Genomic DNA, 71,700 nt, shown 5'->3' with positions numbered 1-71,700 from the left:
TGTTGTCTGTTCACACTGCTATGCTTTATCTTGGCCAGGTCACAGTTGCAAATGAGAACTTGTTCTCAACTAGCCTACCTGGTTAAATAAAGGTGAAATAAAAAAAAAATAAAAAAAAATACCACAGGTCAGTATAGACTACCAGGCTAAGGGTCTATCCTGCCCGCTATTGACCATTCATAGTGACAATAGTGGCAGGTGGATCGTTTGTCCAGCTCTGCAATAGGCTAACTAGCAATCATACGCATTCAAAGCTGCATCAATTTTCAATATGAATTGACAAGAACAAATAGGAATAGCTGATAGGCATTGGACAGGCCAGGTGCATCATTGCACATGAAAGAACAGTGAAGAGATGAAATGCACAGCCCAGAAACGTAGGGACAATACAATTATCCTACCTAGACTACAATAGCCTACAACACCACAGGTAGCCTAGTAGTTAGAGCATTAGACTAATAACTGAAAGTTTGCAAGATCGAATCCCTGAGCTGACAAGGTAAAAATCTGAAGTTCTGCCCCTGAACAATGCAGTTAACCTGCTGTTCCTAGGCCGTCATTGAAAATAAGAATCTGTTCTTAACTGACTTGCCTACACAAGGTTATAAAAGTGTCTCTTTAATAGCATTATTGTTTTCAAGTGAGTACAACATTTTAGTGAAGAACAGCGCAAAAGCCCTATGACTTTGTTTCATTCGATTTGGATCCGTTGTGGGTCTACTCTAGAAATGTTACAAGGGCGAGAAAAGGCACACTATCCGGTAGCCGTCTGGCTGTATTTTTAATTCTGATACTGAAAGCCCTGTCTGTTTCAGATCATCATTCTTCCAAGTCGGCCTATTATAATGTGCCCACATTATGCTATCTCCTGGCAGGCCCAGTTATTCAGGAAACACGCGCTCTGCCTCCTCTCCAGTCCCAGCGGCTATTCCTCACGCACCTCGAACTTAACACTTCAATATAGTCGAAATATTTATCATTCAACTTTTAAAATGTATTACCTTTTATATGTGGCATTAAAAAAAACAGTCACAATGTTTTCATCTGATTAGGCTACTTCAATGGTCTCCTGTAGGTATACGCACGTTCATCCAATATATCATTCCAGCATCCTCAGAATGGCTTGACATTAACCAGGTTTCAATCCAACCTTTTTATGCAGTAAAGTAGCCTACATGTCTGATAAAAAAAATGGCACCGTATCATGGGAAAATATAAAGTTTATTAGGCTACAGATGAAATAAATGATGATGAGCTTCAGAGGATGGCGAAAGTGCACAGTGATCAGGTTGATGCTCCTTTCAATAAATATGTAGGGTCTTACTCTGGTGACATGATGATCGATGCTTGGCTGCCATTTGACAGATAAAGATCATATCACACTTTCGTCCACAATAATCTCATCATGTAGTAGGCTATACCTGCACTGTATCTGCAAGTTGTTGGCCATAGTGCACGTGCCAGTACCAGAGTGGGCATATTGCTATACCTACACAACATTTTCTTTGACAAACAATCAGTAGGCCTAGAGTTGAAAATGTGATGGAAACCCTTTTAACTTGTATTTTTTATTCAGTACATGGGAATTAACCTCAAATGTTATTTTTATGTACACTACATATTCATTCACAGACTTTTATCTACAGCAAGTCAATTTGATGGAAACAACTCTGATGGGTTGTTTCCATCAAATACCTTAGCCGGTAATACATTTACATTTAAGTCATTTAGCAGACGCTCTTATCCAGAGCGACTTACAAATTGGTGCATTCACCTTATGACATCCAGTGGAACAGCCACTTTACAATAGTGCATCTAAATCTTTTAAGGGGGGGGGGGGGGGGGTTTTAGAAGGATTACTTTATCCTATCCTAGGTATTCCTTGAAGAGGTGGGGTTTCAGGTGTCTCCGGAAGGTGGTGATTGACTCCGCTGTCCTGGCGTCGTGAGGGAGTTTGTTCCACCATTGGGGGGCCAGAGCAGCGAACAGTTTTGACTGGGCTGAGCGGGAACTGTACTTCCTCAGTGGTAGGGAGGCGAGCAGGCCAGAGGTGGATGAACGCAGTGCCCTTGTTTGGGTGTAGGGCCTGATCAGAGCCTGAAGGTACTGAGGTGCCGTTCCCCTCACAGCTCCGTAGGCAAGCACCATGGTCTTGTAGCGGATGCGAGCTTCAACTGGAAGCCAGTGGAGAGAGCGGAGGAGCGGGGTGACGTGAGAGAACTTGGGAAGGTTGAACACCAGACGGGCTGCGGCGTTCTGGATGAGTTGTAGGGGTTTAATGGCACAGGCAGGGAGCCCAGCCAACAGCGAGTTGCAGTAATCCAGACGGGAGATGACAAGTGCCTGGATTAGGACCTGCGCCGCTTCCTGTGTGAGGCAGGGTCGTACTCTGCGGATGTTGTAGAGCATGAACCTACAGGAACGGGCCACCGCCTTGATGTTAGTTGAGAACGACAGCGTGTTGTCCAGGATCACGCCAAGGTTCTTAGCGCTCTGGGAGGAGGACACAATGGAGTTGTCAACCGTGATGGCGAGATCATGGAACGGGCAGTCCTTCCCCGGGAGGAAGAGCAGCTCCGTCTTGCCGAGGTTCAGCTTGAGGTGGTGATCCGTCATCCACACTGATATGTCTGCCAGACATGCAGAGATGCGATTCGCCACCTGGTCATCAGAAGGGGGAAAGGAGAAGATTAATTGTGTGTCGTCTGCATAGCAATGATAGGAGAGACCATGTGAGGTTATGACAGAGCCAAGTGACTTGGTGTATAGCGAGAATAGGAGAGGGCCTAGAACAGAGCCCTGGGGGACACCAGTGGTGAGAGCGCGTGGTGAGGAGACAGATTCTCGCCACGCCACCTGGTAGGAGCGACCTGTCAGGTAGGACGCAATCCAAGCGTGGGCCGCGCCGGAGATGCCCAACTCGGAGAGGGTGGAGAGGAGGATCTGATGGTTCACAGTATCGAAGGCAGCCGATAGGTCTAGAAGGATGAGAGCGGAGGAGAGAGAGTTAGCTTTAGCAGTGCGGAGCGCCTCCGTGATACAGAGAAGAGCAGTCTCAGTTGAGTGACTAGTCTTGAAACCTGACTGATTTGGATCAAGAAGGTCATTCTGAGAGAGATAGCAGGAGAGCTGGCCAAGGACGGCACGTTCAAGAGTTTTGGAGAGAAAAGAAAGAAGGGATACTGGTCTGTAGTTGTTGACATCGGAGGGATCGAGTGTAGGTTTTTTCAGAAGGGGTGCAACTCTCGCTCTCTTGAAGACGGAAGGGACGTAGCCAGCGGTCAAGGATGAGTTGATGAGCGAGGTGAGGTAAGGGAGAAGGTCTCCGGAAATGGTCTGGAGAAGAGAGGAGGGGATAGGGTCAAGCGGGCAGGTTGTTGGGCGGCCGGCCGTCACAAGACGCGAGATTTCATCTGGAGAGAGAGGGGAGAAAGAGGTCAGAGCACAGGGTAGGGCAGTGTGAGCAGAACCAGCGGTGTCGTTTGACTTAGCAAACGAGGATCGGATGTCGTCGACCTTCTTTTCGAAATGGTTGACGAAGTCGTCTGCAGAGAGGGAGGAGGGGGGGGGGGGGGAGGAGGATTCAGGAGGGAGGAGAAGGTGGCAAAGAGCTTCCTAGGGTTAGAGGCAGATGCTTGGAATTTAGAGTGGTAGAAAGTGGCTTTAGCAGCAGAGACAGAAGAGGAAAATGTAGAGAGGAGGGAGTGAAAGGATGCCAAGTCCGCAGGGAGGCGAGTTTTCCTCCATTTCCGCTCGGCTGCCCGGTGCCCTGTTCTGTGAGCTCGCAATGAGTCGTCGAGCCACGGAGCGGGAGGGGAGGACCGAGCCGGCCTGGAGGATAGGGGACATAGAGAGTCAAAGGATGCAGAAAGGGAGAAGAGGAGGGTTGAGGAGGCAGAATCAGGAGATAGGTTGGAGAAGGTTTGAGCAGAGGGAAGAGATGATAGGATGGAAGAGGAGAGAGTAGCGGGGGAGAGAGAGCGAATGTTGGGACGGCGCGATACCATCCGAGTAGGGGCAGTGTGGGAAGTGTTGGATGAGAGCGAGAGGGAAAAGGATACAAGGTAGTGGTCGGAGACTTGGAGGGGAGTTGCAATGAGGTTAGTGGAAGAACAGCATCTGGTAAAGATGAGGTCAAGCGTATTGCCTGCCTTGTGAGTAGGGGGGGAAGGTGAGAGGGTGAGGTCAAAAGAGGAGAGGAGTGGAAAGAAGGAGGCAGAGAGGAATGAGTCAAAGGTAGACGTGGGGAGTTTAAAGTCACCCAGAACTGTGAGAGGTGAGCCGTCCTCAGGAAAGGAGCTTATCAAGGCATCAAGCTCATTGATGAACTCTCCGAGGGAACCTGGAGGGCGATAAATGATGAGGATGTTAAGCTTGAAAGGGCTGGTAACTGTGACAGCATGGAATTCAAAGGAGGCGATAGACAGATGGGTAAGGGGAGAAAGAGAGAATGACCACTTGGGAGAGATGAGGATCCCGGTGCCACCACCCCGCTGACCAGAAGCTCTCGGGGTGTGCGAGAACACGTGGGCAGACGAAGAGAGAGCAGTAGGAGTAGCAGTGTTATCTGTGGTGAGCCATGTTTCCGTCAGTGCCAAGAAGTCGAGGGACTGGAGGGAAGCATAGGCTGAGATGAACTCTGCCTTGTTGGTCGCAGATCGGCAGTTCCAGAGGCTACCGGAGACCTGGAACTCCACGTGGGTCGTGCGAGCTGGGACCACCAGGTCAGGGTGGCCGCGGCCACGCGTTGTGAAGCGTTTGTATGGTCTGTGCAGAGAGGAGAGAACAGGGATAGACAGACACATAGTTGACAGGCTACAGAAGAGGCTATGCTAATGCAAAGAAGATTAGAATGACAAGTGGACTACACGTCTCGAATGTTCAGAAAGTTAAGCTTACGTTGCAAAAAAAATTAAAAATCTTATTGACTAAAATGATATAGTACTGCTGGCTGGTGAAGTAGGCTGGCTAGCAGTGGCTGCGTTGTTGAAAGTGTAGCTGGCTAGGTAACCTCGACAATTTCTCGAAATTTCTCTAAACTACACAATTATCTTGGATACAAGGACAGCAAAGACAACTATGTAGCTAGCTAACACTACGCTACTCAAGTCGTTCCGTTGTAATGTAAGTTTCTACAGTGCTGCTATTCGGTAGAAGTTGGCTAGCTAGCAGTGTTAGCTAGCAGTGTTGGCTAGGTAGGAGAACGGCAGCGCGGGGGACGAAAATAGCTGGCTAGTTAACCGATAATTACTCAAAACTACAGAATTATCTTAGATACAAAGATAGCAAAGACAACTATGTAGCTAGCTAACACTACACTAATCAAGTCGTTCCGTTGTAATGTAATCGTTTCTACAGTGATGCTATTCGGTGGCTAGCTGGCTAGCTAGCAAGGGTTGACTACGTTACGCTACGTTAGGACGAAAATAGCTAGCTAGCGAACCTCAATAACTACACAATTATCTTTGATACAAAGACGGCTATGTAGCTAGCTAAGTAGCTAGCTAAGATCAAACAAATCAAAGATAGCAAAGACAACTGTGTAGCTAGCTAACACTACACTAATCAAGTCGTTCCGTTGTAATGCAATCGTTTCTACAGTGCTGCTATTTGGTGGCTAGCTGGCTAGCTAGCAGTGTTGACTACGTTACGTTACGTTAGGACGAAAATAGCTGGCTAGCGAACCTCAATAACTACACAATTATGTTTGATACAAAGACGGCTATGTAGCTAGCTAAGATCAAACAAATCAAACCGTTGTACTGTAATGAAAATGAAAATGAAAATGAAATGGTAATACTACCTGTGGAGCGAAGCGGAATGCGACTACTCCCTCCAACCCGGAAGTAATGTTCCGATAGCAGCTTTTGGTCAAAAAAATAAATAAAAAGTCAGTAAATAAAGTTGCAACGGGACAAATTGTCCAGGAGAGACTATCTATCAGAGCCTACACCCGAATTGATGCTTCAGCACCATCCTCTCATGCCTAGTACCCAAGTAAGCCGGCTCCCCATTCTCTCACACCTACAGCGTCATCGCCAAAATGGTACACAGCATCATCTGGATACAGTGCAATTGGAAAATATTCAGACCTATTCCCTTTTTACACATTTTGTTGCGTAACAGCCTTATTCTAAAATGTATTAAATAATTTCCCCCTCAAATCTACACACCATATCCCATAACGACAAAGAAAAAACTGTTTTTATTTTTAGAAATGTTTGCAAATTTGATAAAAAAACTAAAACAGAAATACCTTATTTACATGCAGTTGAAGTCGGAGGTTTACATACACCTTAGCCAAATACATTTAAACTCAGTTTTTCACAATTCCTGACATTTAATCCTAGTAAAAATTCCTTGTCTTAGGATCACCACTTTATTTTAAGAATATGAAATGTCAGAATAATAGTAGAGTATGATTTATTTCAGCTTTTATTTCATTCATCACATTCCCAGAGGGTCAGAAGTTAACATACACACAATTAGTATTTGGTAACATTGTCTTTAAATTGTTTACCTCTTAAGTATAGGGGGCAGAATTTTTGTTTTTGGCTAAAAAAAACGTACTCGTTTGAAACTGCCTATTTCTCAGCCCCTGAAACTAGAATATGCATATAATTGTCAGATTAGGATAGAAAACACTCTAAAGTTTCCAAAACTGTCAAAATTTTGTCTGAGTTGAACAGAACTGATATTGCAGGCTAAAACCTGAGGAAAATCCAATCAGGAAGTGCCTCTGTTTTTGAAACCTCTCTGTTCTTATGCATCCCTATCACCCATTTAAAGGGATATCAAACAGATTCCTTTTTCTATGGCTTCCCTAAGGTGTCAACAGCCTTTAGACATAGTTTCAGGCTTTTATTTTGAAAAATGAACGAGAACGATCACATTGCGTAAGTGGATAGGTGGGGGCTCTCAGAGTGAGTTGTGCGCAACAGAGAAAGGCGGCCATTGTTACTCCCGGTCATATTGAAAAACCAACACTCCCAGTTGATATATTATCGAATATATATTTGAAAAACAACCTGAGGATTGATTATAAAAAACGTTTGACATGTTTCTGTGGACATTATGGATATTATCTGGAATTTTTGTCTGCGTTGTCGTGACCGCTTTTTCCTGTGGATTTCTGAGCATAACGCGCCAAACGAACGGATGTATTTGGATATAAAAATATCTTTATGGAACAAAAGGAACATTTGTTGTCTAACTGGGAGTCTCGTGAGTGAAAACATCTGAAGATCATCAAAGGTAAACGATTAATTTGATTGCTTTTCTGATTTTCATGACCAAGTTACCTGATGCTAAGTGTACTTAATGTTTTGTTGAGCGATCGATAAACTTACACAAACGCTTGTATTGCTTTGCTGGAAAGCATAATTTCAAAATCTGAGACGACAGGTGGATTAACAAAAGCCTAAACTGTGTTTTGCAATATTGCACTTGTGATTTCATGAATATGAATATTTTCTAGTAATATTATTTGACTGTGGCACTACGCTATTCAGCGTTGCTGATGACAATTATCCCAGAACCGGGATGGGTGGTTCAGAAAGGTTAACTTGGGTTAAACGTTTCGGGTAGCCTTCCACAAGCTTCCCATAATAAGTTGGGTGAATTTTGGTCCATTCCTCCTGACAGCTGGTGTAACTGACTCAGATTTGAAGGCCTCCTTGCTCGCACACACTTTTTCAGGTTCTGCCCACATATTTTCCATAGGATTGAGGTCAGGGCTTTGTGATTTCAACTTCAATGTCATGACTTTGTTGTCCTTAAGCCATTTTGCCACAACTTTGGAAGCATACTTGGGGTCATTGTCCATTTGGAAGACCCATTTGCAACCAAGCTTTAACTTCCTGACTGGTGTCTTGAGATGTTGCTTAAATATATCCACATAATTTTCCTTCCTCATGACGCCATCTATTTTGTGAAGTGCACCAGTCGCTCCTGCAGCAAAGCACCCCCACAACATGATGCTGCCACCCCTGTGCTTCACGGTTGGGATGGTGTTCTTCGGCTTGCAAGCCTCTCCCTTTTTCTTCCAAACATAATGGTCATCATGGCCAAACAGTTCTATTTTTGTTTCATCAGACCAAAAGGACATTTCTCCAAAAAGTACCATCTTTGTCCCAATGTGCAGTTGCAAACCGAAGTCTGGCTTTTTTATGGCAGTTTTCGAGCAGTGGCTTCTTCCTTGCTGAGCGACCTTTCAGGTTATGTCGATATAGGATTTGTTTTACTGTAGATATAGATACTTTTGTACCTGTTTCCTCCAGCATATTTACAAGGTCCTTTGCTGTTGTTCTGGGATTGATTTGCGCTTTTCGCACCAAAGTACATTCATCGCTAGTAGACAGAACGCGTCTCCTTCCTGAGCGGTATGACAGCTGCGTGGTCCCATGGTGTTTATGCTTGCGTACTATTGTTTGTACAGATGAACGTGGTACCTTCAGGCGTTTGGAAATTGCTCCCAAGGATGAACCAGACTTGTGGAGGTCTGCAATTTTTTTCTCTGAGGTCTTGGCTGATTTCTTTTGATTTTCCCATGATGTCAAGCAAAGAGGCACTGCGTTTGAAGATAGGCCTTTAAATACATCCACAGGTACACCTCCAATTGACTCAAATGATGTCAATTAGCCTATCAGAAGCTTCTATAGCCATGACATAATTTTCTGGAATTTTCCAAGCTGCTTAAAGGCACAGTCAACTTAGTGTTTGTAAATTTCTGACCCACTGGAATTGTGAAACAGTGAATTATAAGTGAAATAATCAGTCTGTAAACAATTGTTGGAAAAATTACTTTTGTCATGCACAAAGTACATGTCCTAACCGACTTGCCGAAACAAGAAATTTGTGGAGTGGTTGAAAAACGAGTTTTAATGACTCCAACCTAAATGTATGTAAACTTCTGACTTCAACTGTAAGTATTCAGAGCCTTTGCTATGACACTCGAAATTGAGCTCAGGTGCATCCTGTTTCCATTGATCATCCTTGAGATGTATCTACAACTTCATTGGAGTCCACCTGTGGTAAATTCAATTGATTGTACATGATTTGGAAAAGGACACACTTGTTTATATAAGGTCCCACAGTTGACAGAGCATGTTAGAGCAAAAACCAAGCTGTGAGGTTGAAGGAATTGTCCGTAGAACTCTGAGACAGTATTGTGTCGAGGCACAAATCAGGGGAAGGGTTCCAATAAATGTCTGCAGCATTGAAGGTCCCCAAGAACACAGTGGCTTCCAAATTTCCTAAATGGAAGAAGTATAAAACCCACAAGACGCTTCTAGAGCTGGCAGCGCAGCCAAACTGAGCAATCGGGGGAGAAGGTCCTTGATCAGGGAGGGGACCAAGAACCCGATGGTCCCTCTGACAGAGCTCTAGAGTTCCTCTGTGGAGATGGGAGAACCTTCCAGAAGGACAACCATCTCTGCAGCACTACACCAATCGGGCCTTTATGGTAGAGTGGCCAGACGGAAGCCAAGCCTCAGTAAAAGGCACATGACAGTCTGCTTGGAGTTTGCCAAAAGGAACCTAAAAGACTTTCCGACCATGAGAAGCAAGATTCTTGGGTCTGATGAAACGAAGATTGAACACTTTGGCCTGAATGCCAAGCGTTACATCTGGAGGATACCTTGCACCATCCCTACGGTGAAGCATGGTGATGGCAGCATCATGCTGTGGGGATGTCAACGGCAGGGACCCGGGAGACTAGTCAGGTTCGAGCGAAAGATTAACGGAGCAATGTACAGAGAGATCCTTGATGAAAACCTGCTCCAGAGCGCTCAGGACCTCAGACTGGGGCGAAGGTTTCCTTTCCAACAGGACAATGATCCTAAGCACACAGCCAAGACATTGCAGGAGTGGCTTCGAGACAAGTCTCTGAATATCATTGAGTGGCCCAGCCAGAGCCCGGACTTGAATCCGATTGAACATCTCTGGAGAGACCTGATAATATCTGCGCAGTGATGCTCCCCATCCAACCTGACAGAGCTTTAGAGGATCTGCACAGAAGATGTGCCAAACTTGTAGCATCACACCCAAGGAGACTTGAGGCTGTAATCAAAGGTGCTTCTACAATGCACTGAGTAAAGGGTCTGATTACTGTAAATGTGATATTTGCAAACATTTCTAAAAAAAAACTTTTTTGCTTTGTCATGATGGGGTATTGAGGGGGGGAAAAAACGATTTAATCCATTTCAAAATAAGGCTATATCGTAACAACGTGGAAAAAGTCAATGGGTCGGAATACTTTTCCAATGCTCTGTGTACATTTTGAACAGGATTATCTAGTTTGGATGCAATTTCAATGGAATTGATGGAGAAAGAGTGCTCACTTGCTCACTGATTTAAACAACAATATTTAAGTGATGTGCCGTTTTAAAACTCCATAGCTGAAAAAAAACTATAAACAAAAGAAGGTAGCCCCAAAATGCCAGATGGAGATGTATAAATTAGATATGCATGTAGTCCTTATATTACTGTAGCATAGGCTGCAGCAAATGTAGGTAATATGGATGGAAATACATACCTGACTTTATTGTGCAATCCTGGTGACTTTTTAAATGATTTGTGTATATACAGTATGTCTTTGTTTTTACTGACAAATCAGATCTATCTATCAATAAATCCAACCTGTGCAGCAGCAGTTTGATAAATGGATAGAGACATCTCTTACGAAACAAAAAGTTTAATGACGTTCAGAGATTGTCAAGCCAAGCCTTTGATGCTGGGTAAGCCTAAAGTAGGGAGGGATGCGTTTTATTTTTTGTCGACATTGACAGTCTATTTTTTGTGGTGTTGAAAATGCAACCATGATATTGAAATGCTCAAAATCAGTAAAATCATACTTACAAAGCATGTAGAGGTCTGCAATTTGTATCATAGGTACACTTCAACTGTGAGAGACGGAATCTAAAACAATGATCCAGAAAATCACATGGTATGATTTTTACGTAATTAATTTGCATTCTATTGCATGACATTAGTAGGAAAACCTGCAAAATCGGCAGTGTACATTTTTAAAGTATATCAGGTATTTAAATACTTTGTGATAAAATAAAGAAAATGATATGGCCTCATTTGCATACATTTGCATACATACACTGAGTGTTAAGATGGCAGCCTGTCTCTGCAGGGAGTTTGTTATAGTTGTTTTGAGCCCTAGGGGCTAGTCAGACTGGTCTTTATAGTCATTTGACTCGTTTTTTATCCGTTTATTATTTAGTTTGAGCCTGGTTCAGTATGTTGTTGGAGGATTTGTATGTATTGTACATACCGTTACCTGCTTCAAGAGCCTTAAAATAAAAACTTTGCCCTGCATCTTCTGCTCACTGCCTCTCTTTCCTCACCAACACCAGCCAGACAGCTTGAACCATCCAGGGCAAGTAAGGGGCCTACGAGCCTCTCTTACATGCACAACAAATCAACACCCATCAAAATAAAGTTATCTTTCTTCTCTTTCTTGTGATGTAAGTGTTGAGACGGTGCATTTAATCCTGACCAAGCCTTATCATTCTTTTAGATGCAACAGAAAGCCAATGTATTCCATTGAGCCTTTTCAGCCATTACTGGAGTGTGTTTGTCAGGTTTTTTACAAATGTTTCCGCAGTCATTACGTCAATGGGGAAAACAAATGGTACAAGCAAGAAAGAGTCGCCAGAGTAAGATTAAATCAATCAATCAGCGAGATTTGAGTGACAAGTGGATTTTGCACCCATCAAACATAGGAAAAAGATGGCTGAAAAGTTGATATCCTCAGGTGGGAACTGATAGTTTACAGTCGCTACTGTATTTATGGATGGATACTATGCTGAAAGAAAGAAAGTATTACAATGGCATGTATTATCAAATGGTTGAAAGGCCAATGCTGCTAAAGACAAATTCATTGGTGTAACTTTAGAAAGACTAAAATGAGCCGATGTGTTTGAAATGCCAGGGCCGATTTCTGGTTCCAGTTCGCCCATGAGAAAGAGACAATGTCATAGACCTTGAAGAGGAGACATTGACGTTATATACTGTAAAGTGTTGACAATCTCTGTCGCCGGTGCTCAAGTCGTTTTCAAGGGGAGATGCTATTGTCTGAGAGTCGGCTGTGTGTGTCTTTGTGTGTGTATGTGTCTGTCCATCCGTCCGTCCGTCCGTCCGTCTGTCTGTGATTGTACACTCTTAGAACAAAAAGGGGTGATCTAGAACCAAATAGGAGTATTTGTCTTTTTTTCCAAGAGTGTATGTGCGTACGCTCTCAAAGTGTATGACTGAGAGGGTGGTAGTGCATCACGTCCAACTCTACTGATGCGTTAGCGTGTCAGAGCCCCCACACTCCCATCCAACTCTCGTCTCTGTGACAAGGCTGAGTCACAGAGGCCATAGCCTGTGTCACATCTCTGTCTCTCTCCTATCACAACACAAGCTGCTTCAACATCAGGCCAGCTGCCAGCCATCGCTGCCACACAAGTCACTGTCAAAGACACAGAAACACATAGAAAGAAAGGCAGGTTGAACTCACACAAAGCATCTTAACTGGAAGTCTCTGTTTTCAAGAAGTAAAAAGAATAGTTTGATAATTTACACATCAAAGAAAAAAGTGTAGCTAAACAAATGCATAAACATCTTGACAGCTTTACAAAATGAAATACTAAAGCCACACAATACACATATAAAGTGTTGGTTTCATGAGCTGAAATAAAACATCCTAGACATTTACATATGCACAAAAAGCTTATTTCTCAAAAATTTGGTGCACAAATTTGTTTACATCCCTGTTAGTGAGCATTTCTCCTTTGCTAAGATAATCCATCTGATTAAACAGCATGATCATTACACAGGTGCACCTTGTGATAGGGACAATTAAAGGTCACTCTTAAACGTGCAGTTTTGTCACAAATGCCTCAAGTTTGGAGGGAGCGTGCAATTGACACGCTGACTGCAGGAATGTCCACCAGAACTGTTGCCAGAGAATAGAATCTTAATTTCTCGCACAATTGGTAGGCCGTCATTGTAAATAAGAATTTGTTCTTAACTGACTTGCCTAGTTAAATAAAGGTAAAATTAAAAATAGAAACAATTTGGCAGTACGTCCAACCGACCCCACAACCGCAGACCACGTGTAACCACGCCAGCCCAGGACCTCCACATCCGGCTTCTTCACCTGCGGGATCGTCTGAGACCAGCCACTCAGACAGCTGATGAAATTGAGGATTATTTCTGTCTGTAATAAAGCTCTTTTGTGGGGAAAAACTCATTCTGATTGGCTGGGCCTGGCTCCCCACTGGGTAAGCCTGGTTCCCAAGTGGGTGGGACTATGTCCTCCCAGGCCAACCCATGGCCGTACCTATGCCCATTCATGTGAAATCCATAGATTAGGGCCTAATTTATTTCAATTGACTTATTTCCTTATATGAACTGTAACTCAGTAAAACTGTAAATTGTTGCATGTTGCGTTTATATTTTTGTTCAGTATATATTGACAAATTATACATACCCTAACTATAAAACATGGGCAAGTATCCACCCTGGAGGTAAGTTTATTGTTCTACAGTAGGTCTGCATCTGTCAATCAACTGATGTCCCGAATCAGCTCATCAACTCAGCCAGGGAAACACAAACAGTGGCCTATTATCAATTTTTACACCTTCCATTATGTCACAATGGATAGGCTAACGGGTAGTCTATTGGAATATAATCAAATAAACAAGGGGCCTAGTGCAACCATCAATGGCACTAGATTATCACCAGCTGATGTCTCGTTAAACCATCAATAGAGCTAAATTCACACAGTTGATCTCAATTGCAACCATTATTGGTCACCTCATTACCGCTCCCTAAAATAGGATGTCGGTGTTAAAGCCGATTTATGGTCATTCTGGAATCTGCATTGGCAGTACAGCATTTACTGTGATGCGGCTTCGGCAAAAGTCAGGGCATTCATACGTCATGCTCTTCGAGCAGAACTGTTGTGAAAGAAGTTGTCAAGGCAATGTTTATACAGGATTTACTGCCCCCACCTACCGTCAACCAATCATATATGGAGCTGTATGGAGCCTTCCACATTGTTACAAAATTTGTGAGGCGCCCAGCGATGCGGTACAGAGCTTTATTTGGCCTCTGGAGGCGCCACAATGGTGTCACACCCTCCCTACAGAGCCTGCGGTCCACATTTCCATATCAAGGATAAAACCAACGTTTACCTTAAAGTTAGTCCTGCTTACAACCAGTCTTTCAAGATATATTTGCCCTCTGCTTGGTATTGTAATTGGAACAACTTAGTGCGTTTTGAATAGATTAACGTGATTTCTATTTGACAAGCACTCTGTACAATATTCCTTCATCTACCACGATAAATCTACTGTCGAAATTTACCCAACACTTTGTATAAATTTTAACTAATGTTGGTGTAGCCCAGGGTTCCCCAACTGGTGGCCGGCGGGCTGAATTTGGCCCATGGGTGGTTTTATTTGTCCCTGATGTATTGAGCCCCCCGTTTAAAAAAAAACTTTTGGGGGGTCAGAAACAGCAGGAAATCAGTTCCAAGTGATTTTAAATTTGGAAGTCTGTTCCCAAGTATTCCAACGCATAATAGAGAGACACGTGATCGTATACAAATGTAAGCAAGGTTTGAAATGATTATGTTTTAGTCAAATATATATGTTTTGGCTTCTTTCAGTCAATTTGCAGTCGACAAATGATTTGTAATTATTTTCCAGCCACCCGACCATCCGCTCAAGAAAGAAATCGGCCCGTTGGTGAATCTAGTTGATGATCCCTGGTGTAGCCTATTGTTATTATTTTATTTGTTTCCTATTTATGTTATCCAAAAGTGCCTGGTACAGCCATTTCTTATCAAGATCAGGGGTAAAATATCCCTGCACTGTCCATATTTTAAATGTGTAATTAAATTAAGTCAATTGGGTTTTTTAATTATTAGCGCCAGGACATAGACTGGTATTCAAGCCATGCCAAACTGGTAGGCCACTGACCCTAACCACTAGACCACCCCAGGCCACGATTTAACTGAATTTTTACAGGATACACTTGACACTTTTCTGCTGTAACCTAGTGGCTATATAAAACGACTGTTGGTCATGTGAATGGCTGCATTTCAGATACATTTTTGTGCATTTGAATTTTTGCGTAATAGGCCTAGCATTTGAGCGAGCAAGAGTGAAAATGATTTTGATGAGAACAAGCCATGATCCCAATGACTCGACTGCCCACTCATGGATAGAAAGAGAACTGCTCATTTTCAGGGACTCACCAGGCTCATTCGAATTTCCTATGCGGCTGGTAAATTCTCAGCAAAAAAGAGTGATCAAGTTAAGATCCGTACTAGGCATAATCAATGAGTTAGTCAGCTAACTTTGATAAACAACCAAAAATACCTACTGATTTTCAGGAACATTAAGAAAGCCAAACTTCAATGTGTTTTTGGTAGTTGAGTCAATTACAATGCTCATTTCAAGCTATCCTTTCTAAAAAAATAAAAAATATATTTCTGAATATTTAGTTAAGTTAGCTGGTTAACTCATCCATTCTGCTTTGTGGTATACCCCTCAGATGTTGCGCCTCTATATTTTTGTGTGACTGTTTTATTGTTGTTGTTATACCTGCCAGCCGACCAGGTGTAGAGTGGGGTGAGGGGATGACGGAGATCCGACTCTCGACCACTTGGTGCCCTGTGGTGAGGAAGTTCATGGTCTATCATAGACTCTGTGTCAATCAGGGCACCAAAGGATTATTCCCCTCTGTGTAACCTTGTTTTACCTCACCTGCTGTCTGCAGTCAAAGAGCAAATGTACTGTAAGGCCCATGACAGAATGATATATAGGATTATAGTACCTAATAACCCAGAGCTTTTTCTGGTCAGGAAAATCTCCAGTCCCTGATAATAAGAGGTGATATTTGGTGAGAGCTGGTTGTCAATAGAGATACAGTCCTTTTTTATAAGGACAATATAATGAGGCCAGGTGTAAAGAGGTCATTCAGGTCATCTACTGTCACCCTGGGTGTCACACACAGAGCTGGCCCTGTCCTGACTCCACTTTGGCAGAAATGCTAAGAATGGACATTTACATTCACAGTTGTGAATGGTGTTTTTTGTTCATTTGTTTGTTTTATCAATTGGACTCAGGCCAGGACCCGCAGAGGGTCTTTGTCATTGGTCAACACCAGTAGGCCTTTGTCATTGGTCAGAGCATGTTCTGTGAACTGTGAAAGAACCTATGAGCATCAGCAACATCATCAGCAGCTCTGCCATTATACTGTGCTAGGGCTACATTTCCTGCAGCACGGCAGCTGCATTATCATACTTTACAATACCACAACACAGGGACATGAGCGGGTAAGCCTTCTCTTTCATACCATACAGTACCATACCATACTAACCTACCTTCAATAGGTACTCTACAGTCTTTCTGTTTCACTGAAAACCGTGCTGTTCACCTTTGGTTCACCCACCAACCACTGAGTGTGTTTCCTGCTATATTGAAAACAGACAGTTCTTCTTGTGGGCAAATTTTGTCATCAAACTTTGGCATTAAAGTCTGGAATTCTCTGGATTTATGGTGCTTTCAAAGACAACTGTGAACTTGGAGGAAAAAAACTAGGTTGAATCATCAGGTCAGTTATCTTCAGGTTGGAGCTCTAGAAAGTTCCCGACTTGGAAATCCGAGTTGGATGACCGTTCAAAATGCATTTTCCCAGTCAGAGCTTTTTTTCCCCCCCCAAGGTTCCTGAAGTGCAATTTCCCACTTCTTTTTACCTTTATTTAACTTGGCAACTCAGTTATGAACAAATTCTTATTTTCAATGACGGCCCTGGAACTGCCTTGTTCAGGAACAGAACAACAGAGTTTTACCTTGTCAGCTTGGGGATTTGAACTTCCAACCTTTCAGTTATTAATCCAACACTCTAACCACTAGGCTACCCTGCCACCCCAGGGTAGTCCAACGCTGGATTGACAGCACGGCCAATGTATTCAAACTTTTTTAGCCCAGGGTGTTGAACTTTTATCCTTTTAAGATTGGAAAAGAGACCATTAAACCCAGAAATGGATCCACTCCACTAAATAGCAGGCTAGTGATTGCTTTGCAACACTTGCAGTTAGCAACAGACTCCTTCCAAACCACTCATTGTTGAATTTGCGATTTCCGACTTGTTGTGTAATGTTTATGTCCAATGGCCAATGAGCACCAATACGTTTAATCTATAATTTATCTTTATATGACAAAGATTGAAAATTATTTGCCAGTAGATTGTCAACGCGATTCACGATGATGACTGCTTGTCTAGCTTGCTAGCTAAGATTCTGAAAGTCTGATGTTGACATGATCAGTCCAGTCCAAAGCCACAGTAGATAGAATGTGATTTGACATCATTTTATCTGTGGCCAATGACCTTGAGCCTTCTTGGATGGGCACTTCTAATGTAACTCTATGGCAGCATCCAAGGGACTTGAATTTTCGAGCTCTCGCCGTAGATTTTGCGGTGGCGTAGTGTCCCCCATGAGTGACAGAACACTGAGCCAATCACGGCGCAACTAGAGAACATTACCAACCCCTATGCTACATATTTTCTGCTGGCTGCCCCACCACCAAAGAAAGCACTGAGCTAGGCTGAAACACCTGCATTTTGGAGCTGCCTTACTCATGAAAGCAAAAAAGAGACCATGTTTGTATCTGGCTTCATTATTTTATATTTTTTACATTGTTTGCAAACTGATATGTGACACACGTATTAATGCCAAAATAACATGCAAAACAGGCATCAACCCCCCCCCCCCCCCCCCCCCAAATATATATATTATTCTTTTTTTTTCGCTAAACAGGTGGGGCTCAAAACAGGTGGGGCAGAGCGGGTCACCACTGCCCCCTGGCTGCAAGCAGATGTGTGTGTGTGTGTGTTTTTGTGGGAGAGCTGCTCAGTTCTCTCTGGACAAGGTCATCAGGTCTACTCCATGTCTCCACCAGGCATATATCTCTTTATTTATATGTGTGTACTTTATGTGTGTGAGAGTGTCTGTGACCGAGTGAAAGAGAAAATGTAGTGTTTTAGGTTTGTAGTGTTTTAGGTTTGGGAGATTTAACCTCAGCTCTTACACAGGCTCTCTCACTTGGCTCTGTCTGTTCAGGCCAGGCAGGCCAGGGGAACAGCCCAGGGAACAGGTCTGGGGCTCTGGATGTGGAAACTGGGGCCTGGTGCAACAGAGCAAGGTGACGCCAGACACTACAGAGAGCCTGTTGTTAGGCACTGGGGATAGCAGGGTTATATCCCAAATGGTCCCGTATTCCCTATATAGTGCACTACTTTTGCACAGGGCTTTTGTCAAAAGTACTGTACAACAGGGAACAGGGTGAAATTTGGGACGTAGACCAGGGAGCGCTGGGGACATAGCTGTGTGTGGTGGGAGCCACTATATCTGGTTCTAGTTAGGAAGTCTTTCAGTGGACCCGGGTTGCATTTCATTGTTGTTACCTATGAATAGTCACTTCACCCCCACTTACATGTACAGACTACCTCAACCAGCCTGTACCCCTGCACACTGACTCGGTACCGGTGCCCCCTGTATATAGCCTTGTTATTGTTATTCTTATTGTGTTACTTTTTATTATTACTTTTTTATTTTAGCCTACTTGGTAAATGTTTTGTTCTTCTTGAACTGCACTGTTGGTTAAGGGCTTGTAAGTAAGCATTTCACGGTAAAGTCTACACTTGTTGTATTCGATGCATGTGGCAAATAAAGTTTTATTTGATAACAAGCGGCAGGCGTGAACGCAGCACACACACCGGTGCAGGGAGGAATGACTCATATAGGCGCACACACATGCACAAGAACACTCTGTTTTCTCTCCCTCTCTCTACCATCTCCACCCACTAACTACGTATATGGTCACATTCTGCGAGCAGTGTGAGCTACAGGGGAGGCAGAGAGGGGAGGCAGAAAGGGCAGGCAGGGGTAGGTGGGAAAGGGGCAGAAAGCCGGGTCTTTGACTAACTTCCTCTCTCACAAAATTAATTTGGAAATTTTGATACATTTTACTCTAAGTTTGAAAATTGGCCTGAAATGTTAGTGCTGCTTTGTTACATAATGTCCATTCTGATTCCGAATGCATCCATCTGGGCTCCAGTGTGTTGGTGTGTGTGTGTGTGTGTGTGTGTGTGTGTGTGTGTGTGTGTGTGTGTGTATGTGTTCCTTTTGGCTTGGATGCAAGTGTGTGTGTGTGGGCAAGAGCCGGATGGAGAGAGTGGGAAGTAAAAGAAAGCACCATTCAGTTCCACATTCAGTAACACACAGACAGAGAGCCATAGTGTTCCACCAGCACCGGCTGCAATGACACACTCATTGTTGAATCCATGCAGAGCCAGAAACAAACCAAATCTTGGCCAAGCGAACAAGCACAAATGCCATAAACAATGATATACAGATCTATGATCAAGCTGACTGCTTATTGGCCACACGGACATTCCATTCAGGCATTTCTCTACAGATGATTGGAGGTAGTAAAAGTATTATGACCACCGTGATGCATGCTGACGTCAGAGTGCAGGAAAAGGCTATGAGGACGTGGTGAAAACACTCACGCTGCCTCCCCAATATGCTTAACATCTTCGCTATGTCATTCACCGCTGACCAATCGCTGAGCCCTTTTCCGAGTGGTCAAACGGACCGTTGAGAAGGGTTTAGTTTAGGCAATAACATGTAACCACACAAAGGAGAAGAGGGAATGGAGTAGGCATGTGGAAAGGAAAAGCACTTGTTGACCGGACTGGAGGGAGGTGAGAGAGGGAGGGATAGAGGGGGGAGCGGCTGGGTGGCTTGTTCTTCTCCTACGAATTAGGCCTGTGTACACAGATAGCAGCGGTAGGTAAGGCTTGTCCTGTCTCTCCTCTGAGGATTGTAGACTCACAGGGCCCACCTCCTCCTCTTCTACCACTTTACTACTGGCTGGACACGATACACAGGCCAGGCACAGAACCATCCTACTCAGGTAGAGGAGATGAGAGGATGAAAGGAGGAGAAGGGGAAAGGAGAAGGTGAGAGGGGAAGAGGGGGAAATATAGGCATAAAAGAAGAGCAAAGGGGAGAGGAGGATAGGGGAGAAATGAAATTAGGAGGGAACAGGGAGGAGAGGGTAAGAGGAGAGCGGTGGAGGGGAGAGAAGGACAGGAGGAGAGATGTGGGGAGGGGGAAAGAATGTTATCCCTGGGGGCAAAGATATGGACTGATACAGGTGTCTGAATTAAGAGCTCAGCAGGGAGAAAATGAAGGGGTGTTGGTGACACACATCTCCCATTCGATCCTAGACACGGGTCAGTTTAGCATTTTTTTCTCTAATGGTTTTGGTTATTAAGCTGATCCTAGATCTTTGCCTAGAGGCAAATTCTACCTTGAGCGTTCCAAACGGGAAGCTCCCTCGTCGCTTACGTAAGAGCAGCTAGATCAATGGCTATAAGCTGGGCCACAAACCAAAGTGTTTGGTCCTGAAGCAAAAATCCCAACATAAAAAAACAACAATTCTGACAGTCTGACTAGGAAATGGTCCTTAAAGCGGCAATCAGCAGTTGAAACGATAACAAAGTGCCCTCCCCACCACAGTTTTGTTTGACGCTGAGGGATAGGGCTGGAGAAATGTAACCACTCTTAAATTCACAGAGCTATGGCTGCAGGGACTGATCACCCATGATATCAAAATATAGTTTTAACCAGTTTGGAGTAAAACAAGCTTATATTTAGGGTTCTGATGAGGTACGAAAATGTTACGTAGCTCAAAAAGTTATTCTCTTCAAAAATCAATGGGTACATATCAGTGGAGGCTGCTGAGGGGAGGACGGCTCATAATAATGGCTGGAACTGAGTATTATGGCTGGAATGGAGTGAATGGAATGGTAACACGTGTTTGATACCACTCCATTGACTTCATTCCAGCCATTATTATGAGTGGTCCTCCCCTCAGCAGCCTCCACTGGTACATATCATTAATATATAAATAAATACAAATTATGTAATGACTGCAGATTGCCCCTTTAAGACCACTGCGGTCTACGGCTGGTTATAAATTGTTAATGTGCCCAGATTATATTAGTGACACTGACGTTTAACTCACTGGGTTACAGTATGTTTGTGTAAACAACTTTGCCACCTAGTGGAGAATAGGCACTTGAACAGGATCAATGCCAGCGTCAAATTAGTCCCGTCCACCAGCCGGATACTGTATCTCGCTGTCGAGAGTAATTAGCCTGGGCACAAGGTTAGGATCAAATAGCCCTGGAGAGAGAGAGAGTATAAGGATGATACTCAGATTAGCAATAGGATGACATGTTTAAACAAGTGTGCCCAAAAGAGCTGCTGATATATGCCCCGAATTGCTGACCTGTTAGAAGGCAGCTAGCTGACCCAGCATTGCTCCCTGCCTCCCTCTCTACCCGGCAGGAATGGGACTGCAGAGTCATCACTGTCTTTCTCTCTCTCTGCCCCCTAACCCACCCAACCCCACTTCAGTACACACATGCAACACACATGCGCATAAACACGTGTACAGTACATGCTCATAAAATGTGATTATTTTTGTACATCACTTTCATTACAGCTGCTGATTAATTTGCAATGACAATACACAAACATGCATGGTGACATAGCAGTATGAAAAGTACCTTGAACTCTTGAAGTACTCTTCTGAAGGGAGAGGTAAGGTACACATGACATGGTGGAGTGGCTATCCTACTATGTGACTAACAGCAACACAATACAAACCTACATACTATTTCCACAGGATTGCATGACAGCGAGTTGCCATAAACACAGTCCTTTGAAATCTCATTCAAATCTCATTTTGGGATTTCCGTTTCATCTTCTTTAAAAAAAAATGTAAACAGTCAAACGGTATGTGCTTTAAGTTAAGTAACGTCCAGTAGTAGACCAAGGTGGTCAGAATGACGATTGTGTGTGAATTACTCTGCTAAACCCTCTTATTCTCAATCTCGCTCAGGGTCACTGTGGAGATAAAACCCGAACCAGATGATATTGATATTGGTCGGGAAATGAAAGAGAAGGGATAACGCAGAAGCAAAAAGCTAAGTCCCAAATGGCACCCTATTCCCTATGTAGTGCACCCACTTTTGACCAGAGCCCCAAGTAATGCACTATATAGGGAATAGGATGCCATTTGGGACACACACACAAGATCTGGATCACTATAAAGCCTGTTTTAATAAGCAGCATAAGAACGGGTACCTGCTTTGAAACTGCTGTGGCAGTGGCTTTCTGTGATGTGGTGGTTGGGGTTATTACAAACAGGCTTTACACAAAAGTCAAGACTAATTTCCCTTCTTTTACAGTCTTAATATTACGAAGTGATGGAATAAATGTAAAAAAGTATAAAATAAAAAGGCCTAACACGGTATGATTAAAGAATGTTGTCATGGCATAATTTAGATCATAGCATGATAACACTGATGATTCAATGTTATAATTTGATGGCTCGATGTTATGCTGACTAAACATTATGATTGCATCCGACACACCATTCCATAAAGTAGAGGTGAGATTTTGCCCAAATGCCTAAAACAGACTGATGGCCAGTCTCGAGAAAATACTTTTTTTTTTTTTTTTTTTACAAATGTCTGAAAGGTACTGAAGGCCACAAAGAAGCTCATCAAACACCCTCCTAGTGCCTCATGGACTGGACACATCATCTCATCTCACACAGTTTCCTTGTTCCTGCTCCTCCATGTTTGTTTACATCTCCCATCATCATAAACATGGCCCAGACACCACGCCAACACTTCGACCAACCAATGCAGTCGATGTTGACTGACCGCACTGAACTGAGGCTGGCGTGCAGCTCTCGTCTAGAGGTGGAAACCAGACAAAGCCTTCCTGAGAGATCAAAGTCAAAGTACTTTCATTCCTGATGTGTGTGTGTGTGTGTGTGTTAGAGATCAGAGGGGACACACACGCAAACATGTAAGGCTCTTGCCCACACACACACACTTGCATCCAAGCCAAAAGGAACACACACACACACACACACACACACACACACACACACACACACACACACACACACACACACACACACACACACACACACACACACACACACACACACACACACACGCTCTGAGATCAGAGAGAGGGGCAACATCAATCCATCTGACCATTCTGTCCACAGAGTCTCTCAGTAGCGTTGCGCAGCAGAAGTGTGTGTGCCAACGCTACTCCCTCCAGTCTCCTGAGAAAAATGCTGCTGTCTGCCTCTGACTCAGGTCTGGGCTCACATCTGCATCAGACTGCAGCAGACAGCACTGGCTACATTCAGACTCACTCCTAGGAGCAGAGCACAAGTCTCAAATCACTTTCTATTCCCTGCATAGCGCAATACTTTTCATTAGAGTAATACATCCTATAGTGCACTACTAATGACCAAAGTAAGCAGCTGTGAAAAAAGTGAAAAGATTATGGATATTCGTCATAGTTATCACCTTAATTTAGCTAGAAGGGAGGGTGAGTGACTCATAATGGGGTCATGATGGAAAGGCAGAAGGGTTAGTAGTCCACTGCAGGCTGTGTTCAGCTGCTTGTGGGTGTAAAATCATAACACAAAGCTCCTTGTCTCTCAACACTAGGGGTCAGCCATGTTACAGAGGTAAGGACATTAATTCACATCACACAATACAATTTCCCAGCAAGCAGCTCCTCTACTCTGCCTCAGGCCACAAAACAGGCCCCAGCTGGTTTCTCCTCTACTAAGACTCAGGGTCCGTCCCAAAGGCACCCTATTTCCTATGTAGTGCATTACTTTTGACCAGCGCCAATAGGGCAGCGGTGCACTATATAGGGGATAGGGCGCAATTTGGAACACTGACTTGGACACATCCAAGGCTTCTGACTGTATCCATTATCCAACTGTGTCTGCAGGGCTTTAAATTTGTCCAGGCTTTCTTGATGGACGGCGGTTTCCAGCTGTGTGTAGAAAAAGCAGACCTGACCACATCAGAAGAGTACAGAGGAAAGAAGTGAGCCACATCACAGGCAGCAGCCTGAGCGAAAGCACATGGTGCAACTGCTTCACTTCTCTGCAGCAATCCGAACCCCAAACCACAGCTGGAGGAGGGGTGAGAGGAGTGGGAAGGACAGGGCACAGGGTTTGATGCCAAAGAGAGAGAAAAGGGGGGAAACGAGTATCCTGCATTGCACTTCCGTGACCCATCATTGACACTACTTCGATGGACACACTGCCCTCAGAGAAGTGAGTTCAGATTATAGCATGACATTCATTAAGGTCAGCCCCATCCAAAACTCCACAACCAAAGAGTCATCATCATGCCCAACCAGCTGGTCAGCCTAGTCTCAGACAATTTAATAAGGGGTGATGACACCAGATGCATGTAAAGGTATCAATGGATGACACCTGTCTTACTTGAACTCATGAATGCATTTCTGAATAAAAATACAAACATTTTCAGCATCTCCATCTCATTATACCTTGGGAAGTCAGTCTGTACTCCCTGTTCTTGTGGTCACCCTGAGTACAACCAGACCATGTGAACCACAGCTGGCCTTTACTGGCAGCACACAACCACAACAGAGGTGGATGAGAGCCTAGCAACCCTTCAACCAACACACACACACACACACACACTTGTGGACTTCTGAGGCCATTTGACAGGTCAGGCAGGGAACTCCACAAAAGGGTTAGAATGCAGGCTAATAAGAACATCTGAATGGAGCGTACTAGTTCCTTTTGAAGTGCCTGGTTCTGGGACAGTCAGCTGCAAAGACATCCATGTCAATCTTCACAGTATTGTTGTTTCCGATCTTGAGAGACAGAGCGAGAAATGCTGGAAGATCAAAGTTGAAGGACTACTCACGGCATCACTAAGTATCCACAGCAACCTGTAGTGACACGAATGCATACTATCTTCACTGACTGCAATACACTGTTCGAGTCGGTGGAGTGTTGCAAGTGGAGCTTTCCTTGTATTTCCGAGCAATATCAGGGCATCATCTGTACACTACTCATCTATACAATCCTGAATTACATTTATATAGCATATGTAGGGAGATCTTGCTCAATCTAATTTTGCAATGCTGACATAACATCTTGCATCTGGGTGCAAAAAAAACAAAACCATTATGCACACAGATGGGGAATATCATTGAGGTTCCTTGTAAACTCAAATCTCATCTCACTTTTGGCACACATTTTGGTTTTGAGCAGATGAAACACTGGAAAAGTACCACAGACAGAGGAAATGTGGGCAATAAGCAGTGTGTGTATGGGGGGGGGGCTTTTTTGTGTGGAAAGCACCAGCCAGGACAGGTTTCAACTGGCTCCTCATCCAGCTCTAAGGCTGCAAAAACAGTCATAACAACTTACGTCATTCCTTAGGTGGGTGAGAAGCAGGTCAGTGGGATATGCGGCCTTTGATCAGGAGCAGATAACAGTTGATTTGATGATTTAGGATCAGGTTCATACTAAAACATACACATTTCACTAGTTCATCCACAAGTCATGGTCGTCAATCTTTTGAATTGCCTAACCCTAAAATAACACCACATTTGATCCATTTCATCTCAAACAAAACAAAAACAGTACGTTTCATTCTGCCGATTCATTTAACTAACAGCTGATTTGAGATTTATTCTATGTGGTTAGGGTGCCACTCTGTGTTCAATTTTGAAAACTACAACAACAGTATTTGAATTGCATTGACTGCCCCCAAGAGGATGTTGTAGGCACTGCTAATCCAGACAGATCCATAATCAGATCATTTCTGTTCTCAAAAACTGAATTTGAATAACGTTAAAATCCTGCATGAAAATAAAAACCAGACAGTAATAGACAACACTTGTTCAGTTAACCACAGCAAAAACAAGAACCAGAGTACTTGGGGGTTGAACCTTTATTTTCTCAGCCATTCTGTTGGCTGTCCATCCATAATCCACAGGTATAAAATTCTGTAAAGAGTGCAGTATGCATGTCAAGTGTTCAATAACTGCCATGTCGTTATTTAAAAGTAGTGGCCTCAAGATATTTTGATGCTGTGAGCTATAGGGGTGTAGTCTCACAGGTCACACCCATCTAATACATTTACTCCAAATGCTCTTCCTGGTTTGTTGCGATTGGTTCTTTTCCTGAGGTCAAAGGTCCACGTGCTCTTCTGGACGTTTCACTGTTTCAGGCGCCTCCACATTCTCCTCTGAAGGTAACAAAGACAAAACCACAAGCACTTGAAAATAACTGACCAGCGCTGAAGTCCCACACCCCTCAACTCACGTACTGTATAAGGCAACACAATATCCTTTCGGTGTTAATTTTGTCTTTGTGTATAGTGTATGCTGCAAAAGGAATGACCTAATTTTGGACATAGAATTTGAGAAAAACTTCAAACACATACTTGCTTGATCATGCACTGATGTGAAATACAGTGTCAACCAAGAGAACCAAGAGTCATCTGATACAACTGCACCTGCAGTATTTCATAGAGAGTATACTGTTACTGTAGTAGTAACTACAGTGTACTTAACCTACCAAGTCAGAGTGATTTGATTTGGATTTAATTTAATTCATTGTTGTGGTCAACATGACTTATTACGCAGAATGCAGTTACATAAACCAATCATTTAACACAAGATAACTAACTACACTCAATTAAAGTGTGTTGCCATGTATAAAATGCATTTTAAAATCATCAAATCAACTAGTCAAGACTGTTATTATTGATTACCTGGCTCGGGTATTTTGACACAGACTCCCTCCTGTTCCTCGTACCCGCTGGCACAGATACAGATGTAGCTTCCTTTGTTGTTCACACACTCCTGGTTCTCCGCAGTACACACAGAGTCATGCTGCTCACACTCGTTCACATCTAAACAGAGAACAAATCAACCATCAAATTGGTTTTCAGCACTGTCTGATGACTCAATTTCTGCCAATTATTAACATTTTGTACATTTATTGAAAGTATTAACTTCCCTCGGTGTACTAATTTCATGACTCTATAACCAAGAATGTATTCAAAATAGCTGCTGAAGTTTTATAATTGTATGTTCGGTAATGGGAAATTATGGTCATTGTTTTCAATTTCCTGAAAAATTTGCTTTGGAGATGAGGTTCAGACAGAGACGTTTTATAAAGCCCTTCTACATCAGCAGTTGGCAAAGTATTTGTATAGAAACAAACAGCACCATCCTCAGTGAATTTCATAATTTTTTTTTAAAACAAGTTACCTTTTTACATAAAACTATACAAAATATAATCACGTCACCAAATAATTGATTAAAACACACTGTTTTGAAATGAAGGTCTACAGCAGCCCCAGCAGCACTCTGTAGGGCTGCACGATGGTGTAGCCAGAGGTCAGCTAGTTTCCGTCCTCCTCTGAGTACATGGACTTCAATACAAAACGTAGGAGGCTCATGGTTCTAGACCCATTCCAAAGACTTGCACAGTAATGCCGGCAACTTCCAGAGGACGTCCTCCAACCTATCGGAGCTCTTGCAGCATGAACTGACATGTCCATCCAATCAAAGGATCAGAGAATTAATCTAGTACCGAAAGCATACGCTACAGCTAGCTAGCACTGCATAAAAAGTGGTGAGTAGTTGACTCAAAGATAGAAAGACAATAGTTGAACAGTTTTGAACAAATGAATTTCTTGAAAAATGAAGGAGAAACAAGAGAGATGTTACTTTTTGGGTGACCCGACCAAATTCACATAGAAATGTGAGTTGCAGATCTGTCATTCTCATTGGAAGCAAGTCTATGAAGCGGTAGATCTGTTCCATGTGTGTTATTTCTATGCTTCCTGTTTTTAAATATTTTACTTTCGGTCTTGTACACCAGCTTCAAACAGCTGAAAATACAATATTTGTGGTTATGGAAAAGATATTTCACAGCAGTTTAAATGGTACAATAATTCTCTACACTATACTTGCCCGTCATGTCACAAACTGAAATTAGGCAAACAAATAGAATTTCAGCAACCAGGCAATGGCGGAGCGATTTCTGCATAGTGCATCTTTAAAGCATAAAAAGTATATTTAAGCAAAGTATCTGACTGTTAAAACATGGATCTAGATTTTGCATGTAGAGAAATGTAGGGATAGCATTGCGAGTGGTAATGTACTGTATCGTCCTGCCTTTAAGGTAGTGTCCAGACTATGGACATACCTCCATTGTGGACGAGTTACTCTATGTCCAAGCCTATTGCCTCTCTGTTACTGGCCAACAGGGTACACAGGCTGGACAACTGATGGTGGCAACATCAGGGAGGGAAAGAAGGAAGGATAAAATAATGAATAAAATGACAAAGAAGTGATGAAGGTAGGGAGAGAGGAAAGGAAGATACTTCAGGGCCATACTGTAAGGTGAGATGTCCTAGCTCCATGTGTGGGTAACTGCATATGTGGAATGTGACAAAGTGGGCGTTGCGTGAAAGAAAAATGGGCAGATTGGTTGCCACTCAAGACTTTTGCGTGGCTGCTCCCTTGTATGTTAGGAAAAGTAACATGGCACGTTAGGAGAATGAGGTTTAGGTTAAGGGGTTAGGCTTAGCTAAAATGCTACAAGGAAGCAGCAAGCAAGCGGTTACTTTTCGATACACCTCGTGTTGATCCTCCCACTTGTTTTGCAAAGCCCACTTTCAGACACACTCCACGTACGCAGTTACCCATGACTCCCTACCTGTGCAGGTGCCCTCTGTGTCCTGGTACCCAGGAGCACAGCTCTGGCACTTATCAGGCCCTGCCTCAGTACAGCCTGAACACACCTTGTCACAGCCTGCCAGAGAGGAGAACACAGAGGTCAAATGTTAATACTTGTTTAAAGTTTAGTACAAATATCTTAGTCTGTATACATATTTATATTTTCAGTCCCTAATACAATAGCTGTATGCATCCAACAACATAGTAAATATGGTCCTCTCACTAAATAGTAAACCAGCTTTACAGTACCTTTACAGGAGAATGAGCCATCTGTGTTCAGACAGTACTGATCCTCTTTGCAGAGAGGAGGGTCGTTCAAGCACTCGTTCACATCTAGTGTCACACAACGAGAAGCAACAGGAAGAGTGAATTTGATCTTGATGTCAAAATTCATGACAGGGAAAGTACTTATTATGCCACGGAAAAGTATAAAAATGTCTCTCTCACCAAGACAGGCCCCCTCGTCATCCTCCCCCCAGCCAGTCTTGCACTTCTCACAGTCCTCATTGGTTAGACCAGTGCAGGTCTTGCAGGAGGAATGGCACTCTGTAGTGTAGGGGATTGAGTGGGAAAGGTGGTCTGAGATGCATGCCCTGCTCCAAATACACCCCTAGCCTGTCCCCTAGGCACATTGCTTAGATCTGAAAGGAATGGATTTGTGTAAACCATTGTTAAAAAATAACATGCAAACATAATAAACCAAGTACCTGTGCATAGTGAAAATGTGTCGTTCCTAATTTCATTGAAGTATCCGTCGATGCAATCCAGACAGAACTCCCCCTTGTAACCATGGTCACAGTCACACCTGCCATTACCCCCTCGTGTTCCATCACCATCACACACACCGTTGCCATGGCAAGGCCTCTCGGAACCCCCCACACAGGCTGTCAGACGGAAACAGATGATTCTCATTCACCCATGGCTGGTTGGTATTAGTCAAATAAATGTGGTGTTGGAGGAGTATGTCTTTACCATTGCAATCAGGGCCAAATGTTCCATTCAAACAGCACACATTGATGGTATCAATGCAGAACCACTTATACAGATCAGGATGCTTCTTTTGCCTGGATTGGAAGAGTGAGATGTCAAATCACAATACACCATTGACTTGCAGCCTGGAAGTTCAGATATTCCACAAGGACAAATATAGTGATAAGGAGTTAAGAAATCTGTTGTCAATGGCCTTTGCTCCAGCAGAAGTAAAAGGTAAGTAAGTAAGGGGTTTGGCGCTAATGGGACATGTGCTGCCCTCTTGTTCTAGCTGAGCACTCAGGTCAAGTACTCACCTCTTGAACCACCAGGTCTCAAAGTGGTCCTCATGCTCCTCTACCATGTGGTTACAGTCAAAGCTGCTGCTGTCACACAGATTCTCCAGAATCTCAACTAGGCGGATCTCACTGAGGAGAGGGGGAGGAGGGAAAGGGAAGAGACAGAGAAATTAGCTTCTATTGTGCCACTGGGTCAACAGAAAATACGTGGTCTTGGTCAGCATGACAAATAGGTTTAGCAATCACTGATCAGAGCAAACAGATGTGATAAGCAAAGCAACAGTCCAGCATTAGGAGGAATCGTTTGTGTGATGAGTGGTGTATAGGAATCTTACCTCGTCTCATATTTGGAAAGTGCCCTCTCCTCCCAAGCGGTGTTCCCTCCACCAAAGTTCTGTTTTTTTGTTAGGTCCAATCCCTGTTGGTACAGTAGTGTGAGGATGAAGACTAGTCAACCAGACACAGACTATGGCAGTCATTTGATCAATGGTGAAAATGTACTACAGCACTGGTAATCTGGGTGTAAAGAGCACACATATGTTAGCTAGTTATTTGGTCTGACTCACATTATAAACTGGCCTTACGTTAATTGACTAACGTTAGTTGACTCACTAGTATACTGGTGTTATGATGCTCAGTCATATTACATAGCCTACATCAAGGTCAGAAGAGGGCTTAGTTACATTAATGCATTTCAAGCACAATACACCATCATTGGTTGCCCACTGGTAAATAAAAGTACATCAATTGATAGTGGTTTGAATCAGACCAATTGATAGTACTGCCCAAATTATGCACAGAAGAACATTTCAAACTTACCTTAATGAAGTTATCAGCTATCTGTTTGCAGGTATTACATGAGCTTTTTAAGTCTTTTGCATAGGTGCATTGTGAGAGTAAAATAGAAGCTAGGCTAAAAAATAGCCACAATAATTGACGGAACGATAGCATTCTGGCTAACTACAGTAACGTTAGTTGGATAACAGTTGAATGACTCGAAGTTTCACATCATAGTTAACGTTATACCTTAGCCACTTGCCAGCAAACTTCCTATCCCTAAAAACATGCAGCACAAAGTCCAGCCACAAATACAACAATTCATTGGAAGTTAACTAGCGTTATCTATGCAAAGCATTCGAAAGAAATATGTACATGCAGGTAGAAAGAAATAGCTACTTTTTCGGACAGGCTGTTGGTACGGTTGTGGCTTGTCGTGATTTGCCATTTTGCCTATCAATCACTGTAAGAACCAATGATATTCTGCCAGCGCGTGACACCCGTCTTCATTCTACCCACGTGGAAAAAGAAATGAACATTTCCATATTCTTGCGCACGCGTCAACTTCCTATATACTTTCACGTCATGGCAGAGAAGAGGACTGCGTCTGGGAAATCACTGTTGTTTTTACTCATTTCGGTGACTCTATTACATTTGTTTATTTGTCCTTTTACAAAAGTTGAAGAGAGTTTCAACTTACAAGCAGTGCATGATATTCTTTATCACAGACTTGATTTTGAAAAGGTAAGACAGAGCTACGCATACAACAGCCAACTAACGTTAACAGTAGCTAGCTAAAAGTTAGCTAACGTTAATCTTTTTTACACATGCATGGTGCAAATGCTTGTTGACAGTGTTACACTATCTTGTTCATGTCTTGACGCGTTCTACAACATTACCTGCCCGTAAGTCATGTTGTGCCCACCTAAACAATGACAAATAGTTTAGGCTCCCGGTGGTCTAAGACCCTGCATCTCAGTACAAAAGGCGTCACTGCAGTACCTGGTTCGAATCCAGGCTGCATCACATCCGGCTGTAGTTGGGAGTCTCATAGGGCAGTGCGCAATTGGCACAGCGTCGTCCGGGTTTGGCCGGTGTAGGCCATCATTGTAAATAAGAACCTGTTCTTAACTGACTTGCCTAGTTGAAAAAATATACACTGCTCAAAAAAATAAAGGGAGCACTTAAACAACACAATGTAACTCCAAGTCAATCACACGTCTGTGAAATCAAACTGTCCACTTAGGAAGCAACACTGATTGACAATAAATTTCACATGCTGTTGTGCAAATGGAATAGACAACAGGTGGAAATTATAGGCAATTAGCAAGACACCCCCAATAAAGGAGTGGTTCTGCAGGTGGTGACCACAGACCACTTCTCAGTTCCTATGCTTCCTGGCTGATGTTTTGGTCACTTTTGAATGCTGGCGGTGCTTTCACTCTAGTGGTAGCATGAGACGGAGTCTACAACCCACACAAGTGGCTCAGGTAGTGCAGCTCATCCAGGATGGCACATCAATGCGAGCTGTGGCAAGAAGGTTTGCTGTGTCTGTCAGCGTAGTGTTCAGAGCATGGAGGCGCTACCAGGAGACAGGCCAGTTCATCAGGAGACGTGGAGGAGGCCATAGGAGGGCAACAACCCAGCAGCAGGACCGCTACCTCCGCTTTGTGCAAGGAGGAGCAGGAGGAGCACTGCCAGAGCCCTGCAAAATGACCTCCAGCAGGCCACAAATGTGCATGTCTGCTCAAACGGTCAGAAACAGACTCCATGAGGGTGGTATGAGGGCCTGACGTCCACAGTTGGGGGTTGTGCTTACAGCCCAACACCGTGTAGGACGTTTGGCATTTGCCAGAGAACACCAAGATTGGCAAATTTGCCACTGGCACCCTGTGCCCTTCACAGATGAAAGCAGGTTCACACTGAGCACATGTGACAGACGTGACAGAGTCTGGAGACGCCATGGAGAACGTTCTGCTGCCTGCAACATCCTCCAGCATGACCGGTTTGGCGGTGGGTCAGTCATGGTGTGGGGTGGCATTTCTTTGGGGGCCGCACAGCCCTCCATGTGCTCGCCAGAGGTAGCCTGACTGCCATTAGGTACCGAGATGAGATCCTCAGACCCCTTGTGAGATCATATGCTGGTGCGGTTGGACCTGGGTTCCTCCTAATGCAAGACAATGCTAGACCTCATGTGGCTGGAGTGTGTCAGCAGTTCCTGCAAGAGGAAGGCATTGATGCAAAGGACTGGCCCGCCCGTTCCCCAGACCTGAATCCAATTGAGCACATCTGGGACATCATGTCTCGCTCCATCCACCAACGCCACGTTGCACCACAGACTGTCCGGGAGTTGGCGGATGCTTTAGTCCAGGTCTGGGAGGAGATCCCTCAGGAGACCATCCGCCACATCATCAGGAGCATGCCCAGGCGTTGTAGGGAGGTCATACAGGCACGTGGAGGTCACACACACTACTGAGCCTCATTTTGACTTGTTTTAAGGACATTACATCAAAGTTGGATCAGCCTGTAGTGTGGTTTTCCACTTTAATTTTGAGTGTGACTCCAAATCCAGACCTCCATGGGTTGATAAATTTGATTTCCATTGATCATTTTTGTGTGATTTTGTTGTCAGCACATTCAACTATGTAAAGATAAAAGTATTTAATAAGAATATTTAATTCATTCAGATCTAGGATGTGTTATTTTAGTGTTCCATTTATTTTTTTGAGCAGTGTATTTAAATGCCAGAACGCCATTGCTGATGTTGACAGTATCTTCCCACTGTCTCACCAGTATGACCACCATGAATTCCCTGGCGTGGTGCCACGGACATGCCTTGGTGCTGTGTTCATATCAACAGTATGCTCCCCATTGTTCTACCTGCTGTCACTACTGGAGACGTCTAAATTCTACACACAACTGATGGGTAAGTCCTGCTGCTATTATATGATATCCATAAACAACAGCAGTGCAATAGAGAAGACCTGGGTCCAATAGAATTTTCACTTTTGGGACTAGTCAATTGTTTCCATAGTGCCAGACAAACTAAATCAAGTACAGCTTGTCTGGTACAAATCAGTCCACTTACTCAAATGTATTGATGTGTACCTTTTTGCTATCCAGTGCGAGGTTGCCTGGGAGTGTGTGTGACATTAGCTCTATGGCGCATGCAGAGGGAGGTTCGGAGGCAGTTCGGGTCGACAGTTGCGGGACTGTTCTGTCTCACCTGCGCCTCACAGTTCCATCTCATGTTCTACAGCACGAGACCCCTCCCCAACGTATTTGCACTGCCAATAGGTAAGAGACACTGATATATATTGAAGACATGAATATAGTATAAAAAATTATTGGATGAAAATCTTGATGGAAATACTGTTGGAGAAGCCTCATGTAGGATAAAATCTATAATAAAAATGTCCACCAATGTGTTAAAGGTGCTACAGAAAGGATTTTTCCCCCATTGTAATTTCAGATAATGTTTATAATATATCTGCAGTAATAGAGGAATGATGGCGTTTCACAGTATTACTTACCCGCAGTGTTGTGATAGGCTGTGATATTCGCCTATTGCTTTCTCCCGCCGATTGGCACCTGTTGTCAAAATGGGAAACCTGTTTTGACTTTGTGGCTTTGTTATGTAGTGGATATTGGATCAAGTGGCCAATGTAAAAATCCCTATGCCATTTCCTGGTTGCTACAATTCTACACTGTTTTCTCAATTTCAGTGAGAAAACAAGCACGGCATATTGTAGGGAATCAGTGTACCATTTAAATCAATGTGAAATATATTTTCGATAACAAAAAATTAAATTTGTACAGCTGTTTAAAGCTGGTGGACCAAAACTGTAAAGTAAGGCTCAATTGCGAGTCTCCCATGTTACATGAAAATGGGATGCGGTGAGGGGGGAGATTTGTTTTGACTGGAGCCTAGTGCTGTTGCAATTAACCTAGCTTACACATACTGTTGGTGAACAATTCTAGGTGTAGCACCTTTAAAATACACTACATGACCAAAAGTATGTGGACAACTGCTCGTCGAACATCTTTTTCCAAATCATGGGTGTTAAGGAGTTGTTTCTCCCCTTTGCTGCTTTAACAGCCTCCACTCTTCTGGGAAGGCTTTCCACTAGATGTTGGGACATTGCTGCGGGGATTGCTTCCATTCAGCCATAAGAGCATTAGTGAGGTAGGGGACTGATGTTGTGCGACTAGGCCTGGCTCGCAGTTGGTGTTCTAATTCTAATTCATGGGGTTGAGGTCAGGGCTCTGCAGGCCAGTCAAGTTCTTCCACGCCGATCTCGACAAACCATTTCGATATTGATCTCGCTTTGTGCACAGGGGCATTGTCATGCTGAAACAGGAAAGGGCCTTCCCCAAACTGTTGGAAGCACAGAATCATCTAGAATGTCCTTGTATGCTGTAGTGTTAAGAACTCCCTTCATGGGAACTAAGGGGCCTAGCCAGAAACATGAAAAACAGCCCCAGACCATTATTCCTCCTCCACCAAACTTTACAGTTGGCACTATGCATTGGGGCAGGTAATGTTCTCCTGGCATCCGCCAAACCCAGATTCGTCCGTTGGACTGCCAGATGGTGAAGTATGATTCATCACTCCAAAGATCGCGTTTCCACTGCTCCAGGGTCCAATGGCGGCAAGCTTTACACCAATCCAGCCGACGCTTGGCATTGCACATGGTGATCTTAGGCTTGTGTGCGGCTGCTCGGCCAGGGAAACCCATTTCATGAAGCTCCCGACAAAGTTATTGTGCAGACGTTGCCTCCAGAAGCAGTTTGGAACTCTGTAGTGAGGACAGGCAAAAAAAAATTATGTGCTTCAGCACTCGGCGGTCCCGTTCTGTGAGCTAGTGTGGCTACCACTTTGCTGCTGACATGTTTGTTGCTCCTAGACGTTTCCACTTCACAATAACAGCACTAACAGTTGACCAGAGCAGTTTAGCAGGGCATAAGTTTGATGAACTAACTTGTTGGAAAGAGGCGTCTTATGACGGTACCACGTTGAAAGTCCGTGAGCTCTTCAGTAAGGCAATTCTACTGCCAATGTTTGTCTATGGAAATGGCTGTGTGCTCAATTTTTATACACCTGTCAGCAACGGGTGTGGCTGAAATGGCTGAATCCACTAATTTAAAGGGGTGTCCACATCATTTTGTGTATATAGTCTATTTTAAGTCCTTTCTTCCAGCAGTTTCTCTGATAATCTTATGCAGTTAAATGGTCTGTTCTGTTTTTTTCCTAGTTCTGTTGGCGTTCACTGCATGGATGGGGCAGAGGTATGGGTCCTTCATCTGTCTCTCTGCGCTCGTCATCATCGTGTTTAGATCAGAACTGTGTCTCTACCTGGGTCTTATGCTGCTCATGTCACTACTGAGCAGGAGGCTGGGGATCCTTCAACTGTTCTACTATGCCATTCCTGCAGGTGCTCTGTCATTAGGTAAATCTGTTATCAGCAACACTAACTAGGTTCCTGGATAACTACAGAGTGTGCAGGCTTCTGCTCCAGCCCAGCACTAACACAGCTGGCTAGACTATAGTAGTTAGATGAGTCGGGTGTGCTGTAGCTTGCCTGGAACAAATGCATACATACCCTGTAGTTTTTCAGGATTAGAAGTGTTATAAATATATGTGCTCTTTAGATGAACGTCTAATTTTATCTGCTCTCTTTCAGCTTTGACTGTCTGCATTGACTCATTCTTCTGGAATAAGCTGATTTGGCCCGAGGGCCAGGTACTCTGGTACAACACCATCCTGAACAAGAGCTCCAACTGGGGAATATCCTTCACTTCACTAAATGCTTGTTATAAACCCATAACAACAATGTCCACACAGTCAACTAATTAAATCATGCGACGCAGCTTGACACCTGCTTCTCCTTGATCGATTCTGAGTTAGTATCAACGTTTGTGATAATATTACGAAAGTAATGGGGTCATTTTCCACTCATCACGGAGAGCCCACTTTTGATCTGAAAACAACTTGCTATCTTTCCTTGACTTTCTCCCCCAGTAAACCTCCCCCTTTCTGTGGTACTTCTACTCTGCTCTACCCCGTGCCCTGGGCTGCTCAGTGCTGTTCATCCCCCTAGGCCTGCTGGACAGACGGACGCGCACCCTGCTGCTGCCTACTGTAGGATTTATCCTGCTCTACTCTTTCCTGCCCCATAAGGAGCTACGCTTTATCCTCTACACCTTCCCTGTGCTGAATATAGTGGCTGCACGGGGCTGCTCGTTCATGTAAGGAGAGAGAGGCTGAGAGAGTGTTGTCTGTTCAGGGAGGTTTAGTATAATGTTGAAAAAACATGGTTAGTGCTTATTGACATTTTTGGCCTTCAGGGTGGAGTCACAGTTCAATTGTCTTTCGGGGGACATACGGTGGGCTTAAGTGTGGACAGAGAAACCACATTATTTAATAATGTTGAACCTTTTAATTCTCGGTCCTACAGCCTGAACAACTACCACAAATCTTGGATGTATAAACTTGGCTCCTTAATCGTGGTTGGCCAGTTGGTGACAAATGCTGCATACTCCAGCATATCTCTGTACGTGTCCCATCACAACTACCCTGGAGGCAGGGGGGTGCAGGTACTACATAAACTAGTACCATCTACATCAGGTAAGAGCAGTGATGTAGTGAAGGGTAAACAATGTTTACACACCTTTCTTACTTTTAGTGAGCGTTTCACCACCTTTTGAGGAAAAATGTATTATGTATAGTAGGGAGGAGCGTTAACTTACTTTATCAGTGTTTACCCACTTTTTTTTACCACTATATCCCTTGGTAAGAGGTTATACTTTTTTTTAAATATCAGACAGTAAGGGAAGTATCATGGTTGCAGAAACACTGATTAAAGGCTGTATGTAATCAATTGCTTCTCCTCAGATGTCTCTGTTCATATTGATGTATTTGCTGCCCAAACTGGAGTGTCGCGTTTCTTAGAACTGAACAGAAACTGGAGGTTAGTTTGACTAGGTATTCTATTCTGGAATATAACTGTTTCCAACCTTCTAAAGGCATTCTAAGGATTCAGCTTTGTGTTCTATTGTCAGGTATGACAAGAGAGAAGACGTTGGCCCTGGACACCCTGATATGAAGACCTACTCCCATGTTCTGATGGAGGCCAATGCCACTCAGATAGCACTACTCAAAGATTCCCACATGCCGTTGGCCTTCATCCAAGGTTACAGCAACATGTTGTTGAATGCCTTTCGGTTTCCTTTCTTCAGTATAAACCTGGGAGACAAACTGGTGTTGCTAGAAAGAGTACCCGACCCTGAGCGTCCCAGTTGAACTGACAGGGATGTCGTTTTTCAGGATTTCGTTTTTTCTTATGACCAAATTGTAAATAACCAAAACTAAATTGCAGTGTATTGAAAACAGAACACTCAATCACTCTTTTGGGCTATAAGTTGGTTGGAGCCAGGTATTGGTAGGGTACACTGATAGGATCACCTGCTTTATTTTTAATATGTAAATGACTAGAACGTGTCTAGCTTGGCCAACTTAGATCTCTATTCACATGCAAAGAAAGTGTGTGTATATAGGCCTTTCATTACTTCAACTGAAAATGATCCATTACAATATACTTATCCAATTTTACTCCACCAAACCAGGTAACTTGTTTACTGTCTAACACTTCCTTCAAACAAAGTGGTTAGATAACCCCAGTTCAATAACTGCCATCCTTCAACACAGTGCATTCATTTTTCTGAAATAAGTTCAAAGATGTCATTATGCTATTGATCCATTTTAATGTGTGTATAGTTTCCTATATGAACAAAACTGCCCGTGAGTTTTGGAATAAAACTGAAGAGGAAACTTGTCCTGGGTGTTGACAAGGAAGTACTTGAGGCACTATTACATGTTTCTAGGGACCACTGTTTACAGAAAGGTTACAGTTAAACATTCCCTGGTGATGTCTGGGTCATGTTTTGTAGGGAGAATACGAAGTGAAACTGGCAGGTGGTGCCTGAACTTTTCTTGCTACAATGTCCACTACCGAACAGGTCCAATTTTGTATACAAAACATAAACCAGGAACAAAGGATTACATAAGAAACCTTTATTTACAAATGATGACAATTGGCATGGTTCCAGTCTGAATGCTTCCACGTTTATCAAATTAAGTTCAGAAATCATTATTTATACATATGTACATTACTTGACAACCCATAATTTAATCCCTTAAATAAGCTTAAAATTGTGCTAGACATTTTCAAATAAATTGCTTCAAACATCTTGCATAATAACTATTTCAGCAAGTTAAAGCAATTTCTAAATCAACAGTACCATGAGCCACAAATTCACAATGAAATAATTAAATAACAAAACTTAACATCTTTCAGTCACAGCATTTATTTTTGGGCCATTATTCATTTAGAAAAAAACCCCAGCATTGTTTCTAAAATTAAGCCATGTAAATTGAAAGACTTGATTTGCACAAGTATTTACAGCATTTGACCTGAATTAGTTTTGGATAAGGCACAAGGAGAGAGAAGACAACTTTGACAAAAAAAAAAGACACAGGAACAAATATTCACAACCCCTACTGCTAAATACACCCCTCCCTCCCTGACACGTCACTGAGTTGCTGACTGATGCAAATTCTAAAGTGTTTCAACAGTAGTACACAAAAATGCAATTAACAATTCCAAATGCACTCATGTTTTGAAAATGAACCTCGGTATATCTATTCTCCTTTAGATACCCCTGAATCCAAAAGGGTCATTTCACAGTTCTATGAATTGGACCTTGATAAGGAGCTCCTCATAAGCAATGGTTTTAATCAGTGCTGATAATAAATTAACGGTAGGTTGACCTTTAGAAAGAGAAGCCCCTCCATGTTTTCTAGTAATGGCATGGGTTGATTCAGAGTGCAGTTCACACTGGCTGTGCTGAACAGAATCTCTGCTGGGACAATGCTGGGAGGGCAGCCCACGTAGCGGACAGCGACTTTGGCAAGGTCAGGCCACAGTAACTTCTTCAGGTTCCAATAGTCCAGTGGATCACAGCTTTGATCAAGTATGTCCTCCTCCAAGTATTCCAGCACTGCCAGCTCAGATGATTTTGGCTTGTCCTCCTGTTTTATCTTGTGTCTGATGTCATCCATGAGTGCCCAGAGGTTGTCCTTGTTGTTTGAGGGAGAGCCATTTGATGACGCTGGGACCTCTCCACCACATCCGTTGGATAGTGAAGGCTTTGTCTCAATTGAGGTAGAAAGGGACACCTGAAGTTCATTGATGAGGTCTTGTTTGCATTGCTCCGCCTCTTCCTCCGTGAACAAGGAAGCCTTGTACCGCGGGTCCAACATTGTCGCCCAAGTGTACCTGGGGTTGCGTAGGGTTGATGACATCCTACTCACCATCGCTTCCTTCAGAGACTTGAGCATGTTGTCGATGCCCATCGTCTCATCGAAGAGCATGTCTATCTTTCGGTTGAGAATGTGTATCAGTGGTATGACTTGACCCAGACTGGCAGTGCGATTGCTCATCTCCCTGCAGGCCACTTCGAAGGGCTTCAACGCATTGCACACCGACTGCATCACTTCCCATTGATCGCAACTGATCATTTCCCTGAAGTTGCACTCTATTGACATCTCGTCGACCGCTTTCTTTTGTTCCACCAGACGTTCAAGCATGAAGAAGGATGTCCTCCATTTTGAGGGAACGTCCTGGATGAGGCAATTTTCAGGTAACTGGTAAACCTTCTGCAGTTCGGCCAACTTTTCCTTTGCTTTGTCTGAGCGATACACTCGCTCACAGATCTTCCGAGCGATGCTTAGAAGGTTCTGAACCATCCTCTGACTCTTTATGGCTTCGCTCACAATTAGGTCTATGGTGTGTCCAAAGCACTGCACGATGACATGGTTGTTGTCCTCCAGGACGTTTGCAATGGCATTGTTGTCGGTTACAGTAAATCCTTTCTTCAGCCCTAAGGAACTGATCCAGGTGTCCCAGAAGTATTCGAGCTGCTTCTGTATATTGAGCATGTCATGGTCACAGTCTATCTGTGACACACTGAGGAGAGCAGAGCAGTGAAAGTCCTCGCCCTGAGGTCTAACACATGATTCATATGAAACCCAGTGGGCGGTAAGAGTCAGAAATTCCCGAGTCTGGCTAGTGACCCAGATGCTTGTTGTGAAATGGACGATACCACTCTCAGCCTCTTTCAGGTGTGTGAGAACAACCTCCTTCACCCTCTCATACATGTCTGGTATGGCAATGCTGGTGAAATATGAAGAGGAGGGTAGAGAATATTGAGGTTGAAGGTACTCCAGTAATCGGTTCAAACCAGTGTTCTCCACTAGGGCTGATGGCTGAAGATCCAGTGCAAGCATTTCGGCAACTAGTTTGGTGATTTTTTTGGCAACCGGATGGTAGTCATCAAATCTTTCACAGTTTTCGTCATGCACAGAAGTGTCCATGAGTTCGTGTTTAATGTGAATTTCAGCAGACGGCACATCACCTGAGATAGTACTGTTACTTTCAAGAACATTTCCATGAAATCTCTGCATGTGCCTGAATAAACAACTAGTTCCGAGGTTTGTCGTCTTTTTGCCCCGACTTATTGTGCGGCTACAGTGCAAACAAACCACCTTAGTGGGATCGGAAGGGGAAATAGAAAAATGATTCCACAACTTTGATGTCTTTTTACTGAACACAGAGTTATGTGGCTTTTTCTCTTTGGCAGGGCTGTTAGTCAGTTTGGCTGGAACAGCCTCAGCAGCAGAGAGAATAGCGTAGGGATGAGGTGAGGAGTCCTTATCGTTTGTGCTTTTTTGGTTTTTGAGGACATCAGGGTGCCTTCTCATTAGATGCCTCATCAAACAGCTGGTTCCGAAGTCGCCCCGTTTCCCTCGGCTGATGACACAGGGGCAGTATCGACAGAGGGCTTTAAGCTGATCCCCTGGAGAGACGATGAAATGGTGCCACACTTCGGATTTCACCCGTTTCATGATTTTTTTGTTTTGTTGGAAGATTGAACTCGCCGGATCCTCTTTCAGGCCTGAGCCCTCTAGGGACAGATCGCACGGTGAGGAAGGTAAAGGAACATCCTCATCTCGAAGTCCAAAGCAGAGATTGAGGGAGGAATCCTGTTCCAATTGGTTTATTGTGTCAGACTCCTTCACATCCATGCTTTCACCTTCGTTATGGGGCACTTTGTCAGATATTGTTTCTGGGGAGGATGGAGCGAAAGGGGATTCTTTTTTAATGTCCACTACGGAGTCCTGATGCAGCTGAGAGCGAGACAATAGCGTTGGTGGGTTTGTATATGGTGGTGGGATGTTGGAGCCCTGTCCATTTTCTTCAATGACAATTTCTCTGTGGGCTCTCCACATATGGCGAATCAGACAGCTAGTGCCCAAGTCCTTTCCATTTTTACCCCTGCTAAATTCATTCATGCAGTGTATGCATACTGCTTTGGAACTGTCAGCAGGTGACAGGTAGAAATGCTTCCACACAGCTGATCTTCGACGAGAACTTGAGTTTTTAGGAGTTGCAGCGAGGCGCTCAGACCCACCTCCATCCATCGCTTCTTCATGGTTGTTGTTGGAATGTGAGGATGAGACTGTGCCAGTGTTGTTTTTGGCACCCTTTTCTAGTTTTGGTTCAAGTTTTGGTAACACTTCTTTGGATGATGATATGTCAGAGCCCTCTGCTGAAGAGGTGGACGGTGAGGAGTTATTTTGTGCAGCGGGAGTAGTAATGCTAGCTGCCAGGCTTCCGTTATTTGAGGGGGATATTACCGATGAGGCAGCAGAAGCAGTCAGAGTATTTGAGGAGAGGTCGCAATCTTGTAAAAGCACAGTGGGGTGAGCCCTTCGTACGTGCCTCATTAAACAACTTGTACTGAGGTCCTTCTCGTTCTTACCTCGACTGAACTCTTTCATACAGTACATACAGATTGCTTTGGTACTATCACGTGGAGATATGCAGAAATGGTTCCAGGCAGGGGATTTCTTTCTGGGATTAGCATTAGCGGGACTTCTCATGGATGACAATAGACTTTGAGTGACAGCATCCATCGCAACATCATAAAGAGTGCTTGTGTACCCACTAAGCATACTACTGTAATCATCTGTATTGTCTCTAGTAACAAAGGGGCCGACAGAACTATCATATGATAACCTTTCATCCTCTTGGGTCCCCTCCTCCATACTGTTTGGATCGTCTTCCTCAATATGTTCAGATGTGTCATTTTCTATCTTGATCTCAGTGTTTAGATTTAGTCTTTTGTTTGAAATGGCTGGAGAAGTAGGCCTAAGAGAGTTCTCTTTGTCACATGCCTCACCTGTTTCATTGACAGACCCATTCATTTTAAATTGTCCATCAACCTGAGAAATAGATAAATTGTCTGGTTCCTCCTCGTGAATTGAAGCCACGGGGGAAGAGTCTTTAGCCAGTGTTTTAGATGGACAGGTCTTTGCATCTGCAGTGTCATGGGGGGTAATGCTGTATGATTTAAACACGTAGCCATCTTGCCCCTCAATTTTTAGACATGTTCCTTTCGCCTCTCTTTTCTTGTTTTCTATGCCATTAGTTTCTGAATCTACGACATCTTCTTCACTCTTAAGAGAGAGGTCTTCCTCTCCATCCATGTTAGCTGACCAAAGTTCCGCGAGAAAATCTAATTCTGATGCAGCTTGACAAAAAAAGTTAATGAGTCATGGGTGTGAGAGCATTTCTCACACCAACGTTTCAGTCTGCTTGTCCAGATCAGAAGGAGCAAGCTTGTAGTCCATTTTCGAATGCACCGAAGTTTCCACCTTTTCTAGTAGGATCTGGAATGAGAGAGAAATTCAATAAACATTGATATTTCATCAAATAGCAGATAAAAACAAGTTGACAGACTAGAAACTGTTTAACATGTCAGGCGGCAACCTAACGGACCTCACATTACCCTTAACAGATGTGTTAGGTTATATTATATATTAGCCATGCTTAGCAGTACGACAGTGTAGAGCAGGGGTATTCAACTCTTACCCTACGAGCTCCGAAGCCTGCTGGTTCTGTTCTACCTGATAATTAATTGCACCCACCAGGTGTCCAAAGTCTAAAGCAGTCCCTGATTAAAGAGGAAAAACAAAAATGCAGTGGAATGGGCTTTGAGGTCCAGAGTTGAGTTTGTGGAGTGATACTAGTCTACCATTATTTTGGCTGTACCCCACCCAAAACATTTTAATTTAAATGGGTTTCAATGTTGGTGTGCATTGCTTCCAGCAATGAATTTAACTTTGGGGTCCTTTAAGCCCCATTTATGACAAAATGTATAGTCTGACATTAATTTGTGACATTTTCTTAATATTCAAAGTAGGTATGATGATAATTTAATGTAATTATATCATGAGTATAATTTCCCAATGTATGATTGACAAATAGCCTAGATCACAATACATTTATCAAATTAATAATCGGTTTCATGGTTGCCACAGTAAGTAAACCTTATTTTATTAGCAACAATGCCTTTAGTTAGCCTACAAATAAAACTGTTTATTACACAGGCACATTGAGTGTTCATTAAGATTAACTAACCCAGAACGAGACAAATGGGGAATTAATCGTTATTCATGCATGCAGCTACCAGCAAACCACAACAAATGTTTCACCAAGACTGTAGCAACTACAAACATAATCCGATCTCACAGGTGATCGGACCATATCTATGTCTGGAATCTAAACAAAATAGCTACCGCAGTATCATACTCATTTCTAGCTTGAACGTTATCCAACTGCTAGCTACAGTAGCCTTATTTCCTGATCCAACGTTAGCTAGCTGGCTACTACTTTTCCGGGTATTTAGCTAACGAGCAAAATCCAGGATTAAGGTGACACATTAATTTGCCTTAAAATAGTAGCTACTTCAAACTCAACTCATAATTTGGAGCCCATTTAGGTAATGCCAAATGCTAGCCAGCCAAGTTAATAACAATGTCAGTGTCAGAGGCTAACAAGGTATCACATTAAACCTAGCTACACAAAAACAAACATATACCACACACTCGGTTTTCTAAAACAGAAATCTGAAACCATAATTTCACAAACCGACTAACTAGCCTTTCAACTACATATGAAGTAGCCTATTTATTAATTGGGGACAGTGTCTGATACAGTACGGACCCTGGTCGTGCCAGCTAGCTAAACCACACAGGGCATAACCTGTCTAGTGAGACAGAACCAGATCGTGCCCTGGTAATGGAACAGAAGGACCAACCGAATCAGCCCAGAACATTACTCACGACGTTATTTGGAGAGAAAAAGAGACCCCTAGAAATCATATTAGACCAAGATAGTATACATACCTTGAAATTGTGGCTTATGTTTCAGTTACTAAACAGTTAAATACGACACATTTGATTGATCCGGGGGGATTACTTCATTGCTTTGTCTCCTAGCAGTTCACATTCAGTTGAATCGGGTCCACACAGCATCGGACGGAAGGAACACGCTTTATGATGTCACTGGGTTGAAGGGTTTTCCAATATGGCGGCAGGGACAATAAAATACGAAACATTCGTCGATAAAGCAACCCTTCTTTAATAGATCAAAACGTGAATATTACTTATTGACAGACGCCATGGTGCATTCTTAACATTGTGTGCATATGCCATCGCCAATACACAGACACTAATCATTTTTTTTTTACCAACGGTGTTTGTTTTCCTCCTGTTATCACTGCTCTTACATTTTAACCTTACCAACGGGGTTTCTTGACCCGAAGGGTCTCTCACAGGGGCACTGAAACCATCACGTTGGGCAAATGATTTACACAAAACTCGACACTTATGCATATGAACACATTTCACTTCCATAAGCACAGGCAAAACAAATTGTTATGAAAGGCTTGCTGTATAATAGTCTGAGAACAATGTGAAATCTAAATGTTACTATGTGTGGAATGAGTCTACATTTAGACACTGTCTCGGACAGCATGAAACTCAAATCAAATGTGAATTTTAACACAGACCGAACTATGAACAATTTATCTAGGCTAGGTATGTAAATCTTCATGCATGCTTTGAAGCTTCACAGGACAGGGGGCAGATGAGGTAAAAGATGGTGGATAGTTTACTAAACGTGATCTGCATAACATTCCAATACCAACAGACATACCTTTTGTATGCCTCCTCATCTGTATACCTGCAGACACAGACAAAAGTGAGCAGTTCATTCATCTGCACTCAATACAGCTAGCCTTCAACATATTCTTATAGCCTACATATTCTTACCTCTGTTGATTGATATCCATTGAATTGTGTCCATTTTCTGTTTTAGAAAGATTTGCACAAATATGAAAAGGTAGAGGGTATCATCGTAAAACAATAGGAATTTAGATACCAGGGACAAACCTTAACTTAAATTGAGGAGAGCTTTACATTTTTCAGTTAAGTGCCTGCACCTGCTGTCCTTTCAAATCCAAATGTTTCAGTTGGGCAGTTAGGTTACTGCAAGAACTAATGAGGTTCCTCAATGAACCCCACCTCCAATGGGTTCTTGGAATAATCTTTTCCTATTGGTTCTTGGAAGAACCTTTTGTCGACACTTTTCAACCTTTTGGGGACAACAAAGAACCCTAAGGTTCTTTGAAGAACTTTTAGGATCTTAGAAGAACCCTTGTTGAACCCCTAATTTTTAGAGTGTGGCCGTTTGTTAACCATTGTACATTTTTCAAAGGTTCCTGTCGCTGTAAATGGAGTTTCCCTCTCTCGCGTGCGCATGCTTTCCCACATGAGCTCATGGTTCCTCCATAATATCTGTCATGCTCACGCAATTGAGGCAACAGCTGGCTCAGAGGTATTTTTGTTTTTTTAATATGATCCCCATTAGCTGTTGCGAAGGCAGCAGCTACTTTTCCTGGGGTTCACACAAAACATTAAACATGACACATTACAGAACATTAATAGACAAAAACAGCTCAAGGACAGAACTACATACATTTAAAAACGGAACACAGCCTACATATTAATACGTACCCACAAAATATCTAGGTAAAATAGGGAAGAGGCGTTGTGATGTGTTGCTTCATCTTTTTTTAAACCAGGTTTGCTGTTCATTTGAGCAATATAAGATGGAAGGGAGTTCCATGCAATAATGGCTCTATATAATACTGTACGCTATCTTGAATTTGTTCTGGATTTGGGGACTGTGAAAGACCCCTGGTGGCATGTCTGGTGGGGTAAGTGTGTGCATCAGAGCTGTGTGTAAGTTGACTATGCAAACAAGTTGGAATTTTCAATACATTAATGTTTCTTATAAAAATAAGAAGTGATGCAGTCAGTCTCTCAACAACTCTTAATCAAGAGAGACTGGCATGAATAGTATTTATATTAGCCCTCTGTGTAATGAAGGGCAGCCTGGTGCTCTTGAGCGCCAGAGAGGGAGCCAGAGAAACAAAAATTCCCTCATGCTTCCTTTAGTGGTGTCAACATTCTGTAAGGATCACCGCTGGAGACAAAAAAGCAGGTACAGGGAGTGAATATATAATGAAACATGGCCATGAAACAGAACAGGACCAGCGTCTGGACAGGAGGAAAATAACGAGATCAATGCTGACACAGGGAACAAACTGAGGAGCAGACAGATATAGAGGGGGTAATCAACAAAGTAATGGAGTCCAGGTGTGTCCAATATTGCGCTGATGCGCGTAATGATGGTGACAGGTGTGCGTAATGAAGGGCAGCCTGGCACCCTCTGATTACAATGAAGAGCAAGATGTGCCACTCAGTTCTAGGCCAGCTGCAGATTAACTTGGTCTTTCTTTGCAGCACTTGACCACATGTTTGGACAATAATCAAGATAAGACAAAACTAGAGGCTGCAGGATTTACTTTTTGGAGTGTGATGTCAAAAAAGCAGAGGATCTTTTTAGTATGGACAGACCTCTCCCCATCTTTACAATAATTTAATCTACATTGCCCTCCGTAATTATTGGAACAGTGATGCATTTTTTCTTCTTTTGGCTCTATACTCCAAAAAAAGTTTAGATTTGAAATCAAACAATGACTATGAGGTTAAAGTGCAGACTGTCAGATTTAATTTGAGGGTATTTTCAAAGCATGCAATACCTACATCAAGCTTGTGACTACAATTTTTTTTGTATACAAATATTCTACCCCCCAAAAATGCTAACCTCCCCTGTTGTTGTAATGCTGAGAGGTTAGCATGTCTTGGGGGTAGGATATTTGTGCGTCTGTCTCCCTCATCATTATTCACGACTCATTCAGGATCATCCGAAATCATGGTAGCATCTACATTAATGTAGAAGTGTTTAGAAACATATTTTATTCATAATTCAAATAAAAGTGGCTTGACACAATACATTATTTACCATTCATTTCTATTGGGAAGAAAATAATCAGAAACATTACCAAGACAAACAGCAAATGCATCCAACACATGTTCAGAGTCACAAGCTTGATGTAGTCATTGCGTGCTATGAATATCGGTCCAAATACTTACATTTTTACTACTTGAATACACATGTAAGTGAATTTGTTCCAATAGACTTGGTGCCTTAAAATGGGATGACTATGTACAAAAAGTGCTATAAATTCTTAACAGTTAACCCGATATGGATTAAAAATACCCACATATTAAAGCTGACAGTCTGCACTTTTACCTCATAGTCATTGTTTGATTTCAAATCCAAACTTTTGCAGTATAGAGACCAAATAAAAAATAAAGGGTGCTGTATATGTTTTGACCATGACAGTTTACAATCTAAGGTAACACCAAGTAATTTAGTCTACTCAACATATTTAACAGCCACCACATTCATTACCATATTCAGCTGATGTCTCGAGCTTAGGGAATTATTGTTCCAAATACAATGCTCTTAGTTTTAGAGATGACCAGGACCAGTTTATTACTGGCCACCCATTCCAAAACTGACTGAAACTCATTGTTAAGGGTTTCAGTGACTTCATTAGCTGTGGTTGCTGACACGTATATGGTTGAATCATCAGCAAACACGGGCACACAGGCTTTGTTTAATAATGCCAGTGGCAGGTCATTGGTAAAAATAGAAAAGAGTAGTGGGTCTATAGAGCTGCCCTGCGGTACACTACGCCCTATATGTTTGACATTAGAGAAGCTTGCATCAAACAAAACCCTCTGAGTTCTATTAGATAGATAGCTCTGAATCCACGATATGGCAGAGGTTGAAAAACCATAACACATAAGTTGTCTCAACGACAGGATAAGATCAATAATATCGAAGGCTGCACTAAAATCTAACAGTACAGCTCCCATAATCTCCTCATTATTAATTTCTTTCAACCAACCGTCAGCCATTTGTGTCTGTGCAGTACATGTTGAGTGCCCTTCTCTATTAGCATGCTGAAAGTCTGTTGTCAATTTGTTTACAGAGAAATAGCATTGTATTTTGTCAAACACAATAGTTTCCAACAGTTTGCTTAGAGCTGGCAGCAAGCTGAAATGTCGGCTGTTAGAACCAGTTAAGGCTGCTTTACCACTCTTTGGTAGTGAAATGACTTTGGCTTCCCTCCAGGCCTGAAGACAAACACCTTCCTCTAGACTCAGGTTAAAGATATGGCAGATAGGAGTGGCAATAGAGTCAGCTACCATCCTCAGTAACTTTCCATCTACAGTAAGTTGTCTATGCCAGGACGTTTGTCACTATCGATGGATTACAATATTTTTTCCACCTCTTCCACACTAACTTTACACAATTCAAACTTACAATGCTTTTCTTTCATTATTAGTTATTTTTATGCATGAACATGATGGCTCACTGTTCATTGTTGGCATTTCCTTCCCAAATTTGCCCACTTTGCCAGTGAAGTATTCACAAAAATAGTGAACATCAAAGGGTTTTGTGATGAATAAGCCATCTGATACGATGAAAGATGGAGTTGAAATTGTCTTTCTGCCCATAATTTCATTTAAAGTACTCTAAGTTTTTTTTTATATCATTTATAATTTATCATTTTTATATCATTGATCATTTTGTTGAGTTTACAATTTTTGTTGAGTTCACAATTTGCAGTAAGTCAGCCAGTCAGATGTGCAGCCAGACTTATTAGCCACTCCTTTTGTACCATCTCTTTCAACCATACAGTTTTTCAATTCCTCATCAATCCATGGAGCCTTAACAGTTCTAACAGTCCGTTTCTTAAAAGGTGCATGTTTATCAATAATTGGAAGTTCATCAAGTAAATCCAGAGTCTGGATGCTCCTTATTAATCACACCAGATCAACAGATATTTTGGGGTGTTGCTATAGGCCACCAAGTGCTAACAGTCAGTATCTAAATAACGTGTGTGAAATGCTTGATAGTGTATGTGATGTAAACAGAGGTCTACTTGCTCGGGGGACCTGAATATTGACTGGTTTTCATCAAGCTGTCTGCACAAAAGGAAGTTTCTCACTGTAACCAGTACCTGTAATCTGGTTCAGGTTATTAATCAACCTACCAGGGTGTTTACAAACACTATAGTAACAAGATCATCCACATGTATTGATCACATTTTTACTAATACTGTAGAACTTTGTTCGAAAGCTGTATCCGTACCGACTGGATTTAGTGATCACAATATAGTGGCTACATCTAGAAGAGCCAAAGTTCCAAAAGCTGGGCCTAAAATAGTGTATAAGAGATCATACAAAATATATGTGTATGATGTCACGTCGCTTCAAAGTTTCCATTCAATTGAAAGTTCCAGGACATAAAAACATATTGAACGCAGCCCTGAGGTGCGTTCAGTTCGCTTGAACGTTTGTTATGTTGTGGAACGGTTGTACTGAACGTCATGTTTCCCCAAAATGTTCTTGTATGTTCTTGAACAGATTTTGAGGTATGTTTACTCCCGTTTGGTGGGTGTGTCGAGGTGTGGCTTAATGCCGCGTTCAAAACTGCTGGGAATTTGTAAATCTCAGACTTAAGTGCGTTCATGACAACTGGGAACTCAGAAAAAAACAAGCTAGTTTTGAACGGTCATCCACCTCCGAATTCCTAGTCGGGAACTTGAGCATCTTTCTAGAGCTATGACTTTCCCACCTGAAGATCACTGATGTCATGATTTGACCTAGTTTTTTTTCCAGAGTTCCCAGTTGTCTTGAAATCACCATAAAGCAATGAGTGGTGTATTTAAAGGGCAGTGGCCATTTTATTTTATTTATTTTTTATTTCACCTTTATTTAACCAGGTAGGCAAGTTGAGAACAAGTTCTCATTTACAATTGCGACCTGGCCAAGATAAAGCAAAGCAGTTCGACACATACAACAACACAGAGTTACACATGGAGTAAAACAAACATACAGTCAATAATACAGTTGAAAAATAAGTCTATATACAATGTGAGCAAGTTAGGTGAGATAAGGGAGGTGAAGGCAAAAAAAAGGCCATGGTGGCAAAGTAAATACAATATAGCAAGTGTAACGGATGTGAAATGGCTAGCTAGTTAGCGGTGGTGCGAGCTAGCAGCCTTTCAGTCGGTTACGTCACTTGCTCTGAAACCTAGAAGTAGTGGTTCCCCTTGCTCTGCAAGGGCCGCGGCCTTTGTGGAGCGATGGGTAACGATGCTTCGTGGGCGACCGTTGTTGATGTGTGCAGATGGTCCCTGGTTCGCGCCCAGGTCGGGGCGAGGGGATGCCGTAAATTTATACTGTTACATTGGTGCCGTCACCTGGTTGCTGCGGAAAAGGAGGCGGTCTAAAGGGGGGTGAGTGTAACGGATGTGAAATGGCTAGCTAGTTAGCGGTGGTGCGAACTAGCAGCCTTTCAGTCGGTTACGTCACTTGCTCTGAAACCTAGAAGTAGTGGTTCCCCTTGCTCTGCAAGGGCCGCGGCCTTTGTGGAGCGATGGGTAACGATGCTTCGTGGGCGACCGTTGTTGATGTGTGCGCAGAGGGTCCCTGGTTCGCGCGAGGGGACGCCGTAAAGTTATACTGTTACACAAGTAAAACACTGGAATGGTTGATTTGCAGTGGAAGAATGTGCAAAGTAGAGATATAAATAATGGGGTGCAAAGGAGCAAAATAAATAAATACAGTAGGGAAAAAGGTAGTTGTTTGGGCTAAATTATAGATGGGCTATGTACAGGTGCAGTAATCTGTGAGCTGCTCGGACAGCTGGTGCTTAAAGCTAGTGAGGGAGATAAGTGTTTCCAGTTTCAGAGATTTTTGTAGTTCGTTCCAGTCATTGGCAACAGAGAACTGAAGGGGAGGCGGCCAAAGGAAGAATTGGTTTTGGGGGTGACCAGAGAGATATACCTGCTGGAGCGCGTGCTACAGGTGGGTGCTGCTATGGTGACCAGCGAGCTGAGATAAGGGAAGACTTTACCTAGCAGGGTCTTGTAGATGACCTGGAGCCAGTGAGTTTGGCGACGAGTATGAAGCGAGGGCCAGTCAACGAGAGCGTACAGGGCGCAGTGGTGGGTAGTATATGGGGCTTTGGTGACAAAACGGATGGCACTGTGATAGACTGCATCCAATTCATTGAGTAGGGTATTGGAGGCTATTTTGTAAATGACATCACCAAAGTCGAGGATTGGTAGGATGGTCAGTTTTACAAGGGTATGTTTAAAAGCATGAGTGAAGGATGCTTTGTTGCGGAATAGGAAGCCAATTCTAGATTTAACTTTGGATTGGAGATGTTTGATGTGAGTCTGGAAGGAGAGTTTAGTCTAACCAGACACCTAGGTATTTGTAGTTGTCCACATATTCTAAGTCAGAGCCGTCCAGAGTAGTAATGTTGGACAGGCAGGCAGGTGCAGGCAGCGATCGGTTGAAGAGCATGCCTTTAGTTTTACTTGTATTTAAGAGCAATTGGAGGCCACGGAAGGAGAGTTGTATGGCATTGAAGCTCGCCTGGAGGGTTGTTAACACAGTGTCCAAAGAAGGGCCAGAAGTATACAGAATGGTGTCGTCTGCATAGAGGTGGATCAGAGACTCACCAGCAGCAAGAGCGACATCATTGATGTATACAGAGAAGAGAGTCGGTCCAAGAATTGAACCCTGTGGCGCCCCCATAGAGACTGCCAGAGGCCCGGACAACAGACCCTCCGATATGACACACTAAACTCTATCAGAGAAGTAGTTGGTGAACCAGGCGAGGCAATCATTTGAGAAACCAAGGCTGTCGAGTCTGCCGATGAGGATGTGGTGATTGACAGAGTCGAAAGCCTTGGCCAGGTCAATGAATACGGCTGCACAGTATTGTTTCTTATCGATTGCAGTTAAGATATCGTTTAGGACCTTGAGCGTGGCTGTGGTGCACCCATGACCAGCTCTGAAACCAGATTGCATAGCGGAGAAGGTATGGTGGGATTCGAAATGGTCGGTAATCTATTTGTTGATTTGGCTTTCGAAGACCTTAGAAAGGCAGGGTAGGATAGATATAGGTCTGTAGCAGTTTGCGTCAAGAGTATCCCCCCCTTTGAAGAGGGGGATGGCCGCAGCTGCTTTCCAATCTTTGGGAATCTCAGACGACACGAAAGAGAGGTTGAACAGGCTAGTAATAGGGGTGGCAACAATTTCAGCAGATCATTTTAGAAAGAAAGAGTCCAGATTATCTAGTCTGGCTGATTTGTAGCCATACTGACAGCGTTCCCCAATCCACAACCCGTTTTTCATCTGTTCGTTCAGTACAGCACCGTTTGTTTAATTGAACGTTCCAGAATCTAATAACTTACTGAACGCAGCCCTGGTCTATTTAGTGTCCCCTCAGTACTGATAAGGCATACTTGAGGACTTGAGTGGCTCCGTTACCATGCTAAGCTTAAAGGAGCAACTGAACATTTTTGTCTCATCTGTGATATTTTGGCTAAAAGACTCAGGTCACAAAATATTAAATTGAGCAATATACCACATTACTTCTTATTAGTCATACAATCCTTGTTTTATACGCATTACTAAGCATGCTCATCCATTTTTATTTGTTTTTTTTGTGTAATTAATGCAACAAAAATTATTTATGTTGGCTGGTAAAAAATCAGAGTGGCTGGTAGATGTTTGTATCTACCTGCAACCATGGCTGGTAGACAAAAAAGTTAGTTGTAGGCCCTGGTAGCAAGGACTGAGAAGTGAGAATGAGATAGTCAGGAGAGAGAGAATACAGTAGACGGCACACGTCAAACGTGTGATCTATGACCCTATGTCATGGTCACGTGTGTATGCCCATATATGGGCATCCTGTCAGGACATCCTGGCGGGAAGCTATCACATGCTCTAGGGAGTGCCTATTCATATATGGGCATTCTGTCGTTCCTGTTCTCACGCTTTAGAGCACAGGTGTCAAACTCATTCCACGGGGGGCCGAGTGTCTGCGGGTTTTCGCTCCTCCCTTATACTTGATTGATGAATTAACATCACTAATTAGTTACGAACTCCCCACACCTGGTTGTCTAGGGTTTTATTGAAAGGAAAAACCAAAAACCTGCAGACACTAGGCCCTCCGTGGAATGAGTTTGACACCCCTGCTTTAGAGGGAGTGTTAATTTATGCATATATTTCATCTGTTCCTTTGAAGCTGTCATGATGATTGATGTGTAGCGACCTCGTTGAACTGGGGGGATGTGTTTGAACATTTCAAATAGTATGGCCCCCACACCGTTGTAGTGACCTTAGGGCTGTTGTCTATGAAACAGGAATGTCCGGGGGTATTGGGGGGGCAGACGCATTATAAATAAACCCCAGAACACCACAAGCGCCCCCAGAACACTAAACAAGAAATTAAAAATAAACCCAGAACATTAAACCGAAAATTAAACATGTCGCCTAGGCCAATTCTGGGTGTACTTTGTGCCTCGTGTCAAGAACCCAATGACAAAAGCATCGAAGACATTTTGTGTGAGGCCCCTGAATGTTTAAAAGGAGTTTTGGATATGAGTGATGGACATATGGCTTACATATTCAAACCGGAGGATTCAACTGTGAAGATTTTCACAGACAGCGGCCCCAGCCCCCTTTATCAAACAAAACCCGGGAGTTTTTCTCCTGCGCTGCGTATGAGAGAATGGCTTAAGATACGGCTAGCGCTATGTCAGATTGAACACGCCCTGAGTGGTACATCCCTGCCCGGCTACGCGTTGGAAGAGGAGGTGTGCGGGCGCGATGATTTGAAAGCCATAAAAATCTCTTCAATGGCGTATAGCCCCGACTCCAAAGTGACAATTTTAGCCTGTGAACAATATGATAGTTCAAATGCTACAAAATCAATTAGTTCATATGTATTTTCCAAAGCCTGCAAGGATGTGAACTATTTTATGCCCGTCTTTAGCTTTAAGTGGGGAGATTATCATATATTCCTGGCCATGATGAAAAATCTGGAAATCTTTACCAAAATTGTGAACAATTACGCCGCTGGGCGCGTCTATTCTTAAGACATACCCAGGATCTACAGGCACGACGTTTGATCTATCCATGGAACGAAAACTTTCAGAACGTGGAATGTGCGGGATATCTAGCGAGCAAGAGAGCCTGTCTTGACGACGGTGAATTGGAAACGGATGGATGTCAGGGCTAACCCTATAGCCGGCCCCTTTATCTGTAAGAAAGGAATAGTAAAATTGTTTGTAGTAATTATAGCATGTTTTAAAAGGTCTGTACTAAATATGTAGAATTAAATAAAGGGTTTTAAAATTGTATCGCCTGGAATACCACGCTCCCTCTCTCCCTGTGTGTCTCAGAAAAAAGACTTTCAGGAAAGACGGGTGAGTGTGCGTGCGCGTGCGGGCGTGTATGTGTGTGTGTTTCAAAAACAATGGGTTTTTCAAGGGTGTGTGTCTGCATGGGGTGTTTGAAACCAGGTAGGCACTTTTGTGTCATTAGCACATAAGCCTCTCAAATCCAAATTTATTTACCCCCCTGTTAAAGGAATTTTGATTCCTGTTTATTAACCAATTCAATTAAAACCCTCTGCCCATAAATAAGAATTTGTAAGATAATTATCTGCATAAAATGGACTGATACCAGTCTTAAAATCAATCAATCAATAGCGTTTATTCTCGAGAGTACTGATCATAATACATTTTACATCAGGTTATATAATAAAGATGATGTCATAGGTTTTAATGTCCAACCTCCTCTCGGATACAATGGCAATACAGTTCAAGTTCTCATTACTGTCTGCCACCTGTTAAACTATCTACAACCAACCCAAGGTCTTTCCCCTCCCTGGGTAGAGACATCCTTCTAGCCTGTCTGAAGATAAACCCATTCTTTCTAACAAGGAACACATAACATTCAACATTTATGAGTTATAATTCTAAGTCAAATGTATACATATTTTAGTCATTAAACACAAAAATCCCATAACAGACGATGTGGGGGCTCAAAAGTCAAACCCCCACAGCCAGAATATAATCGGTCTAGACAACCCTTAAGGTTTAAAAACAATGTTATTTCTAATCAACACCGTTACTAACGGTTCATTATGCATACTGAGTGTCACCAAAAACAGCAGGTGTTATATCCCCCGAGGATGTAGGAAGCAAAAGGCAATGCCGCCAACCCTGCATATAATAGGTCAAGACAGCCCCCCTAAGGTTGAAAAACAATGTTTATTTCTAAACAATACCGTTCATATCTGTTCATTTTTGCATTGAGGATGTCGCCCAAAAAACACTAAACTTCCCCATCGCTCTGTAAACATCATTCCATACTTTATCTCAGTCAGGACACAGCGGCCCAGCTGAAAACTCGTTTCCTGCTTTTCTGCAAACCTATACACATGGAGAATTTTTAAGGTGAGGATGTGTGTCACGACTTCCGCCGAAGTCGGCCCCTCTCCTTGTTCGGGTGGTGTTCGGCGGTCGAAGTCACCAGCTTTCTAGTCACCACCGATCCATGTTTCATTTTCGTTTTGTTTTGTCTCTATTACGCACACCTGATTTAAATTCCCACATCATGTTCCTTATTTTACCCTCTGGCTTACCTTTCTGTTCTGTCCGTGATTGTTGGTGTCTTAGTGATTGTTGTAGGTGTTAGTTTTGTATTTTCCTTATTGGAATATTGCTTGTTTGTTTTATTGAGTAAACTCGGTTGTTTTACTCTAAACTGTGTCCTGCGCCTGACTCCGCTACATCTCTGCACCCAATCGCTGACAATGTGAAAGTAATATTTTTGCTTTTGGGTGCGTTAGGTATTTTCTGGGAATTGTTTGATATTTCGAAATGAATTTACTGTTGGGAACTATCTCTCTCTCTAATATTAAACCGGTGTTATATATTTACAGATATTCTAAAACGGGTGGACATCGTATTTTCAGGTATGTATTTATGTCAATTGCACGTATTTTTATAAGTTAAAATATATATATTTCGTATAATTATGTTAATATTATCTAACGTCTATAGGATACCCAGCTGCTACTGGGAATAAATGTTTTGGATCATTTAAACGTCTATAGGACACATCTGCTACCTAGAATAATGTATTTGGATCATCCAACATTAGATGAGAAATCTAAGGTTCAAACCGAGACCGCGTCTTCTTTACGAAGCCCGTCCCCATCACGCTATTTTCGACGTAAATCCCCAAATAATATATTTATACATTAAAAACAAAAAGTGTGTACCTATTTAAAAACCTAATCTTTTGTTTTCATCGGACAGCCCCCCACAACAAGGATACCTGAAGCATTATGGACTCTAACTATGAACGACTTCGGTAACTATATATACACTGCTCAAAAAAATAAAGGGAACACTTAAACAACACAATGTAACTCCAAGTCAATCACACTTCTGTGAAATCAAACTGTCCACTTAGGAAGCAACACTGATTGACAATAAATTTAACATGCTGTTGTGCAAATGGAGTAGACAAAAGGTGGAAATTATAGGCAATTAGCAAGACACCCACAAAAAAAGGAGTGGTTCTGCAGGTGGTGACCACAGACCACTTCTCAGTTCCTATGCTTCCTGGCTAATGTTTTGGTCACTTTTGAATGCTGGCGGCGCTCTCACTCTAGTGGTAGCATGAGACGGAGTCTACAACCCACACAAGTGGCTCAGGTAGTGCAGTTCATCCAGGATGGCACATCAATGCGAGCTGTGGCAAAAAGGTTTGCTGTGTCTGTCAGCGTAGTGTCCAGAGCATGGAGGCGCTACCAGGAGACAGGCCAGTACATCAGGAGACGTGTAGGAGGGCAACAACCCAGCAGCAGGACCGCTACCTCCGCCTTTGTGCAAGGAGGTGCACTGTCAGCGCCCTGTAAAATGACCTCCAGCAGGCCACAAATGTGCATGTGTCAGCATATAGTCTCACAAGGGGTCTGAGAACATTTTAAAGGAGCTCTAATTCAAACATGCAAAGATATATATTTGATACAATTATCCCGTTAAAAACTGTTGTTACAATATCACTTCTCATTGTGTACATTTCAAGGTTTCACAAACATAAAACAAATATCTAATGAATGTTTCTCGGACTAACACACTTGAGTTTCCTATTTACTAAAGAACAATCACTGAAACAAAACACAAGTTGTAATATAATCTGTATACATGTCATTCTATACTGAAAACAAGTATATTCTGAAAGATTTTGATGTGATAACACATTTTCTTAAATTCATCTCGCAATTTAGGATAATACAGTTTATTTTATACTTAAATTGCATTATCTATCTTGTCTCATACCATGCTAGTACACTACCAAGCAATGCAAACAGATGTGGAATTAACCCATAACAGGTGTGTGTCTTTTTAGGATGAAGAATTGATCAAGAATACCAATAGGCGTGATCAGATGCTCTTCCCTATTACGGCATCATATAATGCACAGTCATATGCAAATCCATAAAACTCTGTCAATAAAACATTGAAAACCTTAACAGGACTACATGCAATGTCATTATTTTCGTCACCATCCATCAATGGTTGAATTGTGTTATTTTTCTTTGTAGATGCACCAAGCTTCCAAGGGGCTGGAGCAAGCCAACAGGCTAAATTAAAAATACCCAAATAAAACATATGTGAAAAAATGTGTCCTCGGGCTTTCGCCAGCCAAATCAGTTCTGTTATATTCACAGATATAATTTTAACAGTTTTAGAAACTTTAGAGTGTTTTCTATCCAATACTACCATGCATATGCATATCCTAGCTTCAGGGACCGCGTAGCAGGTTGTTTACTTTGGGCATCTCAGTCATCCAAACTTCCGAATACTGCCCCCATATCCCTAACAAGTTAATTTGACCAGTTTATTCGACCTGGAATATAACTTTTTGAAGTTTTCGTCCGAGTTCGCCTGGACTGGCGCCAGCGTTTGGACATGTGAACTAAACGTGCTAGCAAAAGTAGCTAATTGGACACTAGTAATGGACATTATCGAACAAAACAACAATTTATTGTGGAACTAGGATTCCTGGCACTGCATTCTGATGAAAGATCATCAAAGGTAAGGGAATATTTATGATGTAATTTTGTATTTCTGTTGACTCCCCAACATGGCGGAGAAATGTTGTGTATTTCTGAGCGCCGTCTCAGATTATTGCATGGTATGCTTTTTACGTTAAGTTAAAAAAAAAATCTGACACAGCGGTTGCATTAAAAACAAGTGTATCTTTAATTATATGTAAAACATGTATCTTTCATCAAAGTTTATGATGAGTATCTGTTATTTGACGTGGCTCTCTGTAATTACTCCGGATATTTGAGGCATTTCTGAACATGGCGCCAATGTAAACCGAGATTTGTGGATATAAATATGCACATTATCGAACAAAAGATAAATGTATTGTGTAACATGATGTCCTATGAGTGTCATCTGATGAAGATTATCAAAGGTTAGTGATTAATTTTATCTCTATTTCTGCTTTTTGGATTTGGTGGTGATCTAACATAAATATATGTTGTGTTTTCACTGCAAAACATTTTTTTTTTTTTTAAATCGGACACGATCGGTAGATTAACAAGATGTTTATCTTTCATTTGCTGTATTGGACTTGTTAATGTGTGAAAGTTAAATATTTCAAAAAAATATTTTTGAATTTCCCGCGCTGCCTTTTCAGCGGAATGTTGGTGTAACGCAGGGGTGTCAAACTCATTCCACGGAGGGCCTAGTGTCTGCAGGTTTTTGTTTTTTCCTTTCAATAAAGCCCTAGACAACCAGGTGTGGGGAGTTCCTAACTAATTAGTGATGTTAATTCATCAATCAAGTACAAGGGAGGAGCGAAAACCCGCAGACACTCGGCCCCCCGTGGAATGAGTTTGACACCTGTGGTGTAACGGATGTGAAATGGCTAGCTAGTTAGCGGGTACGCGCTAGTAGCATTTCAATCAGTTACGTCACTTGCTCTGAGACTTTAAGTAGGGTTTCCCCTTGCTCTGCAAGGGCCGCGGCCTTTGTGGAGCGATGGGCAACGATGCTTCGTGGGCGACCGTTGTTGATGTGTGCAGAAGGTCCCAGGTTCTCGCCCGTGTCGGGGCGAGGGGACGACGCAAAGTTACATCTGTTACATTGATGCTGTTGACCCGGATCACTGGTTGCTGCGGAAAAGGAGGAGGTCGAAAGGGGGGTGAGTGTAACGGATGTGAAATGGCTAGCTAGTTAGCGGGTACGCGCTAGTAGCATTTCAATCAGTTACGTCACTTGCTCTGAGACTTTAAGTAGGGTTTCCCCTTGCTCTGCAAGGGCCGCGGCTTTTGTGAAGCGATGGGTAACGCTGCTTCGTGGGTGACTGTTGTTGATGTGTGCAGAGGGTCCCTGGTCCGCGCCCGTGTCGGGGCGAGGGGACGACGTAAAGTTATACTGTTACATTGGGGGGGGGGGGGGTTCCGCTAGCGGAACGTGTGTCCTAGAAAGGTTAAGTAGAGAATCAATCTTCAGGATGTTGTTATCATATATATCCAATAACGTTCCAACTGGAGCATTCGTTTTTGTCTACAGAGTAATGGAACGCATGGCGATATCATGAGTAATGCGCATAACCAGGAACTAGCATTCTGCCAGACTACTGACTCAAATAGCTGCCATCCGGCCCTACATCACACTAGAGGCTTCATTCCACGTTCTACTGACTGTTGACATCTAGTGGAAGGCGTAGGAAGTGCGAACAGATCCATATCTTACTGGGATGTGAATAGACGATGAGTTTAACATCAACAAGCCCCAGAATTTCCACTTCCACCTGTTTTGAAGTTTGCCTGCCTTATGAGTTCTGTTATACTCAGACATAATTCAAACAGTTTTAGAAACTTCAGAGTGTTTTCTATCCAATAGTAATAATAATATGCATATATTAGCATCTGGGACAGAGTAGGAGGCAGTTCACTATGGTCACGCAATTCATCCAGAAGTGAAAATGCTGCCCCTTATCCCTAAAAAGTTAATTATCTAACACATCGATATGTTTTTTTAAAGTCAGCTTAACATCTATACTAATACAACTTCAATCATTAGAATAATTTTTGTACACTCTAGAAAACAACATATACTTCGTTTTACACGTATTCAATATTAATTTAAGGTCAATAAAGATTTTTTGCAAAATAATGAAAGCATAATGTACTTCAGGGCGGCCGATAGAGTACACAACTGTTTTGTTGGCATGCATGTGCAGGTAAAACTTTATTATTATATTTATATATTTCTGACAAAACAATATTATTAATGTATACAATATGGTTGTTTATTAGACATTCTAACATAACACAATATCGAGATACAATTATAATTTTTTTAAATAAAAAAATGTATATGCAACACTTGAACAACTGGGAACCCCCTTGCTTTTTGCTTTATAGGTATGCTCTGCTAGTCCTAAATCCAGACATAATCCATACATATGTGATTTTTATAAAGGGTATACGTTGTGGGGGAACAAACATATGTGTTCCTGGAAGGTTGAGCTTTCAGAAATGAGGTCAAAATAAATATGCTAGAAGCGATAGAAACAAGGATGTATTTCCCAGAAACTAATAGTGTATATCATTGGTAACTCACGTTATCATGGTTCAATGATAGGTGTTCCATTCTGTGGACTGAGAATAAAAATACTTCGCACACCACACACACACTCAGATTATTTTAGAGTTGTAAAACTACATATAATTTACCAAAATTTGTATAATTGTCTGTAGTTCTTGAAATTAGAGAAAATAAAAGGACATCTAGAGAAAATGTTGTAATTTATACATGAAAAACGTTAAAAAATCAATACATTTATTTGTTAACCCCTCGCCAACAGCCAATTAAATTGCAGGGGGCCAAATTCAATCAACAGAAATCTCAAAATTCAATTTTCTCAAACATACAAGTATTAGACACCATTTTAAAGATACAATTCTCGTTAATCCAACCACAGTGTCCGACTTCAAAAAAGCTTTTCGGCGAAAGCAGTACATATCATTATGTTAGGTCAGCAACTAGTCACAGAAAGTATACAGTGATTTTCCAACCAAAGAGAGGAGTCACAAAAAGCAGAAATATTAATAAAATGAATCACTAACCTTTGATATTCTTCATCAGATGACACTCCCGGGACAACATGTTTCACAATACATGTATGTTTTGTTCGATCAAGTTCATATTTATATCCAAAAACCTCAGTTTACATTTGGCTTTGCCTCCAAAACATTCCGTGAATTTGCAGAGTCACATCAAATCACAGAAATACTCATAATAAACATTGATAAAAGATACCAGTGTTGTTCACAGATTTAAAGATATACTTCTCCTTATTTAATGCAACCGCTGTGTCAGATTTAAAAAAAAAAACTTTACGGAAAAAGCAAACCATGCAATAATCTGAGTACGGCGCTCAGAGACCAACACAGAAGATATCTGCCATGTTGGTGTCAACATAAGTCAGAAATAGCATTATAAATATTCACTTACCTTTGATGATCTTTGTCAGAATGCACTCCCAGGAATCCCAGTTCCACAATAAATGTTTGATTTGTTCCATAAAGTCCATCATTTATGTCCAAATTCCTCCTTGTTGTTCGCGCGTTCAGTACACAATCTAAACTCACGACGTGCGGGCAGGTCCAGGAAAAAGGTCAGGCGAAAAGTCATATTACAGTCTGAAGAAACATGTTTAACGAAGTATTAAAACAATCTTTACGATGTTTTTAACATAATTCTTCAATAATGTTCCAACCGGAGAATTCCTTTGTCTTCAGAAAAGCAATGGAACAAAGATCGGTCTCACGTGAACGAGCGCAAGGCATTCTGGCAGACCTCTGACTCATTCCCCTCTCATTCGGCACCACTTCACAGTAGAAGCATCATACAAGGTTCTAAAGACTGTTGACATCTAGTTGAAGCCTTAGGAAGTGCAACATGACCCATATCACACTATCTTCAATAGGGAATGAGTTGAAAAACGACCAAACTCAGATTTCACACTTTCTGATTGGATTCTTTCTCAGGTTTTTGCTTGCCATATGAGTTCTGTTATACTCATAGACATCATTCAAACAGTTTTAGAAACTTCAGAGTGTTTTCTATCCAAATCTAATAATGATATGCATATATTAGCAACTGGGACTGAGTAGCAGGTAGTTTACTTTGGGCACACTTTTCATCCAAACGTGAAAATGCTGTACCGATCGGAAGTTGGCGATTCCCTCCTTTTATGGGGATGCCGTTACACATGCCCAAAAAACTATAGGCTATTACACAATTATTTAACATTACTACATGTCAGCCGCATGAACAATTTGAGAATTGAATGGAAACCAGGTGGTATATGCTCCAAATTGCATTGTGGTTTCGAGGAGAACAATTATATTTTGTCAGAGATGAGTGGCCGTGACGCTCGCTGACAAGGCAGAGATTACGTGTGGACCACAGTGGATGCATCAATTCAGGCTATAAGTCTAGGCCTAACAGGGTTGCCATGTTCACGATTTTACCGAAAATTGGGCTACTTTAAAAACGATATTGAGGGTGAAAATGTATTGGTCGGGGGTTGCAGGTTTTTGAGCAACTTATAAGTTGCACAACAGCCGCCATGGCATTTCTCTTTAAAAAAAAAGGTATTTCACTGTGACCTGCTGCTGATGACTATCAGGCAGTGAGGCAGGCTGTTGCTGAGTGAGTGGTTGGGAGGGCCGGAAGGGTGTGTTTGCGGGGTGATTCATGACTGAATTAAGCCTTGTGAAGCTACTGATACCTCTCACCAAGTCACCTACCATCTTGCGAGAGCCATCAAACACCACCATGAATTAACATGGGCTGTCAATGGAGACAAAGTGTTATTCTATGGCTTCACACTGCTGAAACGTTCACTTCACGTGACACGTACACATCATGTAGGCGTAGTGTTCACGTCGTGTAATGTGGCACTGACACTGGCAAAAAGCATATGCTACCCTTTGTTTGCTTATCCTTAGAAAAAACAATGGTCCAGATTATATGAAGCGATCTAGGCTATAACAATGATTAACTCCACGATTGTTTCCACATAGTCTACTAGCCCATCGAAGGTCTTGCTCAGCCTCAACATCACAGGAAAAATGTGGTTGTTTTATTAAATGCTCTCTAATTTAGAATATTAGTGGTAGGCTATGCATACAGCAAAATACCAAAAAGATGGAATCGGTATGGGTATATCCATAGACCAAACAGCTATACAGATACACTTTTTTATTTAGGAGAATCACATTGAATCAGGCTATTGATTTCAGTGCAGTTGCGTTCTTACACATAAGCTTAGCCTTAACGGAACCGAAAACATCCCAGCCTATTTTGATCACAGTCATGATGAACACTGAGCATTTCAGCAGTTTGTCATTGATTTAGCCCACAATCGCCTACAGATTTGATATAAAAGAAGATCTATGTTAAATCTGGATTTGACAAATAGCCTGACTAGGATCCTTTGACTTTTCCCCATGTTATGTTTGTTCCCAATTAGGCTAAATGTAGTACTATTAATACGCTTTTAATGTTTTCCTATTAATTTGCATAAGCTAACCATTGCGATTAATTACATTTACTATCTTCTGTTTTTTATGAATAAACAGGCATCGGGAATTTAAACAATATATAATTAATAACACACAGTAATGTTACCTACCTTACAGATCTCAAAGTCAGCAAATTTCCACTTCATTCATATGCAAATACATGTGATTCATACACTGGCTTGTCTGGCTGGCATGTTTTTATTTTAAAACGGGCCTTCCCTTATCTACACTGAAATAATATTATATCAGTAGTCCTCTATTATGATAAAAAAAAATCATAGCTCATTAGTACACCCTTGTGGTTGAATATATATCTATTTTAGGTCCTAGGGTACAACAATTAATAATGTAGAACTAGCAAATACCATCAAAGGATAAGTTCAAATGTACAATAATGAACACCTTGTGAAGCAGTTGTTGAAACCAATCTGGCAATATTTAAGATTTAAATATAAACGTCTGTATTTTTTTGTACGCGTGTCAATTTACTTTCACAGATTTGTTGTACACTCACATGGCAATCAAAAACTGAAATACTGAATTCTGGTGTGTGGAATAGAGAGGAGGTGGGTGCTGTGTGGGTGGGAGGTTTTGCCTGTCACTTGTTCTCAACAGGCAACCAGTCTCAAAAGGGGGACTCGAAGAGGGAGACTGCGAAGTCCAGGCACTGATGCTCTCTTTGTTCCGAGTGTTCGTAGTGCTAGTCTGTGCATCTGTATATCACACAATATGTGCCCAGTATGATAGTTTTCTTGCTCTTTCTTAGAAGATAATGACAACATGACAATAACAATAGCTGTAGATACCTGTCTGTAATTTGTGAGAGAAACTCCAGGGTGGTGTCATGACCAGTGGAGTCATACACATTAACAGTACCTACCAGGAAGTTGAGGTTACTTAACGTGACCCAGCAGTTGGCCAGTGTTGCTACTGCTGACAGCATGGCAATGCCACCCACCACGAGGAGACAAATGCAAAGAGTTATCATCTGACATTTTTATATTCACCTTAACAGATGGGGACCCCAGCTAGGAGCAAAAGAGCAGCAAGGTTTCCAAGGTCTCACCCTCCTTTTGTCCTTCTTCCAAGCCAAGTCATTCACCCGAATGCCAAAGCACTTGGTCCCCTTCTTGATTCTCCTCCGGTGGCTCTCCTTCTGTTTCTCCTGCGCCCTGTCCATGTTCAGTCTCACCTTGATTGATAATAGAAATGAATGCAATTATATTTCATATTCTTACTAATACATCTCTTATATATCTCTTGAAGGGCCATAAAATAAATTAACAGCGGACAATCATTTTTACCGGGTCAATAACCTCCACATGCTTCTCAGCCCATGCCTGACGATGGTACTCGAAGGCGTTCACATTATATAACTCACTGTACTAGCAGTGTCAATTTCGAAAAAGTTATAAATTACTGGAGGCCTATGCAAAACAATGCTACAACCATTACATTATTAACCACTAACGTGTAAGCTAAGATTGACAGAAAGATTGCCTAGAGCTAGCTAGCGCTTAGCCAAGATGCCTTTAGTTAACATCAAGGTAGGGAACTGTTAAACGCTATTTTCATACAAATATTAACACTTTAACACATTTTATCGTGACATCACATATTTACATATATTACCTGAACTAAACTGAGCCTTGCTTCATAGAAAATAAAACAAATAGGATCGAAAACGTTGAAAAAAAAGTACAGAAAGTTTGGATGTACAGAAACCTTCATTAAAATGGGGAAAATTCTAACCAGTTTTTCCACTCAGTTAAAACTCCCTTCAGTTGCCTTCAAACATCACCAAACTCATGGACTATGTAGTTAACCATGTCACCTCAATATTTTGAAGGTTACTTTTGTTACTTTTGCACATTACATACCTGAATGTAAAATGATGAGAAGGAGAAACGTTAGTTAGTAGTTTTCAGTAGTAGGCAATATCCAAGATCAAAGAGGAATCCTCTAAGACCTCACAATCTCACTAAAGCTCCCCATTGACGTCACAGCACCACCTAGCGGCAGTAATCATATACATTACTTTAAATGAAAATAGTTGGGAGGCCTACAAAATGGTACAAGGGATGGCTTGATAAAATAACAAACAAAACATAAAAAATATAGCCATACATATTTGTGTGTATCACATGTACACATGGCATATGCTTGGGTATCTCCTTGACATCTCTAATCTGCTTGCCTCAATAAATATATGCAAGAACATTGGAAGCCAGGATTAGCTATTTATGTCAAGTCTCTTCATAATTGCATAACGGTGCAAGTTAGACGCATGTTATCTTTTGTTTGCATGTGAGCATGTCTTTGTCTGTGAGTCCTGTCAATGTTGAGGGATCACACATGCCTCAGCATGCATAGAAGGTTACTTTCCCTGTTTGAAAATGTGTGCTAAAAGTGGGGATGTTTCATATTATTTCTGATTATCTTAACTCCCCACAACCAATTAACAATAAAAAAAAATGAAAACCATGGAAACACCACTGCAATATAGGCCTACACTCAGAAAAAAGGTGCTATCTACAACCTAAAAGGATTATTCCGCTGTCCTCATAGCAGAGACTTTTTTGGTTCCAGGTAGAACCAATTCTGTGCCAAGATAGAACCTCTGCTCAGACTTTAATATGTATACTGGAAACCACATATCCTTAGGCTGCATTTATTGTAGCTGGGGATTTTAACAAAGCTAATCTGAAAACATGGCTCCCTAAATTTTATCAGCATATCGAATGTGCGACCTGGGCTGGCAAAATTCTAGATCATTGCTACTCTAATCTGATTCCACGCTTCAAGATTGCTTCGATCACGTGGACTGCGATATGTTCCAGATAGCCTCAGACAACAACATTGATGTATACGCTGATTCGGTGAGCGAGTTTATTAGCAAGTGCATCGGTGATGTTGTACCCACGGTGACTATTAAAACCTTCCCCAACCAGAAACAGTGAATTGATGGCAGCAATCGCGCAAAACTGAAAGCGTGAACCCCTGCTTTAATCATGGCAAGGAAACCAGAAACATGACCGAATACCAACAGTGTAGCTATTCCCTCCGCAAGGCAATTAAACAAGCTAAGTGTCAGTATAAAAACAAACGGCTCAGACACGAGACGTATGTGGCAGGGTCTACACTCAATCATGGATTACAAAACGAAAACCAGCACCGTCGCTGACACCGATGTCTTGCTCCCAGACAAACTAAACAACTTCTTTGCTCGCTTTGAATACAGTGCCACTGACACGGTCCGCTACCCAAACCTGCGGGCTCTCCTTCACAGCAGCCAACATGAGTAAAACATTTAAACGTGTTAACCCTCGAAAGGCAGCCGGCCCAGACAGCATCCCTAGCCGCATCCTCAGAGAATGCGCAGACCAGCTGGCTGGTGTGTTTACGGACATATTCAATCAATCTCTATCCCAGTCTGCTGTTCCCACATGCTTCAAGAGGACTACCATTGTTCCTGTTCCCAAGAAAGCTAAGGTAACTGAACTAAATGACTATCATCTCGAAGCACTCACTCTGGAACCGTCCAGAGTAGTGATGCTGGACGGGCGGGCAGGTGCAGGCAGCGATTGGTTGAAGAGCATGTATTTACTTGTACTTGTATTTAAGAGCAGTTGGAGGCCAAGGAAGGAGAGCTGTATGGCATTGAAGCTCGTCTGGAGGGTTGTTAACACAGTGTCCAAAGAAGGGCCAGAAGTATACAGAATGGTGTCGTCTGCGTAGAGGTGGATCAGAGACTCACCAGCAGCAAGAGCGACATATGTATGATGGCTGCTTGGTCCCATGGTGTTTATACCTGCGTACTATTGTTTGTACAGATGAACGTGGTACCTTCAGGTGTTTGAAAATTGCTCCCAAGGATGAACCAGACTGGTGGAGGTTTACAATTTGGTCTTGGCAGATTTCTTTTGATTTTCACATGATGTCAAGCAAAGAGGCACTGAGTTTGAAGGTAGGCCTTGACATACATCCACAGGTACACCTCCAATAGACTCAAATTATATCAATTAGCCTAACAGAAGCTTCTAAAGCCATGACATCATTTTCTGGAATTTTCCTATTTAAAGGCACAGTCAAATTAGTGTATGTAAACTTCTGACCCACTGGAATTGTGATACAGTGAATGATACGTGAAATAATCTGTTTCTAAACAATTGTTGGAAAAATTACTTGTTTCAAGCACAAAGTAGATGTCCTAACCAACTTGTCAAAACTATAGTTTGTTAGCAAGAAATTTGTGGAGTGGTTGAAAAAAAGTGTTTTAATGACTCCAACATAAGTGTTTGTAAACTTCCGACTTCATCTGTACATACGGTCACTGTGGGGACGACGTAATCAATGCACTTATTGATGAAGCCAGTGAGTGATGTGGTGTACTCCTCAATGCCATCGTAAGAATCCCGGAACATATTCCAGTCTGTGCCAGCAAAACAGTCCTGTAGCTTAGCATATGCGTAATCTGACCACTTCTTCATTGATTGAGTCACTGGTGCTTCCTGCTTTAGTTTTTGCTTGTAAGCAGGAATCAGGAGGATAGAGTTATGGTCAGATTTGCCAAATGGGGTGTGAGGGAGAGATTTGTATGCTTCTCTGTGTGTGGAGTAAAGGTGGTCTAGAATTTTTTCCCCCTCTTTTTGCACATTTAACATGCTGGTAGAAATTAGGTAAAACCTATTATAGTATCCCTGTATTAAAGTCCCCGGCCACTTGGAGTGCCGCCTCTGGATGAGCGTTATCCGTTTTCCTTATGGCCTTGTACAGCTCATTCAGTGCAGTCTTAGTGCCAGCATTAGTTTAGACACAGCTATGAAAAATAGAGATGAAAACTCTCTTGGTAAATAGTATGGACTACAGCTTATCATGAGATACTGTACCTCAGGTGAGCAAAACCTCGAGTCTTCCTTAATATTAGATTTTGTGCACCAGCTGTTGTTTCCAAATATACACAGACTGCCACCCTTTGTCTTACCGGAGGCAGCTATTCTATCTTGCCGATGCAGCGTGAACCCCGCTAGCTGTATTTCATCCATGCTGTCGTTCAGCCACAACTCGATGAAACATAAGATATTACAGTTTTTTATGTCCCGTTGGTAGGATATTCATGATCGTAGCTCGGCTACTTTGTTATCAAATGATTTTACAATGGCAAATAGGACTGAGGGTAGAGGCAGATTACCCACTCGCCGTCGGATCCTTACAAGGAACCCTGACCTACGTCACCGATATCTCCGTCTCTTTATCATGCGAATGACGGGGATGTGGGCCTTGTCTGGTGTCTGAAGTAAATCCTTCACGTCCGACTTGTTTAATAAAAAAATCTTTGTCCAGTACGAGGTGAGTAACCGCTATCCTGATATCCAGAAGCTCTTTTCGGTCATAAGACGGTGGCAGAAACATTATGTACAAAATAGGTTACAAATAATGCGAAAAAACACACACAATAGCACAATTGGTTGAGAGCCCGTAAAACGGCAGCCACTAGAATCCACAGAAAGAAAGGACTAAAATAGACTATATACAAAAGTATGTGGACAACCCTTCAAATTAGTGGATTCAGCTATTTTAGCCATACCCATTGCCGACAGGTGTATACAATTGAGCACACAGACATGCAATCTCCATAGACAAACATTGGCAGTAGAATTGCCTTACTGAAGAGCTCACTGACTTTCAACGTGGTACCGTCATAAGATGCCACCTTTCCAACAAGTCAGTTCATCAAATTTCTGCCCTGCTAAAGCTGCTCTGGTCAACTGTTAGACATTTACATTTACATTTAAGTCATTTAGCAGACGCTCTTATCCAGAGCGACTTACAAATTGGTGCATTCACCTTATGACATCCAGTGGAACAGCCACTTTACAACAGTGCATCTAAATCTTTTAAGGGGGGGGGGGGGGGGGGGGGTCAGAAGGATTACTTTATCCTATCCTAGGTATTCCTTAAAGAGGTGGGGTTTCAGGTGTCTCCGGAAGGTGGTGATTGACTCCGCTGTCCTGGCGTCGTGAGGGAGTTTGTTCCACCATTGGGGGGCCAGAGCAGCGAACAGTTTTGACTGGGCTAGGCGGGAACTGTACTTCCTCAGTGGTAGGGAGGCGAGCAGGCCAGAGGTGGATGAACGCAGTGCCCTTGTTTGGGTGTAGGGCCTGATCAGAGCCTGGAGGTACTGAGGTGCCGTTCCCCTCACAGCTCCGTAGGCAAGCACCATGGTCTTGTAGCGGATGCGAGCTTCAACTGGAAGCCAGTGGAGAGAGCAGAGGAGCGGGGTGACGTGAGAGAACTTGGGAAGGTTGAACACCAGACGGGCTGCGGCGTTCTGGATGAGTTGTAGGGGTTTAATGGCACAGGCAGGGAGCCCAGCCAACAGCGAGTTGCAGTAATCCAGACGGGAGATGACAAGTGCCTGGATTAGGACCTGCGCCGCTTCCTGTGTGAGGCAGGGTCGTACTCTGCGGATGTTGTAGAGCATGAACCTACAGGAACGGGCCACCGCCTTGATGTTAGTTGAGAACGACAGGGTGTTGTCCAGGATCACGCCAAGGTTCTTAGCGCTCTGGGAGGAGGACACAATGGAGTTGTCAACCGTGATAGCGAGATCATGGAACGGGCAGTCCTTCCCCGGGAGGAAGAGCAGCTCCGTCTTGCCGAGGTTCAGCTTGAGGTGGTGATCCGTCATCCACACTGATATGTCTGCCAGACATGCAGAGATGCGATTCGCCACCTGGTCATCAGAAGGGGGAAAGGAGAAGATTAATTGTGTGTCATCTGCATAGCAATGATAGGAGAGACCATGTGAGGTTATGACAGAGCCAAGTGACTTGGTGTATAGCGAGAATAGGAGAGGGCCTAGAACAGAGCCCTGGGGGACACCAGTGGTGAGAGCGCGTGGTGAGGAGACAGATTCTCGCCACGCCACCTGGTAGGAGCGACCTGTCAGGTAGGACGCAATCCAAGCGTGGGCCGCGCCGGAGATGCCCAACTCGGAGAGGGTGGAGAGGAGGATCTGATGGTTCACAGTGTCGAAGGCAGCCGATAGGTCTAG

General features: G+C 42.6%; 3 protein-coding genes and 1 long non-coding RNA gene across 7 annotated transcripts; 1 reads left to right on the top strand and 3 right to left on the bottom strand.

The window, feature by feature from the left end:
* Window positions 1–25,887: 25,887 nt before the first annotated feature.
* LOC129838832 (cysteine-rich with EGF-like domain protein 2) lies at window positions 25,888–31,199 on the bottom strand. 2 transcript variants are annotated; one of them, XM_055906050.1, is made up of 11 exons: window positions 30,796–31,199; window positions 30,312–30,394; window positions 29,995–30,105; window positions 29,681–29,772; window positions 29,416–29,592; window positions 29,156–29,254; window positions 28,958–29,041; window positions 28,689–28,784; window positions 26,731–26,871; window positions 26,401–26,472; window positions 25,888–26,202 (listed from the first exon to the last, which is right to left on the bottom strand). In XM_055906050.1, the coding sequence occupies exons 1-11, from the start codon at window positions 30,925–30,927 to the stop codon at window positions 26,144–26,146; spliced, it is 1,146 nt and encodes a 381-aa protein (XP_055762025.1). In that variant the 5' UTR covers window positions 30,928–31,199; the 3' UTR covers window positions 25,888–26,143. The 2 variants fall into 2 exon arrangements, with proteins under 2 accessions (XP_055762025.1, XP_055762026.1); XM_055906051.1 differs by lacking the exon at window positions 26,401–26,472 and having other exon boundaries at window positions 30,796–31,198.
* Window positions 31,200–31,315: 116 nt separating this feature from the next.
* Window positions 31,316–38,588, top strand: alg12 (ALG12 alpha-1,6-mannosyltransferase). 2 transcript variants are annotated; one of them, XM_055906047.1, is made up of 9 exons: window positions 31,316–31,497; window positions 33,547–33,679; window positions 33,877–34,050; window positions 36,009–36,203; window positions 36,438–36,542; window positions 36,780–37,002; window positions 37,212–37,381; window positions 37,649–37,724; window positions 37,816–38,588. In XM_055906047.1, the coding sequence occupies exons 1-9, from the start codon at window positions 31,339–31,341 to the stop codon at window positions 38,054–38,056; spliced, it is 1,476 nt and encodes a 491-aa protein (XP_055762022.1). In that variant the 5' UTR covers window positions 31,316–31,338; the 3' UTR covers window positions 38,057–38,588. The 2 variants fall into 2 exon arrangements, with proteins under 2 accessions (XP_055762022.1, XP_055762023.1); XM_055906048.1 differs by lacking the exon at window positions 33,877–34,050.
* Window positions 38,589–38,812: 224 nt separating this feature from the next.
* On the bottom strand, window positions 38,813–45,251 carry zbed4 (zinc finger, BED-type containing 4). 2 transcript variants are annotated; one of them, XM_055906045.1, is made up of 2 exons: window positions 45,065–45,251; window positions 38,813–43,546 (listed from the first exon to the last, which is right to left on the bottom strand). In XM_055906045.1, exon 2 carries the CDS (start codon window positions 43,361–43,363, stop codon window positions 39,551–39,553), a length of 3,813 nt encoding a protein of 1,270 aa, XP_055762020.1. In that variant the 5' UTR covers window positions 43,364–43,546; window positions 45,065–45,251; the 3' UTR covers window positions 38,813–39,550. The 2 variants fall into 2 exon arrangements, with proteins under 2 accessions (XP_055762020.1, XP_055762021.1); XM_055906046.1 differs by lacking the exon at window positions 45,065–45,251 and adding an exon at window positions 43,749–44,470.
* Window positions 45,252–55,698: 10,447 nt separating this feature from the next.
* On the bottom strand, window positions 55,699–66,596 carry LOC129838657 (uncharacterized). The gene is made up of 3 exons (XR_008756882.1): window positions 66,524–66,596; window positions 65,651–65,835; window positions 55,699–57,947 (listed from the first exon to the last, which is right to left on the bottom strand). It is a non-coding gene; the product is annotated as an uncharacterized LOC129838657 (long non-coding RNA).
* Between the last annotated feature and the right edge of the window lie 5,104 nt (window positions 66,597–71,700).

The sequence above is a fragment of the Salvelinus fontinalis genome, chromosome 39 (assembly GCF_029448725.1).
Source record: "Salvelinus fontinalis isolate EN_2023a chromosome 39, ASM2944872v1, whole genome shotgun sequence".
Lineage (NCBI taxonomy): Eukaryota > Metazoa > Chordata > Actinopteri > Salmoniformes > Salmonidae > Salvelinus > Salvelinus fontinalis.
Note: the sequence above shows the minus strand (reverse complement) of the source record. Positions and strands in the feature narration are given on the sequence as shown.

Coding starts and splice junctions, on each gene's coding strand:
- LOC129838832 (XM_055906050.1), bottom strand. CDS start 30,927: ATGCTATCGTTCCGTCAATTATTGTGGCTATTTTTTAGCCTAGCTTCT. Junction 30,106..30,311: donor CTTTCCAAATATGAGACGAG/GTAAGATTCCTA, acceptor CCCTCTCCTCAG/TGAGATCCGCCTAGTTGAGA. Junction 29,593..29,680: donor ATTTGGCCCTGATTGCAATG/GTAAAGACATAC, acceptor TCCGTCTGACAG/CCTGTGTGGGGGGTTCCGAG.
- zbed4 (XM_055906045.1), bottom strand. CDS start 43,363: ATGGATGGAGAGGAAGACCTCTCTCTTAAGAGTGAAGAAGATGTCGTA.
- alg12 (XM_055906047.1), top strand. CDS start 31,339: ATGGCAGAGAAGAGGACTGCGTCTGGGAAATCACTGTTGTTTTTACTC. Junction 33,680..33,876: donor ATTCTACACACAACTGATGG/GTAAGTCCTGCT, acceptor TTTGCTATCCAG/TGCGAGGTTGCCTGGGAGTG. Junction 37,382..37,648: donor ACTAGTACCATCTACATCAG/GTAAGAGCAGTG, acceptor GCTTCTCCTCAG/ATGTCTCTGTTCATATTGAT.